This window comes from Haemaphysalis longicornis, unplaced genomic scaffold (genome assembly GCF_048455015.1).
Source record: "Haemaphysalis longicornis isolate Haplotype H1 unplaced genomic scaffold, Haemaphysalis longicornis Haplotype H1 scaffold_3, whole genome shotgun sequence".
Taxonomy (NCBI): Eukaryota; Metazoa; Arthropoda; class Arachnida; order Ixodida; family Ixodidae; genus Haemaphysalis; species Haemaphysalis longicornis.
The window spans coordinates 36,691,883-36,758,362 of record NW_027526335.1 but is presented as its reverse complement, the minus strand read 5'-3'; the positions used below and the strand labels follow the sequence as shown (position 1 = coordinate 36,758,362).

The 66,480-nt window shown below is 51.7% G+C and overlaps 3 protein-coding genes and 2 long non-coding RNA genes across 14 annotated transcripts; 2 read left to right on the top strand and 3 right to left on the bottom strand.

Annotated features, from left to right (window-relative positions):
• Positions 1 to 6,065: 6,065 nt before the first annotated feature.
• On the bottom strand, positions 6,066 to 20,957 carry Pds5 (cohesin associated factor B pds5; the record flags this gene model as incomplete). Of its 4 annotated transcripts, none has more annotated exon segments than XM_077702946.1 (12): positions 6,066 to 6,206; positions 6,268 to 6,327; positions 6,984 to 8,166; positions 9,189 to 9,565; positions 11,194 to 11,876; positions 13,710 to 13,804; positions 13,874 to 13,989; positions 14,050 to 14,190; positions 14,260 to 14,340; positions 17,239 to 17,898; positions 19,765 to 19,866; positions 20,764 to 20,957. In XM_077702946.1, coding segments are annotated over 10 exon segments (3,489 nt in total), but the record flags the coding sequence as incomplete, so codon positions are not given.
• Positions 20,958 to 23,398: 2,441 nt separating this feature from the next.
• Positions 23,399 to 31,637, top strand: LOC144174308 (uncharacterized). The gene is made up of 3 exons (XR_013323454.1): positions 23,399 to 23,660; positions 30,794 to 30,913; positions 31,448 to 31,637. It is a non-coding gene; the product is annotated as an uncharacterized LOC144174308 (long non-coding RNA).
• On the bottom strand, positions 31,636 to 50,154 carry LOC144174305 (protein Fe65 homolog). 3 transcript variants are annotated; one of them, XM_077702935.1, is made up of 8 exons: positions 49,966 to 50,154; positions 48,105 to 48,317; positions 45,512 to 45,994; positions 42,587 to 42,798; positions 40,350 to 40,549; positions 32,537 to 32,655; positions 32,272 to 32,464; positions 31,636 to 31,886 (listed from the first exon to the last, which is right to left on the bottom strand). In XM_077702935.1, the coding sequence occupies exons 2-8, from the start codon at positions 48,302 to 48,304 to the stop codon at positions 31,812 to 31,814; spliced, it is 1,482 nt and encodes a 493-aa protein (XP_077559061.1). In that variant the 5' UTR covers positions 48,305 to 48,317; positions 49,966 to 50,154; the 3' UTR covers positions 31,636 to 31,811. The 3 variants fall into 3 exon arrangements, with proteins under 3 accessions (XP_077559061.1, XP_077559060.1, XP_077559062.1); XM_077702934.1 differs by having other exon boundaries at positions 49,962 to 50,152; XM_077702936.1 differs by lacking the exon at positions 49,966 to 50,154 and adding an exon at positions 49,391 to 49,619.
• On the top strand, positions 35,924 to 38,866 carry LOC144174309 (uncharacterized). Its single transcript, XR_013323455.1, has 3 exons — positions 35,924 to 36,062; positions 37,634 to 37,720; positions 38,698 to 38,866. It is a non-coding gene; the product is annotated as an uncharacterized LOC144174309 (long non-coding RNA).
• Positions 50,155 to 55,572: 5,418 nt separating the features above from the next.
• On the bottom strand, positions 55,573 to 65,505 carry Gol (ring finger protein goliath). 5 transcript variants are annotated; one of them, XM_077702938.1, is made up of 5 exons: positions 64,534 to 65,504; positions 61,645 to 61,913; positions 61,358 to 61,600; positions 60,708 to 60,770; positions 55,573 to 55,739 (listed from the first exon to the last, which is right to left on the bottom strand). In XM_077702938.1, exons 1-5 carry the CDS (start codon positions 64,940 to 64,942, stop codon positions 55,689 to 55,691), a joined length of 1,035 nt encoding a protein of 344 aa, XP_077559064.1. In that variant the 5' UTR covers positions 64,943 to 65,504; the 3' UTR covers positions 55,573 to 55,688. The 5 variants fall into 5 exon arrangements, with proteins under 5 accessions (XP_077559064.1, XP_077559066.1, XP_077559067.1 ...); XM_077702940.1 differs by lacking the exon at positions 60,708 to 60,770 and having other exon boundaries at positions 64,534 to 65,500; XM_077702941.1 differs by lacking the exon at positions 60,708 to 60,770 and having other exon boundaries at positions 61,358 to 61,585; positions 64,534 to 65,494.
• Between the last annotated feature and the right edge of the window lie 975 nt (positions 65,506 to 66,480).

The following is a 66,480-nucleotide window of genomic DNA, read 5'->3' as shown; positions in this document are numbered from 1 at the left end:
AATTCTTTGCTTCTGGCAGTAGGCGGGAAGATAGCAACGGACTGATGGTGACGACACATGCATTACGGCGCAGCGCACACGGTGCAGTGAAGCTCCCTTTAGGGGCAGGGCTAGCCCACTGGCCGCACCCACAGTTCACTCGCAAGTTTTGTGAAACTGAGCCACCACTTGAAGATGATTAAATTGTGACGAGTGACTCGCAGAGCTAGTCCCTTAGGGAGTCCGTCAAAGTATGCACATCGCGAATGAAAGCTGAACGAATGAAAGCCTACCGCTCCCTGCGCAGTGCGACTGGCACTGCACATCATTTCACAGTTGCTTCACATTTTGCGGCACCCCCGCACCAATACTGCCTTTTGGAGCAGGCAAATGACACAGCACCCTGTGAAGAAGACTGCTGCCTCCCAGCACAATAGGGAATGACACAGGGCGGCCCCCACTTTGGGCCCTCACACCCAGGGCTGCTGCTGAGTGCATCATTAGCAGACTCACCAGTGCACTGCTCAGCTGCTGCTTGGCCGCTGCCCTGCTTGGCCAGGGGTACCCCCGTGTCGTGCTTCTGTAGAGGCGCTAAGCCTCTACAGAAGCACGACATGGGGGTGGGCAGAGGCAGGCACATGCTACCCTGCACAGTGGTGCTTACGGCTTCCTCCCTAACAGGCTCACGGGGCCCAATCGCTGCGGCAGGCCTCCCCTGCACCCCGCTGCATGAGGCTAGTGTCCTGGCCCTCAGTTCCTGCTTAGGGGGGGAGGGAGTAGTGCCAGCCATTCCGCCCCAGTGGGGGAGCCTGCCCCTGCCCAGCTGTTCTCGTGGACAACACCCCCCCCCCCGGGTCCTCCCAGTGGCGGGAGGGGACGTACCGTGGCGCCTGCTCCTCCCTCGTTGGGGCTCGTGTTCTCGGCCCCGTTGGCCTGCGCCCTGGGTCGCCTGCATGGTAGAGAAGTGGCCAGTGGCGGACCACCCCCGTGCCCCTCCGCCCCCTGGCCAGCACTTACAGGGGATGGCTGGGTGCCTCCTCCTGCTCCTGCTCCTCCTGCTGCTGCTGCTGTGCACTGCGCAACACCCCGCACCCACGCACCGCCTTAGCACTTGGCCAAGGCGCTCCAAGGACGCCACAAATACCGACACACTGGCACTGGAAATGGCCCCAGAGTGCTAGGAAGAACGACCCACATGCAGCGGGTCCTCGCAATGAGAAAAAGTCCCACCACCAGCTCCATCTGTTTCTTCCCCAGGGGGGTCTACTGATACGTTTCTACATTTACATGACACGCTTCTCCTGTCTGCCAAACCCCAACTCAACGCATGCAAGCATGTAACCAAGCGTAGAGATCAAAAATCCTCAAACACACAGTTCGCAGAGTTAACCCTTTGCAGTGCGTTGTCGGGCTATGCACGACGACGCAAAACACCGTAGCGGTCTGTTGTCAGGAAATGCCCGACATGGGTGTTCAAGGTTAAATCTTGTTTTCTTTTTTTTTTTTCCACTGCGCATTCTTTGTAAACATGATGCGCCATCTCTTGAGGGATAAGTGAACTTTGTTTGTCCAAGTTTTTTTTATTTTGCACTAGGGTGCAGAACAATGCTAAGCACAGGCCTTCTGGATTCCAGAGCGTTTTCACGCATGCGCTGTCCGCTAAGAAGCATCGTCGCTTTATTATCATGAATGTTCTATGGCAGTGCACTTGGCGAAAGTAATGCTGGCTTTGGTGACAACGTGCCTCCATCAGGTAGTGATGACAGCGACTCGACAGAAGCAAGTGACAAGGACGATGGCAGTGGTGGAGACGGGAGCGGGGTGAATCATTGCTCTGGCAGCTACGCACTTTGTCGAAAGAGAATGTAGAGGTGGCGAAAAAATTTTTCCTAGCACCTAGAGGTTTCCGGTGTCAACCGTTTTATTTGGAGGTGCACACAGCTGCAGAATCATGCGGAGAAAAAGCAGCGAAGCCTGCAGCACCACACAGCCTCATCCAACAGCTGGTGGGTGATCTGAGGGCTCGAACCAAAAAGTGAGGCCCACCCGCACATATGGAGTCTGAGGGTGGAAGTGATCTGTAGGAGATTTCGATAAAAATAAGTGCTTTCGTTCGTTTACTGTGATACAGAATATGCAATGTTGCCTCTACTTCCCAACTGTACTTGAGCGAGTTTTTTGGTCTAATTCTCAAAGTTCTTTCAGGGGCATGAGCAATTTTGGAACTCCCATCTGCTTTGGACTCGTTAGCTCAGCCGCATCTGGATTGATTGATTGCTGGGTTTAACGCGCCGACGCTACACAGGCAATGAGGCGTGCTGTAGAGGAGGGTTTCGGATTAATTTCGAATACCTGGGGATATTTAACGTGGACCGTAATCTTGAACGCCCAGGCGTTCTCGCTTTTTGCCTTTATCAGAAAAGTGGCTGCGGCGGCCGGCAATCGAACCCGCGTCCTTGGGCTCAGCAGCACAACGTCTTAGCACTGCGCAACCGTGGATGGCAAGCAGGCGACGCAGGTGTGAACCCGTCAACTGGGTAACAGCGTGGCGGTGCTAAGTATGAAGTTTCACAACAAAAGCTGGCTGAAAGCAACCGTTCAGTGCCAGCTCGTGTGGGGTGAAACGGGAGGGCTCTCCTGGAGCACTGGCCAGGCGGCTGAGAGAGAGGCCCACCTGGTGCCGCCGCCGCCGCGGCCTCCGGGGCCCCTCGGTGCTCCTCGGGCTGCTGCTCCTGCTCGGGGGCGGCCAGGCGTGACCTGCACCCCAGCACACGACCCTGGTGGACCGGGGGGAGGAGACCACAGCCGGAGAAGCAGAAGCCCCAAGCTCAATAGCGCATAAGCTCCCCGCTGCACTGGTTGGGCACACCTTGCTGTTTGCTGCCTCACCACACTTCCCCGGCTGGCCTGTTCCGCCATGCCCAACTTGCCAGAGATTGTTGTGTGGGGGGAAAAAGTAATTCAAGGCCCGGCGACACGTTTGCACACTCGTGGCCTTTTCTGCCTCAACAAAGTGCTACAGCAACAGCCAGCGGTGCACGAGCTTGCACTCACGGCACTGGAATCTTCCACCGTGGGCCAGCCCACTCTGAAAATGAGCATTTCTTCCTTTAAAGGGCCACAAAGACAAAATGCAAGTTTGATTATTCCAAAGATAGCCTCGCTAGAGTAACACAAACACCACTTTCAACACAAACTTCGCTCAAATAAGTTATATAATTAGGAAGAAAGACAATGGCCATGCGACCCACTAGAACCTATGACATATAATGCACAGCTGTACGATTGGCTGCATCCGCAGAAGCAAGTGCAAGATAGGCAGGGCTTAGAAGCTTGCAGAACAAGCTATTTGCGCTTAAATTTAATGCATATTCTTTTTATAGCAGCAAGAATGGTGGGGCAAGCAATGAAGCTATGAACACACACATAAACATAGAAGCAGCAGTGCAGGCGGTGCGAAATACGCTAGCTATAGCTGCACAGCCGTCCGGCGCTTTGGGGTTTTCACACGACACTGGTCAATTGGCGTAAGCGACTTTGCCATATGTGACCCTGTTTGTCGAGCATACCTAATGTTTCAGGAGAAAATTACAGTAAAAACTCAATCTAACAAAAACCCTTCTTACGAATTTCCCGATCTATAGAACAAATTCCGATTCTTCTGCAAGTGCCTATATTGATCAATGCTTTGATGGACTTGAACTAAGGAAATAGATTTAGTGCCGTCCCGATTTAACGAAGTATTTCGGGTTCCCCAAGCCCTCAACACGAGCAAGAAGAAAAAAATCTTGCCCACTTCCTGGTATCAGCCTCGTTGGTGGCAGCAGATCTGAGCTTCCAGGACTATCCGAGTCCCGATGAAGACACCAACAGGACGAAGGTTTTGAACGATGAAGAAACTGTACAGTTAGTTGCTGACTTTTAGCGCACGCCACGGCCCCGGAATTACTATGTCGTGGTAACTGCTGGGGTGAGCCTCCCTTTAACTTTTTCGTTACGGCAGAAAAACGGCTGATTTTGAGTGCTTCCACAATTTTTTTTTTTCGCTTGAAATACTGGGCCCCATTTAGCATTGCTATGCATGACATTGCAGCTTATAGATTTCTCTCTCAAACCCAGAACAGGCAGGTTTGTGAAAGGTACAATTATGAAGTTTATTGGTGAAAAAATCAGAAACAGCGCACAGAAAAGTATACACACAATGTATATCGGCAATTGTACTGAGCCTAAAAAATTTAGATTAGGAATTCTAAGGTATACAAGTTATTCCTACATTCCTAAGCTATGATTAAATATATATATCAACACTGCAGTGTACATCAAGTTTTGGATTTTGTGGGCCCGTCAAGCTAGCGGCCCTGACAGCTGTGCTACCCCTCGAAGCCACTGAAGAGTAAGTCAGCCTCTCTAAAATATGCATCCAAGCATACTTGTTTGTGTTTTCACACAAAATCCTTATCACTTCACTGGTAAAAACAACAAAAAGAAATCCAGCACTCTTGAGAAGTGGCGTGTTGCTTTGCAGCGACGACACGAGTGCCAGGCTATCTTGAAGGTGATAACACAAAACAGCGTGGTGCATTTGGCTGAATATTCCTTCCGCCGCACATTGTCCAGACCTTACACATGAAAGTAAAACCATAGTCGTCAGATAGAAGCACGCTTTGTTTATAAATACAGCGTGAAGTCAAAAACGAACCTAACCCGGCAACACCTGTCGAAGCCTGAGGCCGTTGAATGGGAGCGTCTTCATCAGAACTAAAATCTCACGTATCATCATCACTGCTGCTGGGGTAACAAAAATCAGCAGCAGCAGCTGCCGAAGTCCTTGCCAAAGCATTCCACTGTTTCTGGTGCGCACCGTGAACTGGACGCCATTTTTGTGCAACTCGCCACAATCGTAGATTCAAATTTCACCCTCGGCACCGTCTCCGGATGCCAAATGTCAACAAAAGACAAAATAAAAAAAAGGGACTGTCAATAAATACTTCAGATGGCGTTAGTTGTCTGCAAGGCACAGTCTTTAGGTTTTGCAGGACGTTTGAAATCATCGGAACTCTGTGTCTGATAGCCTATTGTGCCGTCAGAAAGAGCTAAACATCGAATTTATGGAATTAACTGCTTGTAAAATGACAGTCCTGATTCCACAAAGTTTTCGATTTAACGAAGTAGCTCGTGGTTCTCGGTAATTTCGTTAGATCGGGTTTTAACCGTACTATCAACCGTAACAAATAATAGTCAGATGCAAATCCAGTCAAAAACAAAGTGAGTGCGGTCAGACTCGTGGGCCTGAGCAATATTGTGGTGCCATCTAAAGGATGGATGATAAACGAAGCAACGAAGGATGTTTTGTCATCCGCTGCAGCCCTAGTTGACGTACTTAACATTTGTTTCAAATACCAGCCCTGGATACGTCATCGGTGACATCACGAACCACAAGACTTAATGGGAGAATTGAAATTGTGGCTTGAATTATGTGATTTCTCAGTGAACCAAGTGTTGTTTGCTGCCGGGCAAGCGCTGGGAGCACTATAAAGGACCTAGTCTTTCGAATAAAACAAACTTATATTTTGTCTTCATGGCCCTTTCAAGGCCAACTGTACCCAAATTCACCAGTGTTCATAGTATTAGAAAATATGAAGATTACAGTTTTACAACCAACACTCTTTTGCCTTTTGTGCCTCCAAAAATCGCTAATTATGTCTAATTATTTTGGGCACCAATTGACTTACTCAAAAAATAATGGCACATTTGAAATCAGTGGGAAAAAAGCAGCAAGACTGGCAGCTTTCATAGAGCTTACTTAAAAACTTATTGAAATTGTTTTGAGACCCATGTCCCCCTTTTAAGAACGAGACCCAATGTGGCGAGAGAGGAATGTAGCGCCCAAATGATGCGAGCCCCACCCCAGGCACTGACCGCTTGCTGCTGGGAGGCTCAGCCAGGGTGGCAGCCCCCCGATCCCGGCGGGTGGGCCTCAGGGCCCGCAGGCTCACCACCGGAGGGGGGCCCTCCTCCTCCTCCCCCGTGCCCCCACCACTGCTGGGGTCCACCAGAACGTTCTCCTCCTCCTGCACGTCATCCACCTCCTCCTCCTCTTCCTCCTCCTGGGCAGGGGGAGGTGGAGGCACTCCAACCACAACGGGCTGGGGCCTCCGCGCCACCCGCCGCAGAGCCCCCCGCTGAGGACGGCTCCGGCCAAAGGCCCCGAGGTCGGCGTTCGTGTTCTGCGGCAGCCACACGCCACGCTCAGCACACCCCGCATCCCAGCACAGGGGCCCTCCTTACCTTGGGGGCCGTGAAGGCCAGCTCGGGAGGCAGGTAGCTTTTCACATTGGGCGCTTGCACCTGCATGCACAGGGGGCATCAGACAGGGGCGGCCATTACGCCCGCATGGGCCAAGGAGCTACCCCTTAGGCTGGCCACAGGCACAGCGGTGCATCGGGCCTTCAGTCGCACACTCTTTCGTGCTGCATTTCACTGGTGCCCTGCTTTCCTGCACAACCACTTCCCTGGCCAGCTGTGCTCCCAGAAGAACAACCCAGTTCTACTTTTATGTTCTGCACCGAAATGTGGCTACCTTTCCATGCGGCACTATTAATGGTTGCTGCGTTGATTCAGTTTTCCTCTATTTTAAACAAAGCTTTTGCTCTTGTTCCGCACGACTGATGGCAGAAAAGTCATCTTGGCGCAATTTAAACAAATCAGTTTCTGCTTGGATTAAAGAAAATTTAAGGCATCAGATGTTACTCCTAAACAGCCAACACCCAGATGACATAGAGGAATCACTGGGAGTACCACAGGGATTCGTCTTGGGCCCTTGGCTGCTAATAAATTATATGAATGATACATGTGTAGATATTTAGGTCTCCTGTGCAACAATTTACAGATGACTGCATGTTACTGTCCCTTTGGAAGTTGTTATAGCTATTCTCGATTATGCTTGCACAGAGTGGGGGGATGCTTGGCTAGAGCGGAAAAGGGTTGAAAAGACGCCCCAGGACCTTGTCCGGCAGGGTGTACCAGCGTGAGGGCAGCAGGGGCTCCTGGGGGAAGTCCTTGAGCACGAAGCTGGTGGTCTTAGTCATGACGAGGCCCAGGGCGAGATCACACACGGCGTACAGTTTGAGCTGGGCCTGCCGGTCGTCGGGGCACTGGCTGTCACGGCACTGCTTGATGTTCTCCAGCAGGCGCTTGAAGAAGCCGAAGGAGTAGCCCTCGTTCTGGGTGATGAGCGGCTCCAGCAGGAACCAGAGGCACTCGCGCAGCTGCACCAGCGCGGCCACGTTGTCGTGCCGGTCGAGGCAGGGGTCGTGCGCCAGCAGGTGCACCGCGTATGGCACCACGTAGTCCGGCAGCACCGTGATCAGCTTGGCCGCTGCCACAGGGTGCTGCTTGAGGAAGTCGCGCCGCTTGTTGATGCATGCCAGCAGCCAGTGGCGCAGCTGCGCACGCAGGGGCCGCCGCTTCTCCGTGCCCCCGAGCGCAAACACGGCCAGGAAGTGCAGCGGCAGCCGCATGGCCAGCAGGTGCCGGTGCAGCTTGGACGCAAAGCGCTCGCGCACCTCGGGGCACTCGTCCTGCAGCACCAGGGCCAGCCGCTGGAACTGCTCATGGCTCAGCACGTCGGCGTAGGCCGGGCAGCAGCAGATGCGCAGCATGCAGCAGGCCGCCACGCAGCGCAGCCAGGCGCGCTCGGCGACTGCCACGTGCTCCTGCTCCATCAGGTCACCCCCGTGGCTGATAAGCGTGGCCAGCAGGCGCAGCGTCGAGGCGGCCGAGGCAGCGGCTGTGCGCAGGCCCAGCAGCCAGCGCACCATCATCTTCATGCCGGCACACTTGACCTTGGTCTCCTCCGGCAGGGCCTCGAAGTCGCACCAGGGGGCCTCCGAGAAGCGGGGCGCCTCCCGGTCAGCCATGAGCAGTTCCTTGACGACCACACGCGACACCAGCCCCTTCACCTGGGCCCCAAACAAGTCCGGGCACAGCTGCGCAATGTGGCCCAGCGACACCAGGGCCGTCCGGAAGTAGGCCGACTCCAGGGTGAAGTGCTGCCGCAGGTGGTCGATCACCTGGCCAAACACCCGCTCCTTGTTCCCCACAATGACGTTGAGGCACGCCACCGCACACTTGGCCTGTTTCACCGTGCCGTTCTCCACAAAGTTCTGCACCACGGGCAGCAGCCGCCTGCAAGCACACACACGCAACGGGGCTGACCACGACGGCCAGGCAGACGCTATGTGCTGGCTGGCCGGCATCCAGTGCGTTTCCATTACGTCCACCTTGCTGCAGCCAAAGTCTCACACTCATACCTCGGCAAAACTGGGGGCCACTCACTCACACTCACACAGAGAAATTTGTTTCCTCACGCACTCACTCACAATCACGCTCACCAGTCACCCTCACTCGCACTCATGCTCCCTTCACGCCCTCTACCACTCCCACCCACTCGCGCTTACGCTCACCGTTCACCGTCACCACTCGCACTCACGCTCACCACTCGTCGTCTCCACTCACACGCGAGGGTGTGCAGTAGACCCTCCATGAGTCACGAAACCAAACAGTATTAGTAACTGCAAGTTTGCAAGGACCGAAAAGCTATAGCTCATCGTTTCAATGCAACGCCACCAATTGCATGCCAAGCCATCAGGAGTTCTCCCACGTACGAACCTCTTGCTGAAGTACCCATGGTAATGACGGCACCGCAAAAAAATGTGGGGTGGAGTATTTCCGTCAAAAATCGTGGACATAGAGGCGAATTCAGGTGGGCAACCTCGAAATGCGTGCTTCGCCCCGGACTATGTCATCGCAAGTGGCTGAGGCAACAAATAGTCCATTCTTGTCAGAGTAATAGCTTCTGTTAGCGTGAGCGAATATGCTCACTATTGTTTGGACTTGCCTCTGCAAGATCTCAGTTGAGTAGATTTCCGACAAAAACAAAACCTATTCGAAATGCATCTCAGGGCCCCTTGCAGAGCTGTGCTCTAAAAACTACCCAACCCCATGACTGGCCATTAAAAGCCAGTGTCCCCCCTCGAGACAGGTTATCAGAAACGGAGGTATTAGGGTGCATGGTGTGTGTGTGAGTACACTGTGTGCAGCCTCCTCCTGCCCTGCCAAGACTGGCCACAGTCTCTCCCCACCCCCACCAGCAAGGCCAGCACTTTGCCCATGCGTTCCCATGCACAGTGCGAGGAGGAGCTGCTCACTGGGCCACGTTGGGGCAGCGCTGGTCGATGTCGGCGCCCACGAAGGTGAAGATCTGCAAGGTGAGCTCGGCAGCGGCGCTGTCCTCGGAGCCCAGGAAGGCCAGCAGCTGGCCGTAGACGTCCTCGCCGACAAAGGCGGCCGGGAAGGCCGACGAGAGCACGTGCAGCAGCTGGAGCCCCCGCAGAGCCGAGCTGGTGACGCCCAGGTGGACGTCGATGTCACCCGGGCCCAGCAGGGAGTCACGCACGTAGGCCAGGATCTGCTTGACGCCCGCACTGTCCACCATGACGGGCGCCACCCGCTCCAGCATCTGCTTGATGATCACGTAGAAGCTGTTGGTCTGCACCGGGTAGCCCAGGCTTTTCAGCACCTCCTTCTGCAGGGAGGGGCAGGGTGGGTGTTCGGTTAGAGAGGCACTCTTCCCGACTGATGTTCGCCGCCCCACCATGGTCGCACCACATGAATTGCCCGCTAGGAGCTAGCGGAGCACGCACGTTGTTTTCTCTTTTTGCTTTCCTCAGAGTAGGGGGCAATGGACCCAGGCATGCGTGAAATGGAGAGGTGGCAGGGGAAACTCTCCGCCTACGCTAACGGCTGGTCTGGTGTGCTCCACCAACCTCATCTTTCTAACACCGCGTGGCGCCACAATGCTGCTGGGTCATAAGCCAAGACTTACGGACGAGAAGTCGACCCAAGTTGCGAGGCACTCATTATCTCCACAAGCAGAAAACGGCAGTTAAGAAAAAGCTATTGCAGCCGTCTCAGCTCCCAAAGTGTTGACCACTGACCAGACGCAGCAGGGCTCACTGACACAACCAACAAGTTCAGGCACAGCCACAGCAGCATACCATGGCCCTTGGCGTAAAAGCAGCCAATGTTACCACTTCAGGACAGTGCGCAATGCAACCTTCAGCCATGTGAAAACTGGCGACAGCTCGTCGCTTGACCCATGGCTCCTTCGGAAGACCCCATCAAAGCTGAAATGTTCTGCAAGCTGTGCAAACAGTATGCCAAAAGACCGATTGAAAAGTCTACGTGTGGAATCGTGGAACTTGCTCCTTAACTCGCACAGGGCTCTGCCAAGCCCCGTCTCTCTCTCGTGGTGCATTGCAAGAAGCTTTGGCCAGCTTGTGCTACCTGTGCACACCGAGGACAGCACACACCAAACTACGAGCCACCACGTTGCTGGCCCTCTGCTGCAGAGGATCGAACAGCCAGAGGCCAATCAAAGACGCGGTGACCTGGCTGTTGAGCCCCTTGAAGAGGAGCGCAGAGTGAACACGAGAGCGGACGGTGGAGCTGTATGTTAGTCGACCAATGCGGGCAATGGGCAGGCAATGACCGATGTGCTGGGCAGCCCAGACTACGGAGTGAGAACAAGACAGACGGGTAAACGCCACTTTTTAGGGTGGCCAGATAACGTCACAAGCGCTTGGCCTAAGCTGAACTAGCCGCACCTGTTGCAGGAGAAAAAACTGCACAGCTGCCGCAATCCGTATTTCGCTGAGCAGCCCCAGAATGGATTGTGACCGCCATCTCTTGGCCCGTCAGGCACTGCGCACACCCTCTTTTTCCCTGCTGCAACTACGAAGCTATGTTGGTCTTCATAATGACATTTGATGGTCCCTCCCGCCGCAGTGGGTCGTCTCGCCCCCTCTAAATATTCTTGCTCCGTGGCCCAGGCAGACAGCTTCAGGAAAAGATCGACAGCAGCCCCTAACGCAGCCAATATTTCCGGGGTTCGTGGCACTGGTACCGATGGTCATCCAGGCAGCTGCAGAGCCTGCTGAAAAAAGCAGTTCAAGCACTGCTGCCGCTGAGTGCACATGCAGCCGGGAGGGAAGGCCCTACTGGAGGTCTGTTCAGACAGTGTGACATCACGGCGCGCACGGATTGGTCACAGTGCGTGACCAAGGAACCGCCAGACACAAGTGCGGGCCTCGGTTGAAGCTAATGGATGCCCTGGCATCGGTCTGGACAGAACAGCGGAAAGAAGTGGCTCACCACGCTGCGCTCGGCTTCAACACATGAGGCGCCCCCGTGCAGCACGTTGTTCATGTGGATGCGCAGGCGCTGGTTGCCCTCGAGCAGGGAGCAGAACTTCATGAGGTACTCCTGGGCCTTGACCGAGTCAGGCAGGTTGCGCGAGAGCAGGGCCACCCGGGCGAGCAGCTGCCGCTCGCGCTCCTCGCCCGCGGGCAGCAGCAGGGCCTCGAGCACGGCGCGCATCTGGCCCCGCACGGCACACTGGCACTTGAGCAGCTCGGCGAGGGCGCGCACCGCGTGCTCGTCCACGGCGGCCACCAGCTGGTACAGCTGCAGCATGCGCTCCTCCACGGGCAGCTGGTAGGGCACCAGGCAGGTGTGCACGATGCGCTCCACCAGCAGCCGGTCTTCCAGGGCCGTCTGGTAGTACACGTGCAGCACCTTGTTGCGCACCCAGCCGAGGCACTCGCGCGTCGAGGCCGGCAGCTCGGCGCTGCCCATGTGCGCCTTGTACAGCTGCGCCAGCCCCAGCAGGGCCTCCTTGCGGATCTTGAACTTCTTGTCGAGCGTGCGCTCCTTCACAAACGTCAGCAGCTCCTCGCTCACCGCACTGAAGTCCTTCTTGGCCGCGCTGATGATGGCCATCACCACCTCGTAGCGCACCGACTCCTCCGGGTCGTGCTGCCGCTGCCGCAGGGACTCTGCAAGTGCAACCACCACAATTCCTTTGCAAACATCTCTTCTCTAGCTGGCTGAAAATTCCATCTGAGAAATTTAATTCTGCATTTCCACCACTTACTCTGTCTCAAAAACAACACCACAAGAGAAAACCCACCTATTTAACCCTTTGTGGTCCCTTTGTCGGGATTTGCCCAAAAACCCAACACAGCCATAGAGGTTCGCTGTCGTGGCACACCCAACTGGGGTGTTCAAGGTTGAATTTCTTAGGTTTTTTGCGGTGTGATGCGCCCGCATTCTTTGCGTACATGATGCGCCATGTCTTGAGTGATAAGTGAACTTTGTTGAAGTTTTCTTTATTTTGCACTCGGCTGCAGCACAATGTTCAGCACGGACCTTCTGGATGCCAAAGCCTTTTCACGTTTGCGCTTTTGGCCGAAAAGTATGGCCGCGTTCTCATTGCATGAGTTCTATGGTAGTGCACGTAGCAAAAGCAATGCTGACTTCAGTGAGCAAGAGAATTGCGTGCCTACACCAGTTAGTGACGACAGTGATTCGTCAGAAGCGAGAGACGAAGACCACGAACGCAGAGGAGACAGCACCGTGCGGATCCTCTGTGAGCTACCACTTTGTCGAGACAATGAAACGGTGGCGAAAGCTTTTTTTTCCTGGCACTTAGTGCTTTCCACTGTCTACAATTTTATTTGGAGGCCCCCACAGCTGCAGAATCATAATGAGAAAGAGCAGTGAAACCTGCTGTACCGCCTCCAACCTCATCCAACAGCTGGTGGGTGATCTGAAGACTCCAGCCAAAAAGCAAGGCCCGTCCGCACACCTGGAGTATGAGGAAAGGCTACATGAGACGAGCCATTTCATCTACAAGCTCCCAGGCAGAAGCAGCAAGGACTGTGCTGTTTGTAGTGAGAAAGAAACAAAAGAAGGCCGGAGGGAAACTGTTTTTCTGCAAAACCTGCAGTAAAAACCCTGGTGTGCACCTAGGAAAATGTTTCGAGTGTTTTCACATGCCGCTCAAATATCGGTAGAGGAGCTGCAAGCACAAAGCAAGAGAAAAAATAAATATCCTGTTTGTTTTTTAATGCACAGTTTGTTTTTCTTTGCAGCACCAGAAACCAGCTAAATAGTTGTGGACCAGAACGGTCGGAGAGTGGGTAAAAGTTCCAGACTGCAAAGGGTCCATTCTAAGGGTCCAGCTTTATTCTTATATGCCTTGTAAATCTATCGGTCCAACAGTTTCTGCACAACTGAATTTCTACTACAACTCACACAAAAAACTTTTCAGGGTTTCGAAAGGGTGTAACATATTTATTTGTAGCTAATAAACCACGAGCTGAAACACTATAATGATGCTGCCCTTCCAATTAAGAAGACTTTGTATGTACAAAAATGCCTTTTAAATTTCTTTATAGTGAGACATACACATACCTAGAAATTTCATCTGCCCAATTACATTTTCGAAAACTACATTATTACAGAAGGTACAATTCAAAAGATGTATGTTTTGGCGCCCAACCAGTTTTGCATTAAATATAACTGTACTGAACCCAACCCAAAGATGTTTTCCCTGGGACTAAACTTTTTTTTCACTCGGGGACAAGTGCCACGGTTTGTGAGTTCCAGCAAAGACTTTATTGTGCAAATACTGTAGGGTGCAGGAATATATAAATCACACAAAAATGACAAAACAAGTCTCGTTTTTGACAGTGTGCAAAGAGCGAATGACCAGCCTTTCACTGCTGAATAGTTCCTATGAGAAGGCTGGACTTTCACGTGAAACAAACTCCCTTCAGATGGCAAGATCGGTTGAGCAATGCAAGGGCCGAGTGAAGAGGCCGCACCTGTGATGTCGCCGCGCAGCTTGGGGTGGTTCAGCAGGAAGTGCATGGAGTACTGGACGCAGCGCATGCGCACGTGCACGCTGATATCGTTGAACCTGCACGGCAGCAGGAGAGGTCGTCAGCCTGCCAGGGTCCCCCACCAGCCGGGGCCCCCGCCCACCCACCTGCCCAGGAAGCAGTTCCACAGGGGCGGGTTGTGCGAGGCCAGGTCGGAGTTCTTGTCCGAGAACATGCGCGCCAGCAGCTTGGTGACACTCAGGCGCTCCTTCTCATCGTTGCACTGCGCGCGACACCAGGGCAGCTTAGGAAAGCTGCTCCCCCCGCCACCGGCACCACTCACCTTGAGCTTGAACTCGAGCTGGGGAAGGACGGCAATGAGCATGCTCGGGCAGAGGATGTTCAGCTCGTAGATGAGCTCGTACAGCTGCGGGGCCACGCAGCTGTTGGAGGTGCGACCCAGCACCAGAGCATTGTTGAAGAACTGCACACACAGACAGACCGGGTCAGGGAATGGAGGGCCCGCCACACCCCCCCCACCACCGCCACTCACCGACTGGATGTACGGCTCGATGGTGTTCAGCGTCCGCTTGAGCACGTCCTTGGCCAGGTTGTAGGCGTTCTTGTTGTGGGTCTGCGTGTCAGGGGCAAGCTCTGCGGTCAATATACGCTGGTCCCCCACCAGTGGTGGGAAGAGGATTCCCGCCTTAACCACCCACTCGCTACAGTGTTTTGATCGTTCAGCCCACCAACTCCAAATTGCAAGCCCCCTGATACACGTCACCCCAGCTCGGGAATTCTTGCATTTGTTGTCCGCTTCACTTGGGCTCGCTCCCCCTGGCATTCCTTTGTGCTCGTTAAGACACATGATGCATGCCCGCACAACGATGTTGCATAACATTTCATCATAATAAAAGGCTGCAGGCACACCCAAGACATGTTGTAAAGTACAATGGTAACCTGTTTGTTGCCACTTTGGGGTGGACATTCAAAGCTCCTTATTGCCACCTAATATACAACTCGTTGGAACTTTCAAAAACAAGCCAAGGAAAGTGAAGAAAACCACACGTCTAGAGCAGTCTTGGGCAATAACTAGTTATTAGTACGCCTTACTGTCAAATAGTTACTTTTCTCAGTAACTTGTAACTGTAGCACTATTACTTTCTTACATAGTAACCGTAACAGGAGATACAGTTAGTTACTTCCCTTTTTTTATATAAAATTATTCAACAGCAGCACTTGTTGCTGTTGGATAATAAGCGGACTTAAAGCTCGTGCCTTCCACTTTTTGGACTTTCTTCTTTCCCATATCCTTTCCCCCGTTCACCTTCCCACGACAAGGCTCCACTCGCAGCTTAGGAAAGGAGGTAAAAAGCAGGGCAGTATGGCCACACACACCTAACCGACTGATTACTTGCAGATTGCTACTAGCTCAACAGAACCTGCCAGCACTCTCGCTTGTGCTGAGGCCACGCCTGTAATCTCATCCTGTTCAGCACAGCACGGCAGCATCAAACCAAAATGGCGAGGGTGCGACTGAACAGGAGAACTATTCTTTGCTTTTGATAGTAAAGGCCAATTCACACGGCGGACATATCCGCAGCCGGTCTGGTGACGTCGCGTGACGTCATCAGACGGTCCGGTGCAAGGAAGCATTCACACAAAGGATGAGGCGAGCAGACGACAGCGCGGACGAGTAGAGCATACTCTCGACGTGCGGATCGTCTGCGCAGCGAAAAGCGCAAGAGGTTCGAGTGGTTGACAGTAATGGCAAAGATGGACGCCGACGGACAGCGTCGTAGCGCGGCGATGGCCACAAGAATGAGTGTTGGCTACAAGAATGAGCCGCATAAGATCACGTAGACGTGCTTTGATTGATTGATTGTAGGGTTTAACGCGCCGACGCAACGCAGGCGATGAGGCGCGCCGTAGTGGAGGGCTCCGGATTAATTTTGACCACCTGGGGATCTTTAACGTGCGCCGAAATCTCGTACACACGGACGTTTTTTGCTTTTCGCCTCCATCAGAAAAGCAGCCGCCGCGGCCGGGACGTAGACGTGCTGGGTGAGAACGTATATATGCAGGAAAGATGTAGTGCCCACGTTTTATGGTTCTGCGTTTGTTGACCTCCCCCTTTCTTAGCTGTCGCATCACGCACTCTACATTTATGGGCTTTCTGACGTAGCTCCCGACGTTGTTGCGGGCTTGCGTCACTTCTCATTTTGGTATCGCCACTGGGCAGGTAGTTGACTAGAGCTGCGATCAGAGTTTCGCCCACTTATGTTTGTGTCTGACAAGACAAATGCCCCTGGCGCGAAAGCCCTGTACCGCCGCGCCACCATACCAAAACAAGCACGCGTATTGCGGGAAAACTGCTCAAGGGCATAAAAATGTCAACAAACGAAGGCGTAGTGGCGATCGTGATACGCCCGCTTCTCCGAGCAGAGACGCATGGTTGCTAGACTATCCAGCCTTGTGTGCGCCAAAGCACAGTATTTTGCTCTATTCTACCGCTAGAATCGCGAACGGAAATGAAGCCTCAAATTGTCAGTTCGCGTCGTCCGCGGTCCGTTCGCGAGGGTCACCAATCGCTGACGTCATATCATATGGTATGCATTCCGTGATCCGAATCGGTGATTTAGTCCGCCGTGTGAATCGGCTTTAAGCGGGAAGATTGCAACGATTGATGGTGACGATGCATGCAATATGGCGCAGCACACGGTGCAGTGAAGCTGCCTTTAGGAGCAGGGCTTGCTTATTGGCTGCACCCCCGGTTCACTCCAAAGTCCTGTAAAACTAAGCCACCCCTTGGGGACCAGGAAATTGTGACGAGTGACTCACAGTGGTATTCCTTTAGGGAGTCCGTCGGAGTGTGCCACATAGTGAATGAAAGCCTACCGCTCCCTGTGCAATGCAACCAGCACTGCACATCATCTCACAGTTGCCTCACATTTTGTGGCACCCTGCACCAATGCTGCCTTTTGGAGCAGGGTGGTGCAGCGTGGTGCAGGATTGGCGCAGCGTGGCACAAATGGCACAGCACTTCCACCCTTGTGTACATGTTCAGACTTAGACATAATTTTTACGATACATTTTCTACAGCCCGCATTTACATCTGCCACATATGCACAACCAAAACCTGCACTCAGGGGAGCAAGAGTAGTTTTTCTCACATCAATGAGCCTTAACCAGAATTTGGCAAGCATGCTTTTTACACCTGAAGAGGTTGGAAAACCAAGAAAGAGCTTCCATAACATGCGTGGACACAATTATTCATTCATTTCGCTTCTTACAATTCGGGCGGTCAGCAGATATACTGCTTCCCGCCCGTCAAACCCCTTTCTCCAAATGACACTGGGGCTGCTTTGTGTCTGCGAGCTGGACTTGCCCTAGTCACGCCACCTTTTGTGGCTTTAGTGGGTGTGCCCAATGACCGCTGCGACGATATTTCCCAGAACCATCATGGATTCCCCAGCATGCTTGCCGCCTTTTCTACTTTGCCTCGAGCCATGCTACGCTGCCCCTGGCTCACCTTGCAGGGCTCGATGATCTGCCGGAGCAGGATGTCGAGCAGGCCCTGGGAGACGGTGTCAGCCTCGGTGATGAGCGGGCACATCATGTCCAGCATGAAGTTCTTGACCTTGCTCGAGTGGTTGTCGTTCACGATGGAGAAGATGAGCGCAAAGAGCTGGCAGAAGATGGCCTGGTTCTCCTCCAGCTCGATGCAGATGTTGAACGACTTGACCCACGCAAGGTTCTCGAGCAGGTAAAAGTAGCGCTTGAAGGTGGGGTCCTTGGGGTCCTCCAGGCCGCGCAGCTGCTCGATGAAGAACAGGAAGATGGTGCGCAGCTGGGCGGGGTCCTTGTAGGGCGCCTCGGGGGCAAACACACGGAACACATCGGCGATGCAGCAGGCCACCAGCAGCCGCACGTCCTTGGAGCTGTGGCCCAGGAAGCCCTCGGAGGCCAGGTGCAGTGCGAGCTGCACGTACGCACTGTTGTCCTCATCCTGGCTCAGGTTCTGGAAGGTCTGCGCACACTCCTTCAGCCGACGCACCAGGTCGTCCGTGCTCAGCTCGTCCGAGATGGCCTTGATGCCCGGCGGGTAGGACACCTTGCTGCCGGCACCAGTTTGCGCCGCCATCCTGTCTGCCTTGTAGTCGGCCACTTGCTCACTCACGCTGCTCCATGCCTGCGCCAGAGACCCGTCAGTCTGACGACGAGAGGAACCGCTTCAAAAGCACACTTGAAAGGGCCAAGTCACAGCGAGTGGCTACCAATGGCAGTTTTGAATAAAGGAACGTCCATGACAGCAGCAACTGAGGCAGGAGGCTGGTTCCACTAGTGTCCCTTATGTAATGCCTTCGGGCCCTTAAGGAACTAATAAATGAAATGAAATGAAATGAAAGACCACAGAAACTGGAACGAGTCAGGATGTTTGGTCACTGTGGCCACCCAAAACAAATTTAACGAAATCTGGTAAAATACGTATTTTTTGGTAAACCTTTCGTTGAATGCACAGAAGGCGTAGTCTACCAAATTTCGTTAGCGTGCAGAAAAGTATACGTTGGCCGAACTGGGAGATGCGCCAACGATAGGCAGAGGGAGTACACGAACACGAACAATGTGAAAATATCTCAGGAAGGAAAAGATGCGGAAGGCTCCTAGGCAAGCCATTGCTTGAAATGTAAGGACTGTTCGCTAGAGTTGCAAGACACTTTCATCATTAGGAAGTGCAAAACACGGCTGTCATGCAAAATTGTAGAATCAGAACGATTTTAAAGGAGTACCGACACCAAAATATTACGTTTCTTTTTTATTGATTTCATCGATGCTTAATGGCCTGGAGAACCAAAAACAGCACTTTAAATACTTGAGTGCACGATAATTAATTACATTGAACGGCCTGAAAATCGTCCGTTTTGGTATCCAGTGCTTCTAGCTTGGAGGTGCACGGGTGACAGAACCACGGAATGACCTCACCGTTTGGTGCGGACGTCAAAACACCGCAAAGGCCAGATGAGGCATTGTTTCGACCGCCCCGCCACCGGAGCTGAGCGGATGAGCTTCCTGAAGGCGTTAGGCCTATAATTGCAGCAGAAATTTGATGATCGCTTTCAATAAAAGACCTGACAGCAGCTTCTGTTGCAATTATGGGCTTTTTTATAGGCTCTTTTCCCGCAAGTGGAACTTTATTTTTGGTAAGAGTGTCTTTCTGGGCAGCGGTTATGCCTGTAGCTCTGGTGATGTGTATCGTGGTGAATGCGCAAGCGGCCAATCACAGCTCCCAAGGCCACGCGCGTGATGTGACGTCACGAGTTTCTGACGAGCGTTGGAGGCAGACGGCTACGTCACTTCTTTTCCCTCTCACGGAGTGATGTCACACTGTTGTCCATTTGCTGCGCACCGCTCCACGTGCTGTTCCGTCGGTGCGATATATCAGATCAAATTGAAGTATGTTCCACACGTCGCAGGCCGCTCATATTTCAGCCAGCGTACGCTGTTGTGTAAAAGAAGTGAAGTGTGCAATAATATTAGCACCAAAAATTGCTGTCCGTGCTTCATTACGCGTCGGATCTCCTCAATGGCTGCTCCACGCGCCTTCCTCGACTAAAAGAAGCGTGCGGCCTGGCTGTGCACTGCTTTTTCCGCCGCCACCAAGTCCTTGCAGCCGCGTGTGCTCCGCATATCGCCGTCCGCTTGGTGAGGCACGCGTCGGCATGGCCTCAATCACCTTGTCCGAATCCACTATCCCCTCGCAGCTGAGTCTCTGGTTGGACGGCTATCCATATTTTGTGCTTCATTTGCAATAAAACCAGTTGGAAGTTCAGCACAGTCCTTGTCATCCTGTTTGCCTTTGCCCGTTTTCTGCGCTGTTTTTTCTTCGATCATGTACCAACCTGCCCAGTTTCCCAAGGTATTTTGTCTTCCGGACCTGGTCTCTTACATTGACAAACGTAGGGTTTTTCAGCCTCCATCAGAAGAGCAAAATCGTGCATACACCTTCGTGCTCAACACCACGCCTTACCCACTCAAGGTGAAAGTAATGATAACTTACGTCGATGTCACCTTCCCGTGTCGTTACAGAAGCACCATCAGTCACTTTCTAATTGATTCCTGTGGAATCCATCTGTTGCGTGCTTGTGGCTGTATGTCCGCCCTGAAAGAAATATAAAAAACTTAGGCTCAGAGGTAAGCCGCAACGAAATTTCAAAGGCACCGCACGTCGGCAACAAATGCAGTCCGGAATAGTGACCCACTACCTCCCTGATATGCAGTTTGTGACGATGCTGTATGTGCCGTTTTTAAACGTGTCATTTTCTTGGTGTGAAGCTAATAGCAACACAAACTCGACAGACTGCCAGCCTCGCCGAACAGGCGACGTCGCGGCGGGATCATTGCACCTCGAGTGGAATACTCGAGCGAAGCTCTCGGAACGAGCGCTTGCGTGAGTGAGCAGCCTTGACGCAATTCATTAAAGCCGCACTCTTTTCCAAAGCACGAATACTGCCAACGACACACTTTAAAATGACGGAATATTCGTATCGCCATCACAAATGGTCACTCAACCCTCCCAATGCACAGACTTGCGGATGAAGGGCCATCCCGAACGAGCGAAGAGCCTGGCGGTCCCGGTGTGGCACTTCATAACGTAGCGTCCCGCGCACGAGATACGATGCTGTGCGGCTGCCACAAGCGTATCAAAGACTACGGCGACCTGCAGTCTGCGTTTCGCTTCACGAAATGCGATCGCCGCCGCCGCTGCCACGGAAGTGCGATCGGTCACTCTTCAGACAGCTGCGGTATACAAGGCGCGCTCACAGGACCGCGTACGCACATCGGAGGGTTGCAGAGGACGGTGGCATTCCAGCCCTGCGAGCGATCCGCACAGCACCGACGCATACATGGGCCCAACGCGTTCTTCTACGCTCCTACCGCTGTCAACACGGCGGGATTTTTGTTTGTTGATGGCCCGACGCTGCCCCATTAGGCTTAGACGCAAGTAGGCCAATGGCCGCGCATCTAGCCGGTGGGCCTCCAATCGTTGAATACTCACAGTTCCTCAGCAGTGCTCGTGCTGCGGGCGAGCCAATAATTGGTCCGTCGATTCACACCAACAGCCACGCACAAATGTCCCAGCTCATTTTTTGAACAAAAACAAACCAAACGCACTACACAGCTTTGAATGGCAATGGCGCCAAACAGCATCGACCATAGTTGCCTTTCGTGGCAAAATTATCAATAAAGCCCAGCAGATGGCAGCGATGTCGGCGACAAAGCGACAAAGTAAGCGAACAGGAGGCGCTGGGGAGCGACATAAAATACCATGAAAATACGTGTCGTATCATAAACTCATGGAGGATTTTTCTTCCTCCATGCATAAACTCTACGATGGAGCTGAAAAAGTGTATGGAGACGGACGAGCATAGAGTTTCGGACGAGAGTTTCGTGGTATCTTCGTGGAGCTATGATGGGGCAGGCAGACGTCTTTCAACCTCATAAAGCGTGAAAAAAGTGATTTTCATTTCTGCACGATAATATAATAAAAAAAGAAGTAAGATGAAGAACACACCGTAAAGCCCAGCTTTTCTCTATGGTAAAACCCAGCGGCACATTACGCGGATTTGGTCCCGACTAAGCTCTAACTTCTGGTTTGTGTTTCGAAAATTAAGCGCCAAATGCGACACGCGCCATTTGAACACATGAAGTCGCAATCCAGAGTTGGCAATATCGCTTACGACAAAAACTGTGCGTATACTCGCGCACCGAAAAAATGAACTCGTTAGAATAACACTGACGCCACTTTTAACGCAAAGCTATATAATAAGGAAGGGGGGGGGGGGGGAGGAAGAGAATGGTCATGCGACCCACGAGCTGAGGCCGGCAAAAGCAAACGCAAATTAGGCATGCATATCGTGGTGTAGTGCACCAGTCGCCTCCTCGATTTTCGAGTGCAGCGCGTGGCGCCCGCACTTTTCGCTTTACAGATTTTGCCGAGAGGAGGCGGCGCAAAAGCAGGCGATAAAAAGCGCATCCAGACGCACACCACGTGACCACCTCAACGTCAATGTCAGTGTTTATTTTGATTGGGTTTTCATCAACGCTGTATGTTTAAATAAGGCTCGCGTAAAGATTTATTGCAGCCGATCAGTGTAATATATGTTATCACCACCGTTGCCAGGGCAGCTCTATAAACAAATACGGCGCCCTGTTGCGTTACGGCCGGTTTGGTCTGAAAAAAAAAAAAAAAAATACAGGAGGTGACGGCTGAACCCATGCTGCTCTTGAAATGCCGCAGTAGATATGAGCGGATAGGGAGTTCGCACCAATAGCTAGCATTCAAGGTATTTACACGCATCTGCAGCTTCCCAGGCAAATTTATTGACACGCTGGATAATTGTGACGCTGCAAAGCGTTCACAGCTATAGGGACTAGGGAGAATATTCTGCCTATTTAGGCATTAGGTCTCTCTTTTATTTTTTTGTCTGCTCACAGCAGCTCTGAGCAGCTCCAATCAGCCCAAAACTGCTCCCGCCATAGACGTTCTATGGGCAAATAAAATACGCAGCATGCTTGGAAAAAGAAAAAGAGACCGATTGTCACTAGAGGTTTTGACCACGTGACCTAAGGAAGGCCGCTCCGGGTGCCACGGCCGCTCGATTGAGCGCACGAGCGACCTTGATCGAGCGTGATTGTGCACAGCCAGCGAGCGCATTTGTACGGCCTTTGCAAGGGCCGCGGGCATGTGCCTGCTGCCGCTGCGAGGAGCCGGCGCTCCGGGCTCACCCAGCCGCTGATGCCCGGCCGCGTCTCCAACTCCGCGGGCAAGCGCGCCGCTGCGGCGCTCTTGCTTTATTCTTATTTTTCGCTTCAATCCTGGCTACTGGCGTATACGCAAAAGAGGGGGCAAGGGGGGCAAGGTAGGAATAAACATGCAGGCGAAAATACCATGGTCCATATGCATCCACCAGCGAATAATGACTTCTCAATATTTATTTTTGTATCGCAATGCTGCGCACCAGCCGGCTTCGATGTATGTTTTCAATTTCTCTAAAGAAATTCATGAATAAATTGAAAGATGACACAGAGCACGGAATCACCCCTATAAATTACATTTGGCTTTTTGTTTTTCTGAATGAACACGTCCGATTAATCGATTAATTGGATTAAAAATTTTAATCGACGCCCAGCCCCATTTATCACATTATAATAACACAATAATGTACATAATTGCTATATATTATTTTTCGGGCGCCGGCCAGTCCAATTTGGGCACGTATGAAAACACGTTTGAATAATATAATAATGTTATTAATATTGATATTGTCGTCTAGTGGAATACCATCATCTCTGTAAAAACTGGTCAGCATCGGTATCTTTGTAAACCCAGACGAAAATTTCGTCGAAGCCCAGGCGTCTAGCATGCAGTTTTCCCCTCAATAATTTAACAGAGCTGCGAAATTCTTCTCTGATAGGATCGCTGTTAAATCACATAAGCACGAACGCTACGAGAACCATTACTGTATGAAACTCTATGACGAGAACAGCCTGCGCTCGCGTAAAACAGCCAGCAAATGCAAGTGCGCAAGGGCCAGGCAGGGGTACACTCGCGCAGCCCCCACGCGGAGAGTGGCGAAACTGTACATCGAGAGTGGTCTGCATTGTTCTCAGCGCCGCTGTGAAGGCCGCGAAGGCCGTATCAACGCAGCGCGCGCCGCCTCTGTAGCGCGGCCGTGGCATTGTGCGGTGTAGTTCTGCCCGCAGACGCTAGGCGATGGAGAGCAGTACCGCCGGCGAACAGAGCAGTACCGCCAGTACCGCACGATCTCGTAACGGTGAGCAGTACAGCAGTGCGCGCGCGCGCAGGGAAACGTGCGGACCCCTGCGGCCAAATACCGTTGGCCAGCCTGCGTAGAAGACGCAAGAAGTAGTGATTTCCCCTTCCTATCTCAGGTAGTACACTTGCTGTTATTTCCCATTAATTATCCAACCTAGCTATCACCTGCAAAGCCCGCGGTTTTTGGGGCAAGGTCGGGTTATCAAGTGTATGAAGGTGAAAGGGGGGGAGGGGATGACAACGAAGAAAGCATGGAATACGTGGCTCAAAGCGATGTGCGCCTCCGGCCGATTAATTTCTGGTGCTCGCTGACCAGCGCACATCGCGCACGTGGTGCATGCGCGCTCTCCGATCAGCTGCCGGCCGCGGCAGCGGAAAATTCCGCCTGCGACGCCTGGAGCCATCTGCCGGCGCGACGCGCGCGAGCCCGTCGTCTGCTAGAGATGGTCCCAGCCTTGAAGGGAAAAAAAAAAAAAAAAAAGCATAGAAGCTACTCTCCCTCTGCTTTTTCAGCGGGCTGGCTCGGTGTGCCAAGAGTGCGCGTGTTCGGTTATTGCGAGGCGGGGGCGTCCTGTTTGATAGGTCTCGTTCCAAAACAGGCTCAAGTCGTCGCACGGAGAGTATCTACGGAGAAGCGCGCCCGTTGCGCCGCCGAGGCTCGCATAACGGTCTCTTCGATTTGGCTTGAACTTTCTGAACAAGTTCACGATTTGTTCAGCGTTGGTGCGGCCACTGCAAAACCGGTCCTGCGCGAGGCTGTATAGCAAATCGTAATTTTTCGTGTCCGCAGTTAAAAATACCATGTGCCGAGCCTAGGTGGTGTTGGCCGAGCGCGCGCACGTGAGCGCGGGCCTCGCGGCGACCGCCCGGCAGTTAACAAAACCATGAAAGCGCCTGGCGCTCGTGTGTGCGTGCATCGCGATGACCGTCCAGCGACCCCGGCGCGCTTTCGTCAAACCAAGCGTACCTTAGGGTAGGATTGGCCAAGACTGCGCCGACCGCCCCGCAGTTAAAAAAACAAAAAAAAAAAAATGCCGAGCGCTCGTGTCCTCGCGCGCGGCGACCGCCCGGCAGTTAACAAAACCAAGAACGCGCCTGGCGCTCGTATGTGCGTACTAGAATACTAGCGTTACTAGAATACCAACGTTACTAGAATACTAGCTCCGCGGGAGAGGCGGTCCGCGTGGCGGTCGCGAGAACTAGCGGCGCTGCAGTCAAGTCTTGCGCTAGTCCGGCACGTCGTCTGCTTCGGCGGCGGGCCGCCGCTGCAGCGCGACCGCGGCGGGCCGCCGCGCAGACGTACTGAGGCAGCTTTCTAGTAGTGCTATTGCTAAACTTAAACATCGATCATCTTTCCAGTCGACTAGCTTCCTTCTAGTCGACGTTGCCGCATCACATTTGTGCACTGTTTAAGTGGAAATGCGTTGGGTCGCCTGCATGCACTGACCTGCACGCGCAGCTCATTGGCTACCTAAGAATCAACGGTCGGCCTATATTTTAACTGTCTACATTGCGCTTGACTTCATATACGGTAGTTTCCAAGCCAATTACTCTTTTCAGCGCAGTTTTTATAACTACTGCGCCGTCTTACCTCGACCAAAAACGACCCAACGAGTTTATGAAAGCAGTGCCTTTATATGTGATTTTATGTCCACGCGGCATATACGGCAGTTTTTCTGAATCTCGGCGGTGCGAGGTCCTGTTAACCAGCTTCCGATGTATAGCTCCTATGCTAAACTTTATATCCACCGGGCTGGTCCCACGTGCCTCATCTCGCCTTTGTGCACTCTGTGGTGCATACGAACATTAGATCACCAAAGATAAAAGTTCGCTTCGCAGTTGTGACACTCAGTTCATCTATGACAAACGCACTCAAATTTTGTGAGTTCACATTGAAGTTGGATCCGCAATTTAAAGGTGCTTGATCATGGTACGCCTGAATTCATAACGATCTTTGACAGCCATTTTGATGTCTTGAACTCAAGAAATCCGTTCAGCTGTTCATACAAGACACCTCTCTGAAAGGCGAATCAGCTAGCTAGGCTTCAATGAAAACTTTTTTTGAAAAGGCTGAATGGTACATAACATGACGCAAGGATGCACAAAAGAAATCAGTGTTTGAAGGCCTCAAGAATACTGAATTTTGCAGGTCTCCTTATGCGCGTTGTCAGCACCTTTTGATGGGTTTTTGGCGACGGGGAGCAGCCGAATCCGCTCACGCTCAAGATGTCTCAGTACCACATCGAAACATTTTTTTGGTTGCGTGAAAAGGAAAGGGCGGCTAAAACAGCAGCCCTGTTGCGTACTTCAATTTACAGCTGCCAACATGCGTCTTTTTTTATTAGAACAGAAGTTGCATCATCAGATACTGGAAACTCCTCTCGCGATATTGCGACTGATCTCTGTCCCTCAGCTGACGTAAGCCTAGTTGTGTCGCCAACAGCTTTCGCCTCGTTAAGATCATCGCTGTTGCAGGCACTTAATGATGATCACTACAACACCCAGCGGGTCGACTTTTACAAAAGCCTTTCGCTTGTTCTCAGTGCAGTAGTGCCATATATAGCAGTATTTGGGGCACGGAAAGTATATGGAGGCACATCCCGCAATGAATGCTGCACTACAGATGTCCACTGAGCTGCCAGAAGTCGTTGCTGCGAAAACAAACGGTGGTCTCGTGGCACCATCGAAATTCTTCTTGAAATTGCACCACGTCGTGGAAAAGGGGTTTCGTGTTCTACAGGTTTAATGCAAGGGTTAATGTTCTGCAGGTTTAATGCAGCCGTTATATGCAAATAGTGAGCGCCTATAGTGTAGGTGTTGACAGTATTGTTTGAACAAATATTACTTAGTTGGAGCCTCATGTGTTGAACTGCGATGCATTCGACAATAACATTTAAGTTTTGCCGAAGAACATTGTCAACGTGTATTAGCAAGTTTAGCAACAGCACTACTAGAAAGCTGCCGCAGTACGTCTGCGCGGCGGCCCGCCGCGGTCGGGTGCAGCGGCGACCCGTCGCCGAAGCAGACGACGCGCCGAGAGTAGCGCAAGGCTCGACTGCAGCGCCGCTAGTTCTCGCGACCGCCGTTTGGCCCACCCTCCTCTGCTGGCGGCATGGATGGCTGGCGGGGATGCGGAGCGCCGAAACTGAGCTTATTCTAGTAACGTTGGCTACGACGGCCCAGCGACCCCTGCGCGCGTTCGTCTAGCCATGGAAGCGTACCCACTTAGGGAGATGGGCCAAGATTGCGGCGACCGCCCGGCAGTTTAAAAAAAAACCAAGAAAATGTCGCACGCTCGAGTGTGCGTGCCTCGCGGCGACCGCCCAGCGTCTCCTGCGCACATTTGTCAAGCCAAGCATACGCCACTTATGGAGATTGAAAAAAAAAAAACTCCAGCATTCGTCGCAATCATGGCAACACTTTCTCAGAACCAGAAAGACACTTTATAGCATATACACTCCTACAATGTGATATCTAATGATTATCATTTCAAAAAATCACGCCATATCCACGGAATGAATGATGATAAGTGGGGCGAAGCTCGAGAGGGGGAGATCATCGGTAACCGTAACTCTCCCGTGAAAGTTCGCCCATTACATCATTAAGAAAGACGTAAAACTGTGTGCGTACATTGTACAAATCAACTTTTATTTTCGGAGTCAATGTTCCCAGGCCCAGACCTGGTGAAAGACCCCGCGCCATCGAGGACTACCCCGCACCTCAACCACAATTTGTCACGTAGGATGGGACACAACGGTAAAGAAAGAACTTTTATTTAGGGCGAACTTGCGCCCGAACAAGACGAGAGGAAACGAGCAAAGGTCCTTGCGTCTCGTTCGATCTCCGAGAACGACTGCCTGCGTTCGTGGCGTTATCTGCGTTATCTCTTGCGTGATCTCCCCCTCGCATTGCACGTGCGCTCGCGCCTCCGTTGGCGAACACAGACAAGCTCGCGCTCCCGGTGCCGAGTTTGCGCTGCCGGTTGCAGCCGGTTCTTGCGCGTGCAACGCGGCCCACTTTGCGACATCTCCGAAAGCATGCGGCGGTCACGTACCACGAGACACAAGGGATGGACAGACCCATGGCTTTAGGAGATTCGCCCCTAAAAAATGAAAGAAGCTCACACTTACAGCCACAATGATGGAGTAAAGGTCGTTTCAGCAGCGAAGAAGCAAATCGGCAGCAATCCTGGACTTAAACCTTCGTGATGGTCGTGAAGGTTGTGTACACTGCAGCTTCACTCTCATTTCCAATGCTTGGAATGGCTCGCGAGATTCCAAGACACGAAAAGGATTACGAGAAAAACAGCAAATACAGGAAACAGACTGGCAGGTGGGAAAATCGCAGGCGCGTATGACAGAGATCTTGGATCCATCGATGGTATGCCACCAGCAAACTGCGCACTACATACTCTAATCCTCTTTGTCGGTGACCATTCGGCTGTGTCGGCACCACAGTAAAAAATACATATATATATATATATACAATTTACAGTCGTCTTTTGCACACAAACATACATTGAAATATCCACAACCATGACCTTCATACGACACACACAGCTCATACATTGTACAATGTTCACTTGTCGTGAAGAGATGGCCATGCTGCAAATCATGAGGACTTCACTTCCAGAGCAGAATTTCCTGTCACATAGCTCAGGCAGTACCCACGAGACGGCGCCACGGTCATGTTGCTAGGTCCCCACAGTGCAGCCGACCATGGCCTCCCAGGTAGTGGCGCCAGCGATGAACGCCAGTGGCTGTTGTGCGCAGCGCTACCAGGGATGGAGGCGATGGAGGCGAAAAGCAAAAACGCCAGTGTGTACGAGATTTCGGCGCATGTTAAAGATCCCCGGGTGGTCAAAATTAATCCGGAGCCCTCCACTACGGCGCGCCTCATCGCCTGCGTTGCGTGGGCACGTTAAGCCCTACAGTCAATCAATCATGATCAAGATCAAGCTTGCATCCTTTAAGGGACCGCAGAGGTTTCAGAACCTGTTGTTGAGGAGTTTGTGCCTTAAGATGTGGGCCTTGTGTGCTCTGAGGAGCTCACAGATCATGATCCTCGTGCAAGTAAATGGTGCCCTAGAGGATGAACCAGAGGAGGATGACGAGGATATTTCAGGGCAGAAAACGCCAGCAGTTGAGGGACAAGCATCTTTAAGAACACTGTAAAAACAAACTTTTGCACAGTGAACCTACGAAAGTTGGGAAGGAAGCCAATACAGTCCGCAGTCCCTAAAGCTACCATGAATGTCTTTTATAATTAAGCCATAGCGAGCGTTTTCCTGTTGACCAGTCTTGATGACCAGTCTTGATACACATTGATGCTGATGTATAAAAAATTAGTCATGTCCAATTTCAGTGTTTTTGGTTACAAGGAGCCCGTTTCCTGGGTCCCCTAACATCTCTTGTAACAGGCTTTTACTGTTTTGTTTAGGGTTGGTGAAGGAAAGAAGCTGGCGGAGCATCTTTAAAGATTGGTGGAAGGCAGCTTTTCGTTGGAGTGCATGACTTGTTTTTGGGAAGGGTGCGCCGATGCTCTGTTGTGTGGAGGCACTGATCAGGAGGCAATGTCGGTCACACTTCTGGGCAGCACCTCAGAGCCTGTGCTGGTGCACTGGAGGCAGAGATGTTGTGGGGATCGTGATGACCCGCAATCCTAATTCGGTGTGCGCGGTTGGGAAGGGCAGAGCCCCCAGCAATGGGTGTGGGTGCGTTGGGAGACCAGCAGATAGAGGACTCGAGGCGGCCTCAGGTGGGGAGTGCCTGTGCCTCCCGTTCCGATCATGGCCAGCTGGAGTGATGCGTGCACGCTGTCGAGCCTCGTGCTTTGGGCACTGCCGTCCGCTGTGTTCTCGCATCAGTCAACTTGGCTGGCCTATGCCGGAGAGCCAGCCACCAGGAACCGCACAATGCTTGAGGAGCCCGGTTGGACGGCACCCCTTTCCTGAAGCAGCAGCTGCTGCTCAGGTATTGGCTGCTTTCCTCGGGGGAAAGGAGGCAACACTGTGAAAGGCTGCTTGCCAGCACACAGCCAAGGCGGCTGGAGCATGCCCAGGGAAGGGTGGCCCTCAGAGGCACAGAGCAGTACGGCAGGCATGCAGTGCTTGTCCGTGGTGCTTTGGCGGTTTCTGCAAGGGGCTTCTGTGCGTCTGCACTGCACCTGCTCACGGTTCATGCTGGGCCTCACCGCTCACCCTGGACAACCACCATGCTGTGGGCGCATCACACCCGTCGACCGCGCTGCACCGCACCTGACCTACACTTCTAGCTTCATGGACCTTTGGAGCCCCTTCGGGAATGTTCTTTATCTGCCATCACTGCACGTCTGTCGTGTCATCGTCTTGTCCCTTTTCTGTGGTCATCCCGTCAAATGCAGTGTACTGGGTGAAAACGCGTGCTTTCCCCATGGGAAGTAGCTTTTCCATGCTGTGAACGGTGTCACGCTTCTTTTGTGGTTCTCTCGTGAGGTGTAAACAACGGGAGCAGCCGTCGGGTCTAGTGTCAGTGCTTGAACTGCTCCAGTAGAAGCACAAACACGTCGCTCAACAGGTGTGTTTGCACGGAAGACTGCAAATCGGTCGTAACGGGTGCAGTTTGAATGTAATGGCCAGAGAGAGAGAGAGAGAGAGAGAGAGAGAGAGAGAGAGAGGGGGAGAGGGAGAGAGAGAGAGAGAGAGAGAGAGAGAGAGAGAGAGAGAGAGAGAGAGAGAGAGAGAGAGAGAGAGAGAGAGAGAGAGAGAGAGAGAGAGAGAGAGAACTCTTTAATGTGGGCTGGAGAGGTCAGATCTGCTAGTGGCAGTGCTTGCTACGCCGGCTAGGGGTGATTATAATGCAGTAAAGAGAATGTGAGAGATCGGGAAAGCAACAATAGAGAGAAAACAAAAGTTAAATAAAAAATGGCACGCAATGAAATGCAAGAAAAAACTCTAAATAAAGTTAGATAAAAAAAAAAAAAGAGCGAATGGAGCCCAGGAAGCGCAGAGCGCCTAACAAGAAAAAAAGAGTCAAACCATACATGACGACACAAACGCGTACAGATGTAGCCATGCGCACAATGGAAGAATTACAAAGTTTTGTCTAGTCCAGAATCTCGCAAAAAACGCAGAATTTTTGCATGCCACTCCTTCTTGCTGAAGAAGCCACCCTGAAGAAGGAGCCGGGGGGGGGGGGGGGGGGGGGGTGTTTCCCCCTTGGGTGCCGGCTACACTCCACCAGTGTGCTTCACAGTCGCTCCCTTCTCGCAGGACCTCCTGCACCCCCTCTGCAGCCATGGCCATGGCCCAGCAGCCCTGGAGCAGCAGCCAGACCCTGCTGGTGCACAGCCCCCCCGCCGCGACCACTGGCACGCCAGGCGGGGACCACCGGTAGGCACAAACTGGCCTGGCTCCCTCCCACCCAGCTAGTTGGGTGGACCACTTGGTCGTGCCCCTTGGGGTCCAACCCCCCACATGTCAGGCCTTGCCGTAGGACACTGGGTCGGTAGCAACGCTCCACCAGTCCTGAAATTTGCGCCCGTGCGCATGCACGGGTGCAAATTGGCACCCATAGGAACAACGGCATGCATGCAGCCACTTTCCCAGCGCCCTCTTGCCCCAACCTTGCCCCAACTGCTTATGAAGAACCCAAAGGTGGAAGGTAATTCATTGTGGCTTTTGAAAAAGGCAGGAGCCGTTGCTGCCCCAGGCTTGCACAGTGTGCACCCCTGTGGGGATCGGCATGCCCCCTTCACAGCTGTGACACCGACAGGATCGGTGCTCCCCACACGACAACCGCGTGCTTTCTTGCTCACTGAACTTCACTGCACAGTCTTTGGCCACCAGTGTTGGGCCAGGCTGGGCGATGCAATCCTGACCAAAGGCCATGGCCTCAGTCGGCTGCCCTTCTTTTCTGCCCCCCAGGTGGGCCCGCAAGCGGGGGGCCGCCGCCGCCCCATGGGCCAGCAAGCGCTGCTGCTGCCTGCCACCACCACCACTGCCAGCCCCACAGGCCCAGGATCGGACCAGGACCACAGGACCAGGACAAGACCTGGACACGTGGCTCCGAGAGGTGCACGGCTGCTAGCAGTCAATAAATGCACTCGCCCACGCAGCAGCTGTGCTGGTTTATTTCCTCCACAGAGGACAAGTGGGGGTGGGAGGTGGGTTAGAGGCCAGTCACTTGTGGTGGGGGGCCAGGCGGTAAGTAGGAGGCCCGAGCGGTGCTGCCAGCGTCCAGGGAGAAGCGTGCGGTGGCCTACGACCAGCGGGGTGAAGTAGGGGGCACTCAGGAGGCCTGGTGCTGCACGGCCCCCATGGCCCGGCCCACGAGGCTGCCCAGGACCCCCTTCAGGGACAGCACCTGCATGCACCCATGGCCTGCGGTCAGGGGGCCAGGCACCGACCAAGAAAGAGGCCCCATCCTTCTGCTGATACGAACCAACAAGTTCACACACTTGCCGCCTCGGGTTCAAGGCACTCAGCCAAATGTGCACCCCGCTTAGCTGAGCCTGTGCTGTCACATTTGGGACCTGGCCGCACACGTGGTCACTGGTAACGTTTGCAACTTTGGGGTGCAGTAAACCGTCCACACCTAATGTTATGGCAGTAGCAGCCTGAACCTAAGAACACGGCTCCACTGACCTAGGCAATGCAGGGGCTGGCACAGCACCCGAGTATTGCAAGGGGCAGTCATACGGCTCCCGACTGCTCGGGCGGGCGGGAAAGAAGCCAACTGAGGAGCCCACCTTGGCTGCCGGCGGCGGGGTGGCTGGTGCGCTGGGGTGGGGGGCGGCCTGTCGGTGTGCGTCGAGGCACTTCTGGTAGCGCAGCTTGCAGGCGGCCTCGATGGTCTTGCACAGGGCCCCCGCCGAGGGCTCGCAGTGGAACACGTGCGCCACAAAGCGGTCCTGGGCCGTGTGCATCACGAAGCCACAGTGGCTGCAGGGAAAAGGGGGAGGCTGGGGAGGCTGCTCCCCTTTCCGAGGCCAGAGAAGCAGCAGCAGCACTCACGTGACCTCCCGGCCGATGCCCAGGAAGGAGAGGAAGCGGACGCGGCACTCGGCCAGCACCTGGCCACCCCCACCGGCCGCCTCTAGGGTCACTGTCACCGTTGAGGGGGCCACCGACACCTGCACACCAGGGCCACACCATCCACCCTTCGTCCCGCTCCTCCCTACCCCCCACACATGTGCAAGCACCCTTTGGCAACCACTCTCCAACCTCAACAAAAGGCCACGTGCCGCCAACTGCAATGGGGAAGTTGGAGCACAACTGTTCCATCTTAATACTGCTATATTACTGGAACTCAATTTCCAACCAAGAGAAATGGCAACAAGAGCGCTTCATGTCTTGGTGGCCAGCAGACAACACTCATCATTACTGCAGTCATACACAACCCAGCAAGTAACCTTCGTTTCATGGCTTTACTGCAGCTCTTTTGTAGTAGTACAGTGTAGACCGCTTATAACGTATGTCGCGGGAGCTGCAAAAATCCACGCTATAAGCAGAACCACACTATAAACAAAACATGCGCGAATCCAACTGCATCGCAACCTACCTTTCAATCCTTTCATTTCAATCATTTCAAGCTTCATTTTTTTGGAAGTGCTAATCATTAGACATCACCTTGGAGGGGGTTGTATGCAACTTTCCTGACCATTGCGACGGTTTAAGTCCACGATTGCAGCCGATTTGCTTTGTCTTCACTGCTGCGACGACCCTTTACTCCATCATTGCTACTATAAGTGCGAGCTTCATTCATGTTTTGGAAGTGATAATCATTATATATCACCTAGGAGGGGCGTATGCCATGCCACAATTACGGTGAACGCTGGAGTTTTTGTTTTGGTCAATCGGCCAATCTCCAAAAGTGGGTATGCCCGTTCTGGCCAATCTTGGCCAATCTAAGTGGGCATGCTTGCTTGTCATCTGTTTGGTATTTTTAACTGTGGACACGAAAAATTGCAAGTTGCTAGACAGCCTCACCGTTGAAAAGAAGTGGACTTGGGCTGGCCATGTAGTGAGGCGATCCGACAACCAGTGTACAATTATGGTAACAGAGTGGATACCAAGAGATGGGCCTAGAAGACGGGGAAGGCTAATAACACGATGGAGGGATGAAATCGGAAAAACAGGGGCAGTGGGAAGTCAATGGCCTTCGCCCTGCAGTGGGCCCGAGTAGGATGTTGATGATGATAATGACGTAAAAAAAAAAAAAAAAACATCGAGACTTGCATGCCCTATAGTGTTATACTGACTGCACTTGGAACTTCCTACCATTGTTGGAAACTCTGCCAGGCTTTCCACGAACGGACAACATGTAAACCTCTGTAACACTAAAAGTACTGAAGGTATCATCATGACATTTGTAATTCCACCATTTGGAGTGTTGGGCCTGCCAAATTTCATTACTTTATGCCAAAGAACAAACAAGTCTACTCTGATCCCCATTTATAAAGTAACACGAATCTGACAGGCACAAGTCTCTGCGTTCGCCATGAACTGAACATGTAAATTAGAAATGCGTATGCAAGTGCCAAATGAAAATAGAATCTCCAAGAGCCAAGGAAATACCATTGTTATAAACAACAATTGTTACAAGCCGGTTGCGAGGAAAACAAAGAAAAAGAAAAAAAGACGAAACAAAGCTTACACGATTTTATTTGCATGCAAGCAAGGTAGTAGTACTACTTCTTTATGGAAAAGATACCATAGTCGGTAAGCTTTGTTTTTTGCACGCAACACTAGCGCACATCTTTTTCAAGAGAATTTATAGGCACTTCACCTAGCTCAGCAATAAGGTCCTTGGCGGAAACGAAGTCCCTGAGGGACTGTATCACGCATTGGGTTTCGTGCGAAGACACTACCTTGTAGATTGCACAACCTCGTCATCAGATCCGTCACTGTCACCGCTGTCTGCAGCACGTATCCACGCAACCATCACACCTTCAGTGAGGCACTCGTACGTTTCCAAAACATCGGCCCTGGTGTCCCATCCGTGGAAAGATGGAGGCAGTTGAAGAGGCACCCAGTTAAAGGAGCCATGAAGAGAAAACACAAGTTTGGTTCATTCAAAAGATTGTCTCGTTAGAATCATACTGACACCACTTTTAACGTAAACTTCGCTCAAATAAGCTACATAATTAGGAAAAACGGGAATGGTCATGCGACCCACCAGCTCATTTCCCGCAACAGAACCTGTGATGTCACATGGGCTAAGCTCTGCGATTGGCGGAGGCTGGCAGAAGCAGACGCAAATTAGGTAGAGCTTACAAACTAGACGAACGAGCGATTTGCGCTTAAATTTAGGGCACATTCTTTACAAAGCAATAAGAATGATGGGACAAACAGTGGAAGTTACGAAAGCACATGTAAACATAGAAGTACTGATGCGTTCTGCTGTTCGTACTGCGCACAGCATGCTTTGGTTTAGCTGCACAGCACTACAGGGCTTGGGGTTGTCGCAGACGACACTGGCCGATTGACGCAAGCAACGGTGTCTTACAGGACCCCATTTGTCGAGCGAGCACTGTTTCAGGGAACGAATATTTTCTCCCAGAACAAAAACAAGCCAGGTTTAAATGCGGGCAAAAACAAACCAAACGCTTGCCACGGTATGGTGGCGCCATCTAGGTTACGGAACGTAAAGAAACGCGGGAACAAACCAACACCGCTGTACAGGGTGGAGACAATTTTTGAACGGTCCCGTGCCGCCGCAATTGGGCCAACGGGCTCAACGCGTTATTCTTTTCGTTTCCCACGAGACCTAGCAACGCGAAACAGACAATATGATTCAAACTTCTTCAGTAAACCGCGTTGCGGCGATAATTTTAGCGCGGTTTTGACACAATGACTTGCTTCGGCGGCGAGCGAGCAACCGAACATGGCGGCGCCAGCGTTACGTGTCTCTACCCTGTACGGCGGATGCGTGAATGAAGGTACTCTAGGCTGCAGAGCGGTCGGTTCCGTTGATGTCACTTGGGACCACGAAAACGCACGATTGAGCGGGAAAATCAAAATTTTAACCTAAATTGTTTAATTTCTCAGTGAATAAAGCACCGTTTGTATCCGGACAAGCGCTGGGGGCACTATAAAACACGAAATCTTTCGAATAAAACCAACTTGCATTTTCTCTTCATGGCTCCTTTAAATTCAAACCGGTGACACAACAACTGAACCTCGGGCATGATGCCGAAGCAGTGGAACCAGGAGGGGGGTTCGGAAGAAAAACTATACCCTTCTCCCTCGCTTTCTGGTAAGTGGCGCGCGCAGTCGACTCATTTTCCAATGCATGCCGGAGGCCAGCGGCAACTCACATTGTCAGTGCCGCTGTGACAGGATTCAATCGCTATATACGATATCACGGCACTGAAGCATCGTAATAGATGGATTATTTTACCACCGAAAGCATACAAAAGTGGACGGTGCTGTAGTTTTCCATCGTTATATCCAATATATTGTTATAAACGGTATTGTTATAAGTGGGTTCAACTGTAGTAGTGACAAGTTTGAATTAGGGAGTGCTTGTGACTTAAAGGTGTTGTGCCACCAAATTTGTTGCTTGTGCATTCTTTGTTGCAAACGTTTTATAATTCGTTAGAAAGCATGATACATGCTCTCACATGCACATATTCTGAGTGAAAAATTTATTATCGCACGATTCATGTGAACAGGATTCGGTTTCGGTTTCTGGGCGCCGATTCAAGCAGTGACGTCAAAGTGTTGCGAGGAGGTTCTGCCACGGCGGCGCTGCGGTACGTTGCGACTTTACTGCGGCGTCTGCTCCCCCACATACGTGCTTCACCACGGAAGTAAACACGCCGACTCGTCACGTCAAGCCGCGACAGCTCCGACGCGGATTCTTTGTCTGCATCCTCGGATGCAGACAAATGAAAACCATGGATTTGCGAACCATAAAAATGCTAAAAAAACGCTAAAAAAAAAAAAAAAAGCTGCCTCCGCCGCGAATCGAACCGGCAACGTTGACCGGATGGGCGGAACGCGCGAGACCACTGAGCCAGCGAACAAACGATTCCGCTTCGCGATATAGCCGGTGTACTAGATGGAGGCCCATCCTTGGAGTCGTACGTCGGTGTTTACTAGCTAGTTTACAGAATTCCTGGCTTGTAAACTCACATTTTTTAAATAGCGCTTGCGCAGCAAGGTTCCGCGAAGCCCCCGCGACAGCTTATCGCCATCAACTCTGCTCTTCTGCGAAAGCGCTCGCAAAAATAAGTGTGCCCGGCTGCGACTGCGATTTTGCACTGAAGGGATAGTGCTTGCCGTACTTTGGTTTTACGTTTTACGTTAAAAACCTTTGCTGATACTGATCCCTTATTACCCAAATTACCCTACGTAACTGTTCTTCTGCACGAAACTGACCTTATATTTTCTACAGGCGAGCCGATTGCACACGCATTCCGGGGTAGCGGCGTCGCCGAAGAGCACGGCCGAAGCGTCGAACGCCAAAATACGGATCGCATTAGCGCTAGTGTTGAGTTGTATGGGCTTCATGGAACTTACTGAGTTTATTACCCTCCAGAAACTAACAAAATAGAGCCGCGTTCATTGCGGCACGAATGTTGTCGGGGCGCAGTTTTCGCTTCTCGGTCGATTGACGACGCGTCGTGCGACCAGTCAGGCGACCGGTTTTGTTGGCGTCTTCGGTCGGCGAGTCAGTCACACTACGGCGACTTTCCATCGGCCGACGTGTTTGTGTCGCCGTCGGCGTGGTGTGACAACGCGGTCAGTTGGCCGATGTTTTAACGACTCGTCGGCGTCGCCGTCGTATCGGTATAGTGTGTCGATACGACCAAGCGACCAAACAAACTGTGGTAACTGGAGTTCACGTTCACGTCGCTCGAGTCGCTAGCGTTGTATGACGTCACAAACTTTGCTGCGCTGGCAATACACTGACGTCATGGTTAGTGGCGCTAGCGATGGGTCCCGATTTCCAGAAGAGCATTTAGGTAATTTTTAGAAGCGAATTAAAATATATATTAAGCACTTGCTGTACCCAGCACTTCGTGTTGAGGGTCGTTGCATGCAGAGGAAGCCTACAGCAGGCTTTTTACAGACTTAAAATTTGGTGGCACAACACCTTTAAAGGGACACTAAAAGGTAAAAACAAGTTCGCCTGTATTGATAGATTACAGTGCAGAGAATCAAAATAGACCAATTTTGCACCTAGCAGTTGTTTAACTCTTTCGGGACCGCCGGAAAAAGTGATGAAAAAGGGAGGTCTCGGTACAAATTTTTTTTTACATAAAGCAAAGGCACCATCCTGCCTTAGCATATACCAAAATGCAGCTAATTATATGTTCTTTTACATACAATACCAAGTTTTACTTCAACACTGACGATAGAACCATGAAAAAATCTGAAACTAAGAACTTCGTAAGAAAACTACAGAACAATATAGAAAAAAGCGTAAATATACAAATAATAAAAAAGAATAAAATTATTTCAGGATATACAAAATCTAACACAATGATTTGTTTCTTCATTGAAAAAGTTTGATGCGGCTAGGTGTAACTGGTTTTTTGTTTTGTGTGTGATCTCTTTGGCACTAGGGCCATGACTACGTCGTCGCCCAGGTACACGCCGGGCTCTTGTCTCGGCGAAAACTTGATCCGTTTCTGCGCTGGTGGCAGGAGATCACCACCATAGGTAGTTAACACCCTAGCGAATAAATATAAACCAGCCAGAACATAGTTCGAGCGCACATACCTACTCCAGAGCCAATTGAAACCGAAACCAACACCCACCTTTGAGCGCGATGTGATGTTCTAGGTTGATCGACACCCGAATCCTCACTCCAGCTGAAATCCGATCTCTAAAGCCGCATTTCCACTCTTCACTGCCACTCTCATCGTTAAAATCCACAGTAGAAGGCGAAGATATGCGAGCCGAGACGAGGCGGATTTCTTATCGCGCTCGCACGAGTATGACGCCATGTTTGTTTACATTCGAAACCACTGCCCGTCAGAATAAAATATCTGACGCGTTGCCGCCTGGCGATAAAAAAAGAAACTTCACAAAAGAGAAAACTCCAGTTTTCAAACTATCTCCTAGATGTCGCTAGGTGTTCCATCGAGCGAAAATTTGCCATCTGCAGGCTCGCGAAACCATCGATCATATGTGATCGATCGCCTATGGAGCGGTCCCGAAAGAGTTAATAAAGCCGAAAATGCCAGAAACGTGAAAACGGGCATCGATGTCCCATCTACTTCGGGTACCACGGTTTGAGACATCACAAGAGTTGTGAACGGCAGGAGCTCATTGGGGGAACATTTATTTTCCTGACGAAACAGTTCTTAGTGGTCAAGGACGTGCCACGAGCCACATAACCCCATGCTGTCCAGCACTAGCACCCCAGTTCTGCACCTCGCATGCGCGAGATAAGCTCGGAAGGCTGACACGACTGAGAAAATTGAGAGGAGAAAAGCGATGGGTGGGGAAGAAAAACAGACAATAGTACAAGGCGGCGACGGAAGAAAAGAACGAAGCAACAGCAAAACTTTGAAAGACACTGATAATCAGAGATCAGGTGGTAAGCCAGTGAACGAACGAACGAACGAACGAACACACACACACACACACACAGCGAATCTGAGTGGCGCTGGCTACCACCCCCAAGCATAAGAAACAAAAATTTAAAATACCTAAACATAAATACCCCAGAAAGTGGAAGGGAAAATCGCCCCGCCGGTAGCGTAGTGGTTATCGCACTAGACCGGTATTCTGTATTCTGGAGGTCGTGGGTTCGGATCCCCCTTGGCGGGCATTTTTTCTCCACTTTCTTTATTTCTTTCTTTCCAAATTCTTTATCTGTTTCAATGACCTACCACATCCTCCCCTTTGCTTTCCGAGGTTTTCTTGACTGCCAATTCTTATTTCTATATATATATATATATATATATATATATATATATATATATATATATATATATATATATATATATATATATATATATATATATATATATATATATATATATATATATATAGAGAGAGAGAGAGAGAGAGAGAGAGAGAGAGAAAGGGGGGGGGGGGAACTAGATTGAGCAGGCAGCAAGAAAGACGAGAGCTGTGTCATCGCTGCACACATTTTCAGGTTCGCCGGCTCAGCGGGAGCTTCAAACTGGCAGTCTGACCCACCGCGGTGGCTCAGTGGCTAAGGCGTTGCGCTGCTGAGCACGAGGTCGCGAGTTCGATTCCCAGCCGTGGCGGCCGCTTTTCTGATGGAGGCGAAAAGCAAAAACGCCCGTGTACGAGATTTCGGCGCACGTTAAAGATCCCCAGGTGGTCAAAATTAATCCGGAGCCCTCCACTACGGCGCGCCTCATCGCCTCCGTTGCGTCGGCGCGTTAATCCCCACAATCAATCAATCAAACTGGCAGTTTGCCCAGACTTCGAATTCTCGCGGCTGGGGCGATAGTGCTGTGCTGCTGCATGAGGCCGTCGAAGGTTGAGCTCCTGCCTGCCAGTACCCGCCTGCTTGAGTCTGTTCAGCAAGTGGTCGAGCCTGCCACAGACTGTTTACCTTTGCACACCAAGCAGTGTAAACGGGGTTAATTTTAAGAGAAAAAGGTCGGAACACGATGTAAAAGGTGGGAAAAAAAAAACTGGTTTCTCCCCGCCAGCATCCATCATATAAAGTGGACTGTGTGCACCCGAGCAATGCATAAGCGGAGCTCTCTTTAATGCCTTGTTTCTCTGGGGAGTTTGCTTGATCCATCATAAGGTGCGGGTCGTCGCAAAAACGGGGTTCAGTTCTCGGGGCCAGTGAGAAAGCCCCGAGGGGAGAGGAGAGCCGGCCCACCTGGACGGGCAGCCAGTGTGCGCGTGGCACCCGGTCGAGCAGGGCGTCGATGGCCCCGTTGAGCAGGTCCATGCCGGCGGCCGCAGCCACGGGCACGCTGCCCAGGTACAGGGCCCCGAGCACCTTGCGCGGCTCCTCCATGGCCGGCCGCAGGATTATGGGGCCCCCCTCCTCTCTCTCCTCCTCCTCCTCCTCCTCCCCTGCGAGCAAGGCCCCCCCGCTTGGTCATGGGCCCCAAACCTCCACGGAACAACTCCCTGCCGCTGCCCATGCGTTACCCGATCGCTCTTGATGCGGCTCAGCGGGACCCTTGCCAGGGTTCGTGCAGGCTTCACAAGGAGAAACTCAAGGGTTTTCAAGGACTTTCAAGGACACCACGTATAAGGAGATTTATAACTTTTTCAACACAATGCGAAAATTCTTAATTGCACAATACCTAAGAACATTAGTGCAAAAACACTTAGATAGGGGCCAGCGAGTTTGTGAAAGCTCTCCCAGCTTTATTTTGCATTTTTTCGTCGGTGTTTCGAGGTTTATTTTTTCTTGCTGTTTTTCTCAGACTTTTTTTATTTCAAAATGTAGGTAATGTTGCCTGCATCTTCTGTTTTGTCAGTAAACGTATCAGCTGAAAATATCAAAACAGCAACTGTTGCTGCTAGCTTCGAGTTTGTTTTTCTTATATGGTCAATCTTCTTCTCGACGATGTGTCTTTGCAACTGCCTTGCTCCTGCAAGCTGCTTCTTTTGGGGGGGGGAATTGCAGATTTTGGAAAATCTATTTGCTTCTATGTAAGTACTGTTAACACCCAATCTAACAAATTCAATGGGAACCAAAAATTATATTGATAAACCGAGAAATTTCTAAAATTGAGGCTGTCATTTCAGGAGCAGTTGATTCCATAAATTCGATGTCTAAATTGTGAGGCACATCCCAGCACCTACCACGACACCATATAATTGAGGCAGCCACAGCACTCGCCTACCAATAATTTCGCAATGCACTCAAAGCCTGTGGTAATACCAATAAAACGCTCGGTGTTTTGGAGGAAACAAGTTTACTTTATGGCAAAAGAGAATGTGATTTTCAGCTGCGTGTGCTTCTTCAGCTCTGAGCAGACAGACTTTTCGTAGCACACTTTATGTTGGCATGACTTTTAAGCACGGACTCTCCCACTGACGAAACGTCGAACATATTTCAAATCAAACTGACAAAATATCAAACAGCACCCGTCTTCTGCATTCTTCTATGCGCTTCGTACATTTGCGCTGTAACACTTCAACACAGCAAACACAGTCTGAAGTTGACACGATTCGCGTTCGTTGCGTCGGGCGAAACCCTGTCTTTGTAGCGCTTTTTGCACAGTTATGACTGCTGAGAGATGCACTTCCCTGGCATGATGCCCTTCAACTATGTCCACGTCCACCATTTGCTATGTAACAGCAAGCACAAAAGGAGCAAATGAGGTGCAATAAACATGCAACGAGTGAATGTCCACAGGCTATAACGGAAGATGCAAGATGGAGAAATGAAGCGGGATTCCATTGGATTACACCACGACATGGACTGGCTTGAGAAGTTTCCACTCATGGTGTTGGTTGCCTCGTTCTCATGAAAATCTGCTAAATTTGTTTTAATTTTACACAATACATGAAGACTTGTTTGTTACATTAACTTTTGCATTGGTTAACACTTAAAAGCTATGACAAACACTTGAAATTCTTGTAAGAGATGGAGCCACTGGTTATCAGCATTAAAATCAAGGTTTCAAGGACCGCTACAAAATTCCAGGTCTTTCAAGGCCTTGTAAATGAGACTTCTAAATTCAAGAATTTTCTAGTTTTTCGAGGACCTGTGCGAACCCTGCTTGCGCCAACAGGCAGCCCCAATGGTGAAGGCGGGCTGACGGCGAAGGCCACACACTGGAAACCGCGCTGAGTTTGCGACCGACAGTGGCACCCCCCGCAATTGTGAGGAGGTACGCGGCTGGCCGGTAGAGCCAGCCGTGTCAGCGCAGGAAAAGCTGTGCACTGGCAGCTCTTCCGACAGAAACCCAGCTCCACCCAGCGTGAAATCTGCCGAAACAGCGCAGCTGTGCTTCTGTTGTGTTGGCTCGGACATCCCTGGGCCCGACAACGGCAGCGCCATGTCACTGCACATATTCCACAATTCGCGCAAAGGAATCCTCCTTCCCCTGCTCCTACCACTGCGTGACGCAGGACCTACAGCAGACTCCTCACCCAGGGAGAGGCTGGCCAGGCGGCGGGTGGCGGCAGGGGGGGCCGGCCGCTCCTGGCCACCCCCGGCCGGGTCCGAGAGGCTCCGCTCCAGCACCATGCGCTTGCACACGTCCCGCAGGGCGTTGGCAATGATGCGTGCCGGCATGTCGCACCGGAACACGTGGCACATGAAGCGCCGGCTGCCAGGGTCGCGGGCCACGTACGCAAAGTCCCTGGGCCCCACCGGCCAGCAGGCCCCCCGTCAGACCCCGACCAGGACCAAGGCCCCTCAACCACTCACCGCTCTCTGCAACAGCAACAGGGCACCCCTTACCTGCGGTCCATGTCACACATCCCACAAAGTGGGTCCACACTTGCAGAAAACATGTGGCAACACCAGATCAAAAGTTGTACAGTGGAGGTTCGTTAAATGAAACCACCAGGGGTCAGTTCCAATAAATGAAAGCTTGAACAAACGAAGGTGAAGGGAAAACAGCAATACAGTGCGAATGGGAGGCAGCAGGGCAATTCAGTGCCTGAAAAAGTCCCTGCCTGCAGTCTGCCTTTGTCCTCACAGTGATGTCCTCACAGGGCTCGTACAGGCTTCAAAGGCAAAAATTCGAGGGCTTCCAAGGAATTTAAAGGACCAGAAAATGCATTTTCAATAGGGGTGTACACATTTTTTAAACTTCGAATACGAATAAAATATTTTTTTTTGTTTGAGGCGTATCTGACTCGAGGAATGCATATTTGAAAGTTCAAAAAAATTCAGCAACAGCCGAATATTCTGGAGAAGCAGCAAATATTCGCGCAAGTAAATAATATGCATACCGCGCATTCTCCTAAAGGCCCAACTACATGGCTCCGTAATTACCGATGTAGTACTCACAAATCTGTGTAAACGCGCATAGAAGTATGCGCTGTTGCGCACTACGCCAGCCAGAGCGAGTGATCCCACGGCAGCAGCTGTGACCGTGCTGGCCGCTGTACAGCCTAGGACCAAAACCGCTCAACCGAAGCTTGCCTTTCACTTCTGACCATTAAATTGTATCCGAATGAAGAATGGCACAACTAGGACCTTTTTTGCATGCCAACTAATTTTCAACGTGCATAGAAACGCCCAGCAAATCCATTGGGCTCCAGTCTCCCTGCCTACTCCACGGACCGACAGGCCAGCCACTTGTTCAGACAGGCGGAACTGGCTTCAGCGCGCAGCAAGCACAAGGGCAGTGAGTGGATGTCTCTAAACCGTACAGATTATATTTACAGTCGAATCCCGCTGCATTGAAATTGACGGGACGTGTGAAAATTTCAATAGAACGGAAATTCCTTGAGGCGAAATGTGCCCCAAGGCAACACAGAAGGGCAAGAAAAATAGACTCATATATTATCCCCAGCATTGACTGCATAATGCAACGCTTAGGAAAAAGAGTGACGCGCAGTTACGTTGTGTTAGTTCAGATAACAAACGTACCAGTGGTTAACCTTCTTTTACCTGCACCACGTAAAGAGTGCCTTACCAGGGGGCTCATCAGTTTGATTTGAATGTGCATGATTCGAATATGCATTTATCGAATCGAATACGCTTTAAATAAGAAAAATATCATACTTGACACAGGGGCGAGCGAAAAAAGTTCTAAAGGTGGGGGAGAAGCACCTCGCAGTTGAGCGTCTCCAATAACACGGAAGGCATTAAGCCACTGCGTACAGCCTCCCAAATTTTTAATAATAAAGCGGGAGCGACGACCGATTGGCCTGTCAGCGCCTTATCACGGGGTTCACCAGCAAAATAGGTGGGGGTACGCGCACGCCTAACTTTGCCCTCAAAGAACTATCTGTTGTGGGAGCGTAGTCTGCTCCGCTGTTCTTCTCAGGGCAACACACCCCCTGTTTTTCTTATCTTGCAAGGCCGTTTCGCTACCGCCAAACGTAGCTAAGCAGCTTGGGGCACAAAGTCATTCAGATGCAGTGGCAGGGGGTGTAGCGTAGCAGACACTCATACAGCAGATAGCCCTATGCGCGTGCGCGTACTCTTGCCTATTTCGCTGCTGAGCACCGTAATAAGGCGCTGACATACCGGTCGGTCGTCACTCCCGCTAGATTATTAAAAATTTGGGAGGCTGTACATCTTGGCTAGTGAACGTTACAATCCTAGGTGGTGCTGGCAGGCTTATCTGATGCATTCTATAGCCAACAACATGACAGCAGCGCAGTATGCCGATTCCTGAGATATTGAGAATGCCCAACCTACAATAACGTCAGATGCCAAGCATGTTGTTGCACAGAACTGAAACCGGTTTGAATTCCAATTTTGGACATCGTCCAGTCAAACTGCAATTCGACTACACATCCCCGCTGCTAGTTGTAGCAGTTGCCGCAAATGTCGCTTGGTATTTGTTCTTCTTTCAGGCCTTATACATTAAATGCTGCATTATCGACCAGATAAACGATGCAAATTTTGTTTATTTGAGCCAGTCCATGCACTGCAAACAAACACAAAAAATTGACAAATTCACTTCAGCATCCCTTTAAAACGTTCCCTGCAAGATAGGTTAACGTCATCTTTGACTGGAAATGGCTGGTGGCAGGTTTCCTTGCATGCTGGTCTTCCTGCCCTGTGTTCCGGAGGTGATGCAGCAGCCTCGAGTGTAGGCACCGGGTGCATTTGTCTGGTCACTGGCCAGGTGCCAAGACGCCAGCAAAGGTGGTCAGACAGTTAGAATTATCTGAGCAAAACCTGGTCGCATTCAAATTACTAACAAGTTTTTTAATTTATACCTAGACTTCTATGGGTCTTGGCTGGACCAAATCGAACAGTTGGAACTATCACTTCAAATTAACGAGTTTCCACTGTATTGTGCTGTCGAAACTGTCAAAAGCCAGCAACAGAACGCTTGTATATGTGGCGGTCAACCTCGAGCCCCGTTCGCCGTTTGCGACACTGACCTGCCGTTGTCCCTGCCGACGCCCCAGACGCGGATGGCGTGCAGGGGCTGCCGGTGGAGCAGGCCGCCGTCGTGCGGTCGCAGCAGGCAGAGCTGGGCGGGGTCCAGCTGCAGCAGCAGGGGGCGGCCCTCGCCCCAGCGGCCGACGCCGTCCACACCCCGGCCCTGGGACAGGGCCACGATGCAGCGGTTGAGCGCCCGGCTCGACCGCTCGGGGCTCAGTTCCGCCGCGGGCACCTCCGACCAGCCCAGCGACCGCACCGAAAACAGCAGCCGCCCCTCCCCCTCCTGCGCCCCCGAGGGGGGGGAGCTAGGGGCAGCGGGAGGGGAGGTCTGTGCAGGAGGGGAGGGCCGCCGGTCCCCTCCCGCATCCCCCGGGGGCGGCCGCTCCCGCTGGATGGTGCCTGTGCGGATGTGCCAGTAGTAGGCCCCGTCGTCGTCCAAGTGGCGCTCCCAGCCCTCCGGCAGGGCCTCCTCCTGCCTCCTGCGCACGACCAGGGGCGCACGGCTGCTCACCAGCCCACACTTCAAGACGGTCCCCAACATGCTATAAGTGCCCCAGCAGCGGCTCCAGGGTGACACACCGGGGATCAGGAAACCTCTTACAGTTCGGGGACATTATCTCACCCGTTTACCATTCCCTCTCCTTCCCCTCTGGTTCATTGCCACGGCTTCCCAAAGTGCCTGCCACAGTGCAGCGGGCTTTTCTGGAACGAGGCCCACAGTCTGCTTTTCGTACGAGGCATGTTCGCTGCATCGCAGTCTCATAAGCAGAGGTGCCCACTAGACTTCACAACAGCCACAAAGAAGTCGCCCAAGAGACTTGTGTACAACCTGCCTGAAATGCGCCCCCTCCGCACCTTGCACAACGTCAGGCCAATGTTACTTTTTGCTAATGATTTACCTGCTCCTAGTCGCAGCGGCGCTGGGTGGGCAAAACACTTCTCCTCTCCCTGTCCCTCTCTCTCTGCCTCTCCTTGGACGCTGCTGCAGGAGCAACAGCGAATGGCAAGGTGCAAAGGCTCGCACGTGCATCGTAGCGTAGTAGGAGAAAGCTTGTTTATTCAAGATACCTGACAGGCCCATGGGGTGGGGCATAGAGTAAGGGGGAGCACATAATATCAACAGAGTTAGTTTACAAATTATATAACACTGGTAGGCAAAACTAACAACAGATATGAAATCAACTGTATCAAGCAAATACACACGCATGCATACACACACACACACACACACACACACAAAATCGAATATGTGCGCGAGCCTCGGAACGTCAAGTTGCGTTAACAGAAATTCCGTTGATTTCCGCAAATGAATGAAAAGTTAGTCAAAAATAAACAGTATTTAGTCAAACAGCATTTAGTCAAAAATGAACAGGATCATACAGGACACGATAAGCTTATCAGTGCACTTTGAAATGTTCTGAGGATTACAAACTTTTTTGTAGTCCTCAGAACGCTGACGTGAGGGTGCTCCTACTATGGTTGCGCCATAAACAGGGACGAATAGTAGCAACAAGTCTTTCGCTCCGTCTTGGCAAAAGGTGAGATACTCGTTTGTATATCGGCAAGTCAAGCTGAACATCAGGGGGCTGGTGTCGTGCAAAGAGCTGTACAACTATATGTACTGTGTTTGATGCTAACTTTTCCTACTTTGTATTGTACATCAGTGTTTCTTGCATTCGCACCCAGTAGCATTTTCGTAACATGAATAAAGTGCTGAAGCGCAATTTCGGCTGCCGTGTTTACTGTCCAAGCGGCAACCACCGGCATGGTTGCACGCACGGCGAGGAGAAGCGAGGGGTGACAGCAGCACCTTCTCCCCCACCCCAGGTTGTGCCTTCTCGCGTTGTTACCATGACAATTACATTTCCAGGCTCAACACAGCAGTGGCATTGCCATGGCCATTACAACGCATCTATGGCCGCCCAGGGCCACTAGGGGAGGATTTGGCACTAGTCCCAGAATTAGCGGGGACACTGGCTTGAAGGCCAAGATGCCACGGCCTGACGACATCACACCTACTTTAACTGGTTGGTTGGAGCCAAGATATCGATGACGCATACCTGCTGACGGTGGCCGCCGATGGGGCCGCAGCCGTCAGTGGCAAGGAGCACGCTGAGTCACGCAGGCTCTCGTACGAAACACGACTACCACCATAACAATGACTACAACCATAACAACTACCACCACCACTACGGATAATACCACCTCGCGGACATCACAAGCGACCTCATCAATTGCACCTGTTATCTTGGGCTGTTGTGTGCAAACAAGGACAGCCACACGGAGCAAGTTCTCCTGTGTACCAGCGCATGAACCTTATAGCACGTGGCAGCGCAAAACTTCAGGCCCAAATTGGAACTAAACCTCACCACAGTGTGCCTAATAATGTTCCTGGGCTTTAAAAAACATGCGCTCAGAAGTTCCCGCATGTGCATTTAAATTACCGTTTGTGGCAGAAACACAAGCCATCTACCTCCCTTTGGCGTTTTCTCTGTTGCTCAGTGAGTCCGCACTCTCCTCTACCAGTGGCAGAAGCCAACCCGTCCCCGTGTTCCCACCTGGGCCGGCCAAAAAGAGCGAGGGGCTCACAGGTTGTTGTCGCCGTCGGGCTGCTCCAGAGTAGGCTGTCCCGTGACACCCATGGCCTGCACGTGCAGCTGCGCATAGCCCCAGCGGCTGCTCTTGACGCCCACGTTCAGGTTCACATCCAGCTCCTGCTCCTCCTCCTCCTCGGCCGTGTGCGAAAGGGGAAGGGGCCTGGCCTCACAGCCACCCGCCGGGCAGTGCATGCCGCTGCACCTCCTGCAAACACCACACTGGCCTGCTCTCTTTTCCCCTATGGCTGCAGTACAGGGGTGGCCCCAAAGTGCAGGGACACTACAATCTCCGAAAAACAAAAATGCCACAAGCACTGAAAGCACTCTGTACAAAATAAGCAAGCGATGTCCCGTTCCCAGACAGACTGCACACGTTCATCAATAAGTGCTGCTGCTCAAGAGCTGACACACCGTGAAATTGCTCCTTGGCAGGAAAACCAATTCTACGAATTTCATAACTACGTTGCTTCAATAAGTGGTGGAATGCAGAGGTTAACAATAGAAACTTTAATCAACGAGCAAATATCCTGACTCTCGCTTTCCAAAATCAATCAGTGCAGGAGGGCTCTTTTATTTGCAGTGGGTGAAGTAAACACGTGCAAGAGGTGCCGTCCAGTCCACTAGTGTTGAGAAATCGTTTTATATGCCAGAGGCTTTTTATTTCTTATGCTACACGGCAATTTCGCTATCTTATTACATTGTAACTAGAAGAGGTAGAAATCTCTGGAAATGCACCCCGGTTGTTATAATAGTAGCGCCGACTCTGAAACTCGCCAAAGCCACTTAAGATCCGTACTTAGAACGCCTGCTCACAGCAAAGCGTTGTAAAACTTTATGAACTGCGTGCTATAATGTGCGCGAAGACTATTTTATGAACTTAAATTGCTTAACAGAGCAAGCATTCACAGCATTGGACCCTACGTTTTGTGCTGAACCGATGGCCCCCATGCACGTGCGCCACCTGTCGGAAACTGCTTAAAGCGCAAGCTGAACCGGTATGCTAGGACAGGCCCCGTTGAGCCATCACATCGCACATTCCTCCACCGTGCTTTGGAATCAATCAACTGGATTTGGAATTCAGATGGTCACAGTAGCGGTGAACGACTATTTCCTCCGAATCTGCGAATGTTTCGGACGGGTTTTGGTGTGGTATGCAGTAGAAAAAAATGGTTTATTCTATGACATTTTTCGGCGTCAACAACCCGCGCCCTTACATTGCAGATTTAAGGAGCTAGCATTAGTTGCTACACGCCTTCGGTAGTTTAGTTTCACAGCCACACATAAAGTCACAATGTAGCTTGAAGCCATAAGCATAGACGTCACTGTGCCGTTGCTCCGTTGTGCCGTTGCTGCGTTGTTTGTAGAATCTTTTCCAACCGGCTACCCCTCAAAGCCTGGTTAGCGCACATGAACATTACTTACGCATATCTCTAACCACCGCAGGAGCTCGCAGCTACAGCGCCAAGTGGACCACGAGGCGAGCAACGTTTTCTCGTAACTTTTTTTTTTTTTTTTGTCTAGTGGCCCAGTTCGCACTGCACCTACTTGCTCCCACCTACCATCCAGCGTACGCAGTGCGCCGACACCACCACCACTGGCAGTCGCACGACAAATTTGGCGGTGTTCCAAGACCTGTCCGGAACAGCCACATCATGCGAAATGATTAGCGGAAAAGGCGGCGAGAGTTACTTGTTTGGGAGGCCCAACCTATTTTATCCTCCCAGCACGAAGCCCGAAACGGCAAGAGTGCAATCAATTGACACCCGCCCGTATTGATTTAGGCCTACGTAACCTCAATCGCAAGCACGGCGTATGCATGACAAGCATAACTTGGAGAGAACATACATACTTGCCGGTTCAGCGACCGATAATGTCGTCACATCTCAGAGCGATAACGAAAAGGAGCCTCGATGAGGCAGCGCGCTGGTCGCGGGACTCCCAGAGCAACCGCACTCGCAGCTGACGGACACGGGCTGCGGACAGACCAGGCGCAAGCGCAAACACCACCCCGCGGCGGCGGCGGCTGACTACGCGATTGCGCAGTGCCGCACACGCACAGGGGCATATCCGTCCGTGCGTGTACGGCAGGGTGTACGGCCGGCAACCGTTCACTGTAGGGGCGCCAAGTTCAACTTTTTTTGATGGCCATTTCGGTGCGCACTGCTCGCAAAATCGCAAAAGTGTCCGAAGCGGCGGAACGCTTGCCCAAACCTCTTGGTTTACTAGGTTTACTGCACAAGCTTTGTAACAGAATCTTTCAGGGCTGTCAGTTGCTTCTTTCCACAACGAAAGTTAACCGAGTTTTAATGGCAATAATTTTGCAATAATTTTGCTTAAGCAAGGTGGAAAGCGCAGGGCTCCCTTCCCTCCAAAGCTGCTAGGTTTTTCCGCAAAAAAAAAAAAAAGAACACGACCCCCAGTACTGAAACAATTATCATTAAAAGTAAAGGCTCTAAAGCCTTATTTTGATACGACTGCTTATATTGCCCCTGGCAAGATGTCTTCGCCGTAGACCGGTGCAAACAGTGCACGCTTGGATTTTTTTTGTAAGCTGGCTTTCCCGCAATGCTGCCTGTTGCGCAGTGCAGCATGCATCAATCTGTGGAGGGAGTATGATTGATTACAGAAAACGGCTCTAATTCTTGCGTTATCGCAAGTATCCCGAAACAAATTACATTAAAATTAGTCGCTGGGATAAAAAAACGCTACCTTGTCTGCAGTTCAATACATGGCCACCTACAGGAGTATGGTTACAGAAAACGGGTGTACCTTTCTGGAAATAATTACTATATGATAGTTAGCTGCTCAGATGACTATACTGTGCTGCACACAAGAAAGGATTCAAAGCTTAACGTAATCTACGTAAACAATTGCAGCAGATTTCAAACTGCGTGGAACTGGGTTTTCTACTTTACGAGCCCATAAGCAGTCATTCTGTTGCCAATAATTTTTTTAAGGTCTCAAAAATAGTGTGTCTACTTTCCCTCCTCGTTGATTTTTCCATCGCCACTGCCCCAGCACAAATTTGAATTGTTTAGCCGAGGCGCTAAAGGATTCATGATGAAACTCTATGCATGACGACTCCAAGATTTGGCTCAAAGGCGATGGGGCAGCCCAATAGAGTTTAGAATTAAGTCGGCATTACGCTGCAGCTCAAATACTTTAAAGCATTTACCTTTCCTAGTCGTCAGTGCTTCTCAAGCAAAATGCATTTTCATGAATGAGAACACAAAATTCTCAGATTGTGAGCTGCTGCGCTTCTTTTGTAGCGTGCGCTACACTGGCCGAGGTTGAGCAATTTCACGTGGCTCCCGGAAAGCCGTGCTGCGCATGTGCGAGGAGCAGTGACGTCACATGGCACACAGAACGTTGCTCGCTGCCCGGCGTCTATCACACACCCCACGCGCCCAGTGTCTTCGCCGACCTCCGTTCCGCACGTGGCAGCCCGGTCCACTTGAGGATCATGCGAGGGGTGCCCGGGTGTGGAACCGATGGCTCGTGCGTCGCAGCAACACCGGCGTGCGCCTGTGGAACCAGCTTAGCTCTGGGGCGATTGGTGACGCTGTGCCGGGGCCGCTTGATAAATATACATGTGTCACATAATGCGTATACCGTGTGTGTGTCATTGAAGCAGCAGTAAGCATGATAATCAAGCTAATCCTGGACAACCAGGAAAGCTAAGAATAACCAGCTGAACCTTAGCTCATGCTACGTATCCTGGCATAGCCGAGCTAAGCCACCGCTAATTTTTTTCTTCTGATTATTGATGCGCAACAAATAACGGTCCACCCAACCACAAGAATTCTGGAGGAAATAAAATAGGTGTACGGTTGACAACTTAGCTAACTGTTCAATATTTGCATTTAGATGCAATTCGCGTGTTTACACAAGCTTACATGCACGAACATATCCTTCACCTCCTCTCCTCTTCCACTTTTCCCAGCCTTATGCCACAGCCCTTCGTCTTTTGAACAAATGTTGCCCTTTACACATCTGAAATGGACTACGTATAACCAACTTGCCCAAAACTTGCACCGATTGCTCTCTTCCCCTTCATGTCCTCTCTTCTTGTTTTCCTTTCACTCTCCCCTCCATGACTCATCCTCTCCCGTGTTCTTGTTGCATGACTCATCGGAACCACGTGACATCTGCACACTAAATCGGAGGAGGACAATGTGGAAAAAGTGTGAGGGAAAGGGCAGCGCGACCGAGCAGAAGCCCAGCAAGCACTGCGTGCTGCATGTGCTCCTTCGGCGTGGTCCTTCGACGCGGTCATTCGACGTGACATTTGCACGGAACGTTCAAACGTGATTTACAACAACATGCTTGGCGGTGGCGACGTGCTCCGAGATAACGGCAGAGTAGTGTGCGTCGCCATGTGTTCGCTGATCACGCTATCACTTCCTGAAACGCAGCGACTATGCACTGTGATCGCAAAGACTGCAGTTCGTGCTGCACACAAATTTCACATTAGGCCATTTTTGGGTTTGCCGACAGCTTGCATAGCTTTCCAAGCTTGTCAGGAGCCTTCCCATTGGCCATCATCTTCTTCAGGCTCCTGTGAATGTAGGGAACTGCAGCCATCTTGGGGCGCCTGCCTGGTTGGGTTCCGCACTAGCTGACACCAGCACTGGCTTGGGGTAACCCGCTGAAGACAAACGTTTCGTTTGCTGCTCAAAATTTGCACCCATTAGATGGCAGCACAGCAAGGGCTTCCTGTTTAAGGCTACCTCACTCACTTTCCAATGGGAACAGTAGGGACGCCTAGCTCGGACGCTCAACTGTGGTGCGGCGCGTGCAAGAAGGCGTCCCCCTCGCGTCCCTACTCGAGCTTGACAGGTGCAGCAGCGCTACCTCGCCAAGGCAGGCGAATCATTTCTCAAAATGTCCTCGAAACACCGCTGCAGAGCGGGACACTGCTCCAGGTAGGAGCACACACCAAACACCAAAGCTAACGTGCAGGAAAGGGCAGGAGAGAGCAACGGGACAGTGGCTGTTTCGTACATTTTCAGTTGACATGACAGGCAGCGACCATGGCCCTTTGACAAGCCTGGCATGTGTACGGCAGGAGTGGATTGTTGGCGCGAGATGAACGGGTGTATGTGGCTATCATCACGAAAGCTGAGGCGAAGGTCGAGAAAGCGGATATCATACGTTCCACTGGCAAAACTAAGCACTATTTAGTCGTGGCTAACACTTCTGTTGTTCCAAAACAACCAGTTTTGCCAATAACAATCTAACAACCATTCAATGTTTCTAAGAGTCTTAAGAACTGTAATGTCTGGTAGCTTTATTAAAAGTTAAAGGTCCAAAAAGGCTATAAACAGGCCAATTAGGATGGCAGGTTGAAAGTGGGCAGGACAAAGAATTGTGTCAGTAAGACTGGGCAGTATACCTCATACATACATACATACAAACAGGGGAGTAGCCAGGAGAAGGGGGGGCTTTTGCTGTTGAGCACCCATTGAAACTTTCCAAGCCATGCATGTCAGTTCCCTCATCCTTACGGCCTTTTTTCACCCACGCTGTTTGCACTTTGCATTATTGGTTTATTAATATGTAAAGACAAAAAAAAAAGAAAATTAAATAAGAATTTTTTTTTTCTCCCGGCAGCATATAACACACCCCGAAAAATATTTCTGGCTACGCCACTGCGAACCAACAAACTTGTGCTTGAAGAATGGGAGCGATGCAGGAGCTGATGCAAATGCTGCTCTACCGCAAGTAGGTAGCTTTGGCTGCCCCATGTGATAAGCAATGCTTCAAGAATGGCCAGCACAACATACTGACCTTATTTTGAAAGGGGACAACCCCAAACTCGTCATTATGTTGCTCAATACAGAACAGTGCCCCTTCACGTGGTAAAGAATAATAAAGGTTCTCATTGTCCACAGAGAACGCCTGGAGACTTAATCCGAATGCGATTTCAAGAAGCCAATCAGAGGGTACGAGGGCAACAAGGAACGGGTAAAAGGCCTAGCCGAGCATGTAAAAACAGAGCCAAGCATCCTTTTCTGAAAATATCACTCGAAACGGGACTCTGGGCGTTTGGGTCTAGGCACTGAAAAAAACCTGAAGCCCTTTTCAATGGCCTTGGCCAGTTTTCTCATGGCAGCTAAAAATAGCTGTGCTTCAAAACCCTCGGCATTAAAATTCCCAGCACTGAAAGCAGCCTGATCGGCAGTAAGGCATGCTATGGGCCTGCAGGGCGGCTTTCACTGCCATCCTCGTGTGCCTGCCTCCCCCCACCTACCGGGGATGTACATCTCAACTCCCCGAGGGCTCTGCTGATTCTGAACACCAAACACCACTGATTCTGAAAGGTGGACAGGGTACTGTGGCTGCCAGAGGTGCTCCGTCATCCCTCAAACGTTCCCGGCCAGAGCAGCCCCCAGAGGGTTGTGCCGCCCAAGTGCACCTGTGCCTGCCTCAAACGCCACAAAGGTCTGACAGTTCCACTCCAAGGAAAGGCGTCCTAGCTATGTGAACAAAATACTGGTGGCATTGGTGGTTTCTTAGCAACACGGTTGTAAACCAATGTGTCCCATGGAAGAACGCAGTTTATCTGCGAAATTATGGAGGCCAAGGCAGCTTCAAGACTGGGTGATTAGTGAGTCAGTTCCTCCTGGATGACCAACACTGACAAAAAAAAAGTCATTTTTGGTGGCAGCATCGCCCTACTTTTGTTTTTTTAGTGTGCCTTGTGCACGCACATGCGCAGTCGGTGTTGTTTGTGCATTTAATTTCCCGCTGTGGTGCAACAAATTCACTAGCAACTTTGCCCTCCGTGTGTTGGGCCTCCCTTTCCTTTTTTTGCACAATTGTATTCAAGGAAATGGGGCAGACTTCCAGCACCACTTTGGCTCCATGGCTCTAGCCGACTAAACATGGACCTAGCGATGTGTTGCAGCAGCTGTTGGCACACGCATGGTTAGGCTCAACATTAACGCAAGCAGACCCCAAGGCCAAGCATATACTGGCAACTCGGGTGGATTGGCCAGTGGCGACGACGGCTGGCCAACATGCTCACCCACAACTCTCACAAGGGTATCGGCCAGGAACGATGATGGCTGCCGCCGGACACTTACGACCGATCCATAGTTTCTCACTTGGCTGCGATGCTCACATGCCTCCTCCAAGTCTGCAGCATTCCATCGGGTCCATTGAGGACACAGACTAAGCCGAGAGGTTAACAACAGATGTTGAAGCCCAGCAGTTGGCGTAAAACGCGACACCCCCTAAACGTAAGCTGGCTGTGACTTGTTCAGTCTCCTGCACAGTGGACAAGAAGGCCCAGTGGGCAACGCTTTCAAACGCCCAGTTCACAGTAGGCACGGGTATGCTTCCCGCACGCTGCGAACATCCTGCATGTGTGTGCCGTGCTTAGCAGAAAGTGCCATGAGAGACACCTGCAACGGGTGCTGTGCTCCTACAGACCCCAATGCACCTCACAAAAGACAGCGGTTTTCACTTGTTTTATTTTTTTTGTTCCAGCTGCAACAGGTCAACTGGAACTGGTCGAGCAGTGCAGTTCCCCCTCCCCCCAAGTCATACGAAGTCGGCAGGCATCCTCAGCTCAGCCCTGCTCATCGTCCAGCACGCTCTCCCGGCTGCCACCGGCTGCACACTGCGCACCAACAACACACAAGCTGAGATTGATTGCTTGATTGTCAGGTTCAACGCGCCGACACTACACAGGTGATGAGGTGCGCCGTAGTGGAGGGCTCCGGATTAATTTTGACCACCTGGAGATCTTTAACGTGCGCCGAAATCTCGTACACACGGGCGTTTTTGCTTTTCGCCTCCATCAGAAAAGCAGCCGCTGCGGCCGGGAATCGAACCCGCGACCTCGTGCTCAGCAGCACAACGCCTTAGCCACTGAGCCACCGCGGCGGGCAACACAAGCTGAGGGCCTCCATGAGAAAGGCTCATGCCAAGGCCTCTCAAAGCACGACAACAACACGCTCGCTTCATAGCCACCAGAAATATGAAAGGCTCAAAGGAGAATTTTAAACAGAAAGGCCTGAAAATTGTCAGTTTCAGTGTCCATTGCTTCCAGCCCGGCGGGCACTTATGACAGAATCACACCACGACCTCACCATTTTATGTAGTTTGTGTAGACGTCAAAACACTGTGGTGGCATTGTTTCTACCACCCCGCCACCACAGCTGAGCAACTGAGCTGCCTGAAGGCGGTTAGGCCTATTATCGCACCCGATATTTCGTGACCCCTTTCAATAAAAGCCCTGATGGCGACTTCTGTTGCGATCCTAGGCTATATCAACAGCTCGTTTCCCGCATGTGGATGTTTGTATTTGGCAGAAGTGCCTGTCTGGGGAATGGTTATGTAACCATCTATGCGCATCAGTTCGTAAAAGCGCCAGCGCCTAGCTGCCGCTCACCAGCTATGCATGTGAAGTGATGTCATACGTTTCTGCGGAATGTTGGAGCACTCGGCTTCGTCACCTTCTTTTTCCTACAACAAAGTGATGTCGCACTGATGTTCTTTTTCTGCGCTCCACTCTGCATGCAGTTCCCTTGGCGCGATAAATGAGATCAACTTAGAAGTATGTTGTTCCATGCATTACAGACTTCATATTTCAGCCACAGTAGAGATGATATAGACATAAAGTTTGGCGGGCGATTTGTTCTCTTGGCAACACTGAAAACCGCCATGACAGTGCCCACAATGTCTGCGCAAGCATCCGCATCTCGCAGGTAAAAAACTGACCGTGCATCTGCTCACTTCGTTGCAAATGTTGTTTCAAAAAGATAGCCATCGAACGCCCCTGCCACCTCAATAAATTCAAGTTTCCCGCATTCCACTGCTCCACTACAAGGCCCTTCTCCATGCTAAGGTCCCTGAAATTTTAGGGACCTTACTCCATGCGCGCTCCACGCGCCATCTACTGGAATCTTTCATTACTGTTGAACAACTTGAAATGCTGCCAGGAGCTATAGTGGCGTGGGCAACAGAAGCGACGGCGTGATTTTTTTTTCTACAATGGATGTAGCATTTCATTTTCTATTGCAAAAATCAAGCATTCATCTATTTTTTAACAAACACTGCAAATGTCCCTTATGCATTAATTAATTTCGTGCCTTGTATTTCCGCAATGTTTTGTTTTTGTTCAACAATGTTGACAAGTAGGAACACTGGCATCAGATCTAGTGGCTTGGGAATGGTTGTGGGTACATAAACGTCTTGTTCAACATCAGTTTCACTTTGGCTGGGCGGATAAATCGAGGGACAGACGCACAGACACTAAAATTTCTGCGTTCAAGTAGCCCAAAAAAGACTATCATCTTTAAAAAAGGGGGGAAGAGGGGGCGTGGTGTCTGCTGCCTGCACCATTACCCCCCGATTCTCAGCCGTGGCATTTGAACAATAGCAGCGACATTGTGTGGTGATGCTCTACTTGCCCTTGAGAACTCCGCATCGCTACTGAAGAATGGAGCTGTTTGTGCAGAAGACAGCGCCACGACGCACAAAATTGACGACATGCTCATCAGTTCTGATAATAGCAGTAGCATCGAAATGCTTTTCGCAAGCACGCACATTCTTACTGCCAAAGCTACAACGGCCCGCTTCCAGCGGCAATATACCCTTTTCCCCTTCTCTCGAAACCCGGCGCTAGTAGGAAAACAGAACAGCATTTAGGCAATGTTGATCCCAAGTTCCACGTCGTCGACCTAGTACATGGTGCACTGTGACATGAAGTTGGCCTGACACTTATGTTGCGGGGAACGGCACACGCAGCCTCCACGCAGGGCCTTCGTCCTGCCGCCGCTGCAGCGGGCCCGCCAGCAGCGACGGCCCCCTTATGACAGCCTGCACTACGTAGCGGCCATATTTGGCAGCATATCAAGCTCTTCCATAGAGTGACGCAGAAGTTTTGTCACCAGGACAGTACTGAACAATTCCGTCGGCAAATACCGCTGTCCCCAAGCTAAAAATTCAGAAAAAAGTTTACAGGCATAAACTAACCAATGTATGAATAGCAAGAAATAAATCTTTACTCGTTTTAACTCTTTCGGGACCGCTCCATAGGCCATCGATCACATATGATCGATGGTTTCGCAAGCCTGCAGAATACAAATTTTCGCTCGATGGAACACCTAGCGACATCTAGGAGATAGTTTGAAAACTGGAGTTTTCTGTTCTGTGAAGTTTCTTTTTTTTATCGCCAGGCGGCAACGCATCAGATATTTTATTCTGACGGGCAGTGGTTTCGAATGTAAACAAACATGGCGTCATACTCGCGCGAGCGCGATAAGAAATCCGCCTCGTCTCGTCTCGCATATCTTTGCCTTCTACTGTTGATTTTAACGATGAGAGTGGCAGTGAAGAGTCGGAATGCGGCTTTAGAGATCGGATTTCAGCTCGAGTGAGGTTTCGGGTGTCGATCAGCCTGGAACATCAAATCGCGCTCAAAGATGGGTGTTGGTTTCAATTTCAATTGGCTCTGGAGTAGGTTTGTCCGCTCGAAATATGTTCTGGCTAGTTTATATTTGTTCGCTAGGGTGTTAACTACCTATGGTGGTGATCTCCAGCCACCAGTGGAGAAACAGATCAAGTTTTCGCCGAGACGTGAGCCAGGCGTGTACCTGGGCGACGACGTAGCCAAGGCCTTAGTGCCAAAGAGATCACACACAAAACAAAAAACCAGTTACACCTAGCCGCATCAAACTTTCGCGATAAAGAAACAAAGCATTGTGTTGGATTTTGTATATCCTGAAATAATTTTATTCTTTTTTAATGTTTTTATATTTGCGCTTTTTTCTATCTTTTTCTTTAGTTTTTTTACGAAGTTCTTACTTTCAGATTTTTTCATGGTTCTGTCGTCAGTGTTGGAGTAAAACTTGGTATTCTATGTCAAAGAACATATAATTAGCTGCATTTTGGTATATGCTAAGGCAGGATTTATGTAATATGCTTTATGTAATAAAAAATTTGTACCGAGACCTCCCTTTTTCATCACTTTTTCCGGCGGTCCCGAAAGAGTTAAAACCACCGATTTTGCAGCCAGGAGACATGAAATATAGCTTCTGGTTAAAGCACTGTAACGCTGAGGTTCAAACACAGCGAGTTCCTTGTCTTTTCCCACTGCAGAAATTCTTGCTAGAAACAGAGTCCTTCAATGCCTTTCCGGTCATGAAACTTCGCAATCATGCTACGGGAGAGCTTCGTACGCTGCCGCGCCGCGGCGCTGGTTTTGATAGGAGGGTAGCCGGGGGCGTGGTCAGAGCGCGTTTGGCAGGGAACGGACCACGGAGTAAGATAAAACAGACGCTCGCCGCCTTATCAGCAGTGCGCTTTCGCTTTACGTGTCGTGGGCCGCTCAAATGGACTTATCATTTTGTGAGTGGCGAAAAAATTTGGTGCGAACGGGCATGCTGCTACTGCGTTCCTGCCTGCCGGTTTGGCTACAGAGCAGTGGCGGCCGCCCGATGCCCTCCGATCTGCGGTGGCACCCCTCGCGGTAGCCTTTGTCCCCGTACGAAACTTGGCCGGGAGTTTCATGACCAGAGAAGCACTGAAGGACTCTGCTAGAAGGTAGGACACAAACCATCGAAGGGGTCCCCGCTTTCAGTTAAACCCAATAGGGCCCAATATTTCCCACTCAAATGACGTCAGACTCTCAAAAATGTTCCATCTGCAAATGCATCACCCAATGGCAAGTGTTTTCGAAGCAAAGTTCTGGCAAAGTGCCCCAAAGAGATTAAGCAATGCAGCAGTTCCTGATCAGGTGGTTCCTGTAGGCAAAGAAAATTCTTTATGCTTTAAACATGGGTTACAAAGACACGCTTAAAAGCTGTGCAGGAATCAGTGGATATCCTTGGGCCAGCCGACAAATAAGCAATGCCGGGACAGAGAATGTGCAGACGGAAGCAGTTTGTTGGCAGGTCTTGCTCTTCCCTGCTCCTGTCTTTGTGCCATCCAGTTCCATTTCTGATCAGGCATGAACTTGAGGCCTCGTTTTGGCCTGCCCAGACCAGCAGACGAGCAGTTCCCGGGCAGTACAAGCGACTCTCACAACACAAGTTCTTTGGGCAAATAACAAACACAGCTCCTGTGGAGCACTCCAAAATAGGAGTATAAAGAGGCCTATTATTTGCAACTACAAATTCAAGTGGCTCCTCTCCGAAATGCACGCAGGAATTACCTATGGGAGTTTGACAACCACCGTTTGGCTGTGCTACGAGTTTTCTGGTTGAGGTACGTGAAAATTTTCCTAAAAAATCATAATGTCGCTGGATGGTAATATGAAAATAAAACCCAATTTCTGCCTGGCCGGTTGCTGCGCCGTTTCATACAGGTGGATCATGTGTGCTGCGACCCTGCGTGGCGGTGTGGTACTGACCACGTGGGAGAACAAGCTATGTGCCTCAACTGAGGAAGCAGGAAAAAGGACACGCCTGGGCTCTGTCTTCAGAATCGCATCAAAGCAAGTATGGTGTGCCAGGCTCCGGAACCCTCAAAGCTGCACCAACACACCGCTGTGTCCCGAGACCTGTTCAGGGGGGAGAACCCTGGCCATTGCGTCACCGAGGTTGCTCGCGGTGTATGCCCGAGATGAGACACGGACGCTCACCATGCTCCCAAGGCTGACGTGAGGAGCGTCCAACGCCACCGAAGTGCCTCCCCGATGCGTCCACTGCAACATAGGCCCAAAGTGCAGCAGCAAGGTCTCATTGCGGGCCGCCTTCAGTCCTCGCGTCACCGACATGAGTGGAAGGCATCCAGTGCAGTGAGACCAGTGCGTGACGTTTTCCCAAAACCCGTTTTGACTAGAAACTCCCCTCCATTTCTTGCAAATTTGACGAGTCGATCCCCTTGTCGTCCTTTGTTACAGTGCTTCATCGCGTGCCCTTTTGGCACTGTTATTTCCAGAGAGTGAGAAGATAGTGCTGCACCCGATGTTATCATACCATTTCAGGTCTAACGCAAGGTACTCGTGGGTCCCTCGGTCACAGCAATGTATACTAGAAGAGAATCTGGCGCTGGCGTCTAAGTGGCCACCCGTGCTTCACAGGGTTATGGAGTAAGGAGGAGCACTCCATTATTGCTTGGCATGGCTTGAAATGCTCTTCTGAAGAGGCGCAATGTGGAAGCACAGATCTCAAAATTTTTGCTTGTCAGGGGATTTCGGAAAGCTCCCTGCGAGGTGAACAAGAAAAAAAAAAAAAAAATGCTGGCCCCACAGTGGTCGGCAGCCCCGCTGCAGGCAGGCCAGGCCCTTACCGCACAGTGTCGCAGGATGTCCATCTTGCACATAGGGCAGGAGCGCTGCTCTAGCAGCCAGGGGTCCACGCAGGGCTGGTGGAAGCAGTGGCCGCAGGGCAGCCGCCGCACCAGCTCCCCCGGCTGCAGGGGTTCCAGGCACACCGCACAGCCCTCCCCTCCGCCCCCCGCCCACCGCTGCACCGGCATGCGCTCCAGGGCCCGCTGGGCCGCACTGCACAGCCGCCTCTGCGCGCACACACCCTGGATCACCATTGGGGCAAGAGGGGGCAAGAGGAAGGCCTCACCGCCAGCAGGTCCTTGGCGTGGACGTAGCGGAAGCGCTGCACGTAGTAGAAGACCAGCCAGGCCAGCGAGATGAGCATGAGCAGGATGAAGGAGACCGAGACAAAGAGGACTGAGGTGCGGTTGATGCTCGGGTACAGGAAGGGCCGCGCGCCCCCGACCCACACCTGCACCACCACTCGCGTCCCATTGTCCACCAGGCCCGCCAGCCACCGGCCCTGCTCCTGCCCCACCAGCACCCACACCAGGGCCGCCGGGGGCAACGACGACACTGCGTGCAGCATGCCACACCAATGTCCTCCACCACCATGGTGGTCACAGTATGCACTTCTGAACAAAACATGGACCAACGAAACATGATGGTAGCCTACCAAGGTTTTCACTAATGACCAAATTCAACTACTCGACTGATTGCAGCGGCAGTCATGCAAAATTTGTTCATCAAAGAGTACACAAAAAGCCGTGGGAGAACCAAGCATTTCTCACCAATTGTGAATGCAAAAGCATCCATGTCCAATTATACACCATCAAGTGCACTGCAAGTAATGCTGTCAAGTTTTGCTACGGGCCATTCTTTTAAGTTTCTACATTACCACCTTGTCTGTAGACGAAAATCATCTAGGCGGTATTTCTGAGAATTCTACTCGCGCACAGAGCGGTCTGGCTAGCTGGTCAGTGTGTGCCACAGGGTAAGGACAATGCAGTGCATCTTTGCGGCCAAACAGTGCCCGCCGCCACTGTTCTTTTTCACTCCACCAAATGGGAAACACCAGTACGAGAGGGCTTTGGGGTTTCACCTTCTTTCCTTAAGATGGAACTGCTTTTGTTTTTCACTGAATCGCTGTCTCTGGTTCGCGCAGAGTGGCTGCGCTACAACGTACATGCTGCTGACCGTTACTTTCATTGTGATGAATGTCACAAGGCCGAATATGTTTGCCTCCATACAAATCTTGCAGCCTTATAAGAACAGCTGCAAGATGCGAGTGCAACTTAGCCAACCATTTGCTATGCTACGCATCTGTCCATTTGTGGCCCGGCGTTGTCATCCTAATACCATGTGTTCTGAACCCTATGCTATTCTGCTACTGTGATGACACATCCCCGCTAGCCCGGCTCAATGACTGCGGGATGCTGGCCACAAGACTGACCCACAAGGGTGACCACAGGCTAGGTTTGTCTTGGGGGCGTGAAATGAGACCTTGCCAGGCATTCGCACTACGTCACGTTACAAGCACACCCTTGCGTATATGTCCTATTTTTCCAAAACAACATTGTAGGAGAGAGTCGGTGCGTTTGTCGTTTACCAATTCTTATCGTCTCATCTACTTGGCGCTGTCTAGTCCAGAATCCAGGACCGCCAGGGGCAAAAACTGCAGCTTCATGTGACCATCGGCCAGGCATGCTCCTTACTCTACCCTACACTGTGCCTGGGATGCTCTGAACATGTTTCCGAGGGCTGTCGCTTCTGTTACAGAGTACCGTCAACGGCATAGTGCTACAGCAGTGACAGGTTCCTCATGGAACGCGCAAAGAAGAGCGTCCACAGTCCTTGACGCCCCGAAGGAATCGGGCACTGGTTGCTCTTCTGTGAAGCACCTGCAAGCTGGAAATGTGCTGCCTCCATGACTCCTGAAATTTGTTTTTGCACAGTCATTGAACAGCACATGCAACGAGCATTATAACCACCTATGTGCTTATATCCGTTGCTCAACACACCTTAATATTGTTGCATTGCAAGTAACCCTGGCGAGACTGTCTTTTTAGTCTAGCGAGCATCCTAGCAGTAAGCTCTTGGGGTGAAGGCCGCTTTTACAAGCGTTACGGCCCCCGGGAGAGCACCGTTTTAGGCACGCCTCCCCGGCCGCAGTGAGCCAGAAGCTTTTCCGTCGCACACACAAGGGCTATGCCTTCAGTCAGCGCCGTGCCCAGAGTGTGCCAGCATTCCTGCCCTGAGCTGAGCCAGTCACGCAAGAATGCTGCCCAACAAGATTTGGAAGGCCACTTTCATACTAACATTCCCAATCGCACAGGTGCATGTGGGGTTTCACGCTTCAAGGCCGCACTTGGACTTTGAGGCTGCGGTGATGCTGCAGCGATGCCTTAGGGACTCGGCTAAGCCATTGATTAGGGTGTCTGGGGTGTGCGCCCAAGCTGCGACTTGTCCCCTCCGTGAGAACAGGCTTGAAGTACTTCCAAAGAAAAAATCCCACGGCAAACAACAAAGTGTGTGCTTTAGATTATAAAATACACACAAATGATCAGTGGCTTACGGCTGAGAATGCAGCACAGTGTTACATCGTTCCATGCTTTCAGCAATGCCAGCTGGACCGTTTCCACAACCTTTACTTGTGCATGCACTTGCAGGCGCCGCCATTACCTGTGGGGGCTCGCTCTTATCGGAATCGGTGCTAGTGGTGGATGCCTCGGGTAGGCCGAGCCAAGCTCCCAACGAATTCTGGTTGCGATATGGTGGCTACTTTCACAATGCAAAGTCATCCAATCGCCACTCACCGACATTTGGAAATTTCGTCAACTGTGCACTGAAAGAGAGACCTTTGCTCGAGAGGTTAAAAAATGAGCTGCGCTTTCTGCAATCCTCACGGCTATCAGCATGGGCACGCCCCAAGCTATGCTGGACAACAGCATCGCTGCCAAACGTGGAAGAGCCAGAATTGCGCTTTCACCACTACTGCTGCTTTTCTTCTCATGGAAAAGTTCAGCGGAGTAGCAAATACACATTGGCTTTCCGACTGGCGATGCCAAAGCGGGTATGTTCCAGGTCACGGCTGAAAGGACGCAGAAGGGTGACGATGATAGCCAGAGGCCAGGTACGCCTGTGTACGGTTGCAAGCGACGGCTGCGCGGCGGGGAGAGCGCGGTCTTTTCCCCACCTTTGTGGCGGCGCGTCCCGAAAAGTGCATGGCCCGCCGTTGCAGCGCCGTAGTACAGCACAGCCCCGGACGCGTTGGCGGCGGCCGCGTGACGCAGCTTGAGTGCCTCGGCGCAGTTGCCGAGCTGGATGAGCGCAATCCAGGGCTCGCGCGGCGGCACGGCGGCCGTGTCCAGCGCCGAGCAGGCGTCGCCGCTCACGTGCACCAGCTGGCCGCTCGCGGAGCCCGGCCTGCTGCCCAGCCCCGCCGCCGAGCCGCCGGCCGCCACTTGCTCGCACACGAGCTGCCCCGTCGACGGGTGCACAAACGTCAGGTTCACCAGCGCGCTGTACTCGGCACCCCCCGCGGCGACCACCCACGGCGGCAGCAGCAGCAGCCACAGGGCGGCCGCTAGACCAGCACCGCCCATGCTCGGCGCCTGCTACGGCTGGAAGCTAGGTCTCGCCATTGCTGCTTCATCGCTGCTAGCAGCCTCCCGGCAGCGACCCATGGCACAACATCACGCTCGCCGCACCCCCAGCACACTCGGGAACAACTGGGAGTCACGAAACTTGCAGCCTGCCAGCAGCAGCAGCGGCAGGGAAGACGCGTAGATGCTGCCCAGCAACCTGCATGCTTCCCAGCTCGGAATGGGGTAGCAGCGGTAGCAGTGGGCTGCTATGTCCCGAGTTTGCATTCACAAATTTCTTCCAGCCTCTCTTATTACGCCCTGTGCCTGCTCTGCTCAGTGCCAGAAATTCACCCGTCAGAGTGAACTGATGATGATGTTTTGATGGCTGTTCCCTTTGCAACAAGTGGGGCACAACGTCCGGAATATTGTTCCGCACGGGTCCTGGCTTACAACGCCACTCTTCTCCCGTCCAGTTCTCAAGACGCCGCTTCGTCCGCTCAACTCTATGCGCTCTACAGTGTACTAGAAGCAAGTGCTCTCTTCTGGTACACTGCCTGCGTTTTAGCGTTTCTTTCTTCGCTCTCCTCGCTGGCTATTGGGCCGCCCTCTGGGGGTTGGCTGGGCTCAAAACATAGTGGTCCTGGTCCCGTGGTCCCGCTATGATGGCTCCCGCTAGCATGGTACCGGTACCGCATGGTACGGCTGGATTAGACCTGTGCGCCGCCGCCCAAGTCCTGAGAATGCGCACACCGCTGCCGCCGGGCAAAAATTGCTGGTACCGTCCGCTTACGCTGCGGCGGCGGGTAGCGGTACCCGGCTGGGCAGGTGCACATTTGTTCTGGTAGGGTGGATTAGTTCCGCGGGCCGGCCTTCGCCATTCTCCCCGCATTCGTTCCGCTGAGGGGCAACCTCCCCGCGCAGTCGGCTCCCGGTAGCCCGCCGCCGTAGCGCGAGCCTCCGGTAGCCGCAATGCTAAAACTCGCAGAGAGAACAACCGGGCGGGTACGGTACCCGCGCCGGTACACCTGCACACCAGTTTTCCCGCCTCTGCGCGCGCGCGGTAGCGCTGGTCGCTTGCCGGGTACCGTACCAGGACTGGTTCTCCGCTCTCTCTGTATTAGAGAGCTATAGCAAGCGGCGAACCGGTCCCAGTACGAAGCCACTGCACGTGCACCGACAGAGTACCGGGGTTCGTACGGGGCCAGTTCACCACTCTGCTATAACTTTCTATTTATTTGAGGGAGGCTGGCTGAAGGGCGAATCTTCTGAAGAACGAGGGAATATGAAAGGAAAATACGTCACTCCACTGGAAGTTGTAGTTTCTCCCAAAGAGTTTCAAACTCTATGGTTTCTCACCTCTCAGCGGTGCAGTTCGTCATGAAACAACTGCGATCCACCATGAAAGTGATTTTCACAGTCTGGCTTGAATCAGTCATACTGCTGCTCATATCAAGTAGATTTATATATGGGAGTTCTCCCCAAGCAATATATTTTGTTCTCCCTTCTTTTTCCTTTCCCATCTTCCCTTGTCCACCCCATAAGTATGTTCTAGCATC

What these genes read in the sequence shown, in the direction of transcription:
- Gol (XM_077702937.1), bottom strand. Translation starts at nt 64,942, where the DNA reads ATGGGCGGTGCTGGTCTAGCGGCCGCCCTGTGGCTGCTGCTGCTGCCG. An exon ending in CGGGACGCGCCGCCACAAAG is followed by an intron (nt 61,914 to 64,533) that starts GTGGGGAAAAGA and finishes TGCTGCACGCAG; the next exon opens with TGTCGTCGTTGCCCCCGGCG. An exon ending in ACATCCTGCGACACTGTGCG is followed by an intron (nt 61,274 to 61,357) that starts GTAAGGGCCTGG and finishes TTCACCTCGCAG; the next exon opens with GGAGCTTTCCGAAATCCCCT.
- LOC144174305 (XM_077702935.1), bottom strand. Translation starts at nt 48,304, where the DNA reads ATGCACTGCCCGGCGGGTGGCTGTGAGGCCAGGCCCCTTCCCCTTTCG. An exon ending in CCCGACGGCGACAACAACCT is followed by an intron (nt 45,995 to 48,104) that starts GTGAGCCCCTCG and finishes GGTCGTGCGCAG; the next exon opens with GAGGCAGGAGGAGGCCCTGC. An exon ending in CCCCGCCGCCGGCAGCCAAG is followed by an intron (nt 31,887 to 32,271) that starts GTGGGCTCCTCA and finishes GGGTGCATGCAG; the next exon opens with GTGCTGTCCCTGAAGGGGGT.